At 35.7% G+C, this 72089-nt stretch overlaps 6 protein-coding genes across 19 annotated transcripts; 3 read left to right on the top strand and 3 right to left on the bottom strand.

Moving 5' to 3' along the window:
• Positions 1-3945: 3945 nt before the first annotated feature.
• LOC107800073 (splicing factor Cactin) lies at positions 3946-6233 on the bottom strand. The gene has a single exon (XM_016623216.2). It carries the CDS (start codon positions 6216-6218, stop codon positions 4143-4145), a length of 2076 nt encoding a protein of 691 aa, XP_016478702.1. The 5' UTR covers positions 6219-6233; the 3' UTR covers positions 3946-4142.
• Positions 6234-6549: 316 nt separating this feature from the next.
• Positions 6550-11793, top strand: LOC107800075 (cytochrome P450 CYP72A219-like). 7 transcript variants are annotated; one of them, XM_016623222.2, is made up of 7 exons: positions 6788-6912; positions 7225-7343; positions 7604-7787; positions 8619-8836; positions 9325-9557; positions 9801-10188; positions 11081-11793. In XM_016623222.2, exons 3-7 carry the CDS (start codon positions 7676-7678, stop codon positions 11504-11506), a joined length of 1377 nt encoding a protein of 458 aa, XP_016478708.2. In that variant the 5' UTR covers positions 6788-6912; positions 7225-7343; positions 7604-7675; the 3' UTR covers positions 11507-11793. The 7 variants fall into 7 exon arrangements, with proteins under 7 accessions (XP_016478710.2, XP_016478709.2, XP_075073705.1 ...); XM_016623224.2 differs by lacking the exons at positions 6788-6912; positions 7225-7343 and adding an exon at positions 6550-6738; XM_016623223.2 differs by lacking the exon at positions 7225-7343 and having other exon boundaries at positions 6767-6912.
• Positions 11794-13677: 1884 nt separating this feature from the next.
• LOC107800071 (cytochrome P450 CYP72A219-like) lies at positions 13678-17629 on the top strand. Its single transcript, XM_016623215.2, has 5 exons — positions 13678-13970; positions 14778-14995; positions 15679-15920; positions 16347-16731; positions 17094-17629. Exons 1-5 carry the CDS (start codon positions 13685-13687, stop codon positions 17514-17516), a joined length of 1554 nt encoding a protein of 517 aa, XP_016478701.1. The 5' UTR covers positions 13678-13684; the 3' UTR covers positions 17517-17629.
• Positions 17630-32816: 15187 nt separating this feature from the next.
• On the bottom strand, positions 32817-38694 carry LOC107800074 (cytochrome P450 CYP72A219-like). The gene is given in 5 exon segments (NM_001325682.1): positions 32817-33334; positions 34043-34427; positions 35212-35453; positions 36615-36832; positions 38374-38694. Coding segments are annotated over 5 exon segments (1557 nt in total). The 5' UTR covers positions 38663-38694; the 3' UTR covers positions 32817-32911.
• A 6714-nt stretch (positions 38695-45408) lies between these two features.
• LOC107827036 (F-box/kelch-repeat protein At3g23880-like) lies at positions 45409-49498 on the top strand. Of its 3 annotated transcripts, XM_016654092.2 has the most exons (3): positions 45429-45569; positions 45922-48641; positions 49202-49498. In XM_016654092.2, exon 2 carries the CDS (start codon positions 47458-47460, stop codon positions 48607-48609), a length of 1152 nt encoding a protein of 383 aa, XP_016509578.2. In that variant the 5' UTR covers positions 45429-45569; positions 45922-47457; the 3' UTR covers positions 48610-48641; positions 49202-49498. The 3 variants fall into 3 exon arrangements, with proteins under 3 accessions (XP_075073687.1, XP_016509577.2, XP_016509578.2); XM_075217586.1 differs by having other exon boundaries at positions 45409-48641; XM_016654091.2 differs by lacking the exon at positions 49202-49498 and adding an exon at positions 48916-49044 and having other exon boundaries at positions 45415-48641.
• A 1513-nt stretch (positions 49499-51011) lies between these two features.
• On the bottom strand, positions 51012-61403 carry LOC107763205 (rsm22-cox11 tandem protein 2, mitochondrial). 6 transcript variants are annotated; one of them, XM_075217567.1, is made up of 14 exons: positions 60979-61335; positions 58006-58057; positions 57701-57863; positions 54782-55047; positions 54565-54638; positions 54353-54447; positions 53603-53700; positions 53319-53402; positions 52718-52798; positions 52517-52600; positions 52338-52433; positions 52110-52193; positions 51883-51967; positions 51012-51764 (listed from the first exon to the last, which is right to left on the bottom strand). In XM_075217567.1, the coding sequence occupies exons 2-14, from the start codon at positions 58030-58032 to the stop codon at positions 51430-51432; spliced, it is 1572 nt and encodes a 523-aa protein (XP_075073668.1). In that variant the 5' UTR covers positions 58033-58057; positions 60979-61335; the 3' UTR covers positions 51012-51429. The 6 variants fall into 6 exon arrangements, with proteins under 6 accessions (XP_075073668.1, XP_075073671.1, XP_075073677.1 ...); XM_075217570.1 differs by having other exon boundaries at positions 51883-51971; positions 52114-52193; XM_075217576.1 differs by having other exon boundaries at positions 51883-51971; positions 52114-52193; positions 57948-58057; positions 60979-61318.
• Between the last annotated feature and the right edge of the window lie 10686 nt (positions 61404-72089).

Genomic DNA, 72089 nt, shown 5'->3' with positions numbered 1-72089 from the left:
AGCCAAAGACGACTTAAATACTTCACACAATGCAAGAGAAAACAATTTCAATTAATAAAGCTGTGATTTTTATACAATTTCTAAAAAGTCAACCCCTGGGACAGCCCGGTCAAAACTCAGGTCCAAGGGTAGGTCTTGACTATCCATAGCCTCACGAGTCCAAATATGTGTTTTGTTTTCAAATCTGAGTCCTATTCGACTCTCAAATCCCAAATTTTTATTTTTAAAAACTTTAACAAAATCACCAAATTTTTTCCCTAGATTCTCATGAATTTGATGTTAAATCTTATGTATAATCATGAAATGTAATTGAGAATTGATTTGAGGTATTTACCCAATGATTCGGTATGAAAATTCCTTCACAAAATCGCCTCTCATTGAAGCTAGGGTTTAAAATAAAACAAAATGAAGCTAAGTCTCGGAATTCTCAGCTATATGTAGGCTGTAGATGTCGCATTTGCGATATGGGGTTCGCAAATGTAAACCCTACAAATGCGAACAACTCATCGCAAAAGCGAACAAAAGAATTCCTGTTGAGGTCGCATTTGCGACCCAAAGTATCGCAAATGCGGACAACCTACAATCACAAATGCGAGGCTGCTTTGCAATTGCAGTATTCGCATTTGCGACAAAACATCGCAAATGCGATGACACCAGTACCAATACTTAAAAATCATGAAAAATCATTCTGAAACCAATTCGAACTCACCCGAGCCCACGAGGCTCTAAACCAACCATGCACCCAGGTCCAGAAACACAACACGAACTCGCTCGCGCGATCAAATCATCAAAGTAACCTCTAAAAGCACGAATCGGACGCCAAAATGCATGAAGATTAAAGTAAACTTCAAGAACTTCTAGAATTGCACACAAGCGTCTGAACCATATCAAATCAACTCCAAATGGTGAAAATTTTACGGACAAGTCCTAAATGACGAAACGAACCTACTCGAGGCTTCAAATCACACATAACAACCTCTAAATGATGAATCGCACCTCAAGTCAAAATCAATGAACTTTGGAACTTCAACTTCTACAACTAGTGCCGAAACCTATCAAATCACGTCCAATGGACCTCAAATTTTGCACACAAGTCACATTTGACACTACAGACCTATTCCAACTTTCAGAATCGAAATCCGACCCCGATATCAAAAAGTCCACTCCCGGTCAAACTTTCCAAAAATTCAACTTTCGCCATTTCAAGACTAATTCGACTGCGAACCTCCAAATTAAAATCCGGACGCGCTCCTAAGTCCAAAATCACCCAACGGAGCTAATGGAACCGACGAAACTCCATTCCGAGGTCCAATGCTAAAAAGTCAAACTTGATCAACTCTTTCACCTTAGAGCTTAAATCTTTAAGTTCATTCTTCCAAATCGATTCGGGATAACTTGAAAACCAACACCGACAATTTACGCAAGTCATAATACATCATGCGGACATACTCGAGCCCTCAAACTACCAAGCGAAGTGCAGATGCTCAAAACGGCCAGTTAGGTCGTTACAGCGGGGTACTTTTGTTTTTCTCTTCTTTGTACTTGAGAGGTGCAAAACCTTGAAAGTACATCACTTTGGCTGAACTAGCTGGTGCAAGAGGGAAAAAGAGCTAAATGGTGCAATAATAGGATTAATCATAAGAATTAATCTTGCTGATGTCATAGTTGGCATGTAGTTCTCATATTCTGGAAGAGAGAGGCAGGTGAAGTCGGGGGGAATTATCTCGACCACGTGCCAGGAATGCCAGGTGGATATTCATATGATGACCTAATAGCAGAGAACTTCAGAAAGAAGAAGCTTGGTGAAGAAGGATTTGGATCAGTTGTTCAAAGGTCCTAGAAAGATTGCACAAAGGTGGCACTGAAATGCCTTGATGGATTAGGCCAAGTCAAAAAATCACTCCTAACTGAGGGTGAGAGAATTGACATCCTGTCAAGTTGGTACAATTAATTGGATTCTATGCTGAGAAATCTCAGTATCTTCTAGTATACGAGCTTATGAGCAACGTATCATTAGATAAAAGAATCTACCATAGTAGTAAAGAGCTCACTAGCCCACAGTTATGAAGACTGCACGCAAAGAATTCTGAAAGGAAAATCCGGTGCACTAAGCTCCCGCTATATGCGGGGTCCGAGAAAGGGCCGGGCCACAAGGGTCTATTGTACGCAACCTTACCCTGCATTTCTACAAGAGGTTTTTTCCACGGCTTGAACCTCTGACCTCCTGGTCACATGGCAGAAACTTTACCGGTTACGCCAAGGCTCCCCATCACGCAAAGAACTCTGTGTTTGGATTTTGAGTCCCAAATATTCTCCTAGATGAGGATACAATGTTAACTCACTGACGTCGGCCTTCCCAAGCTAATTGACCGAAATCAGAGCCAAATTACCAAAATGAGAGGCTATTCCGGGTTATCTGGCTTCCAACGACTTAGTGCAACCATTATAGAAACGGTAGATATCTTTGGCTTGGCCATTATGATCTTGGACATCTTGTGTGGAAGGAAACATTTCCACCTATCTGAACCAGAGGATCAGAGGGTATCTTGAAGCTTTTCAAGACAAAGGCAGAGAGGAAGGACAACCAGTCGATCTGATTGATGAACACCGTGAAGATATGCAGTGTTACAGAGAAGTCATACAGACGTTGCAGGTCATGGAGGGTGTTCTGGACATTGAAAAGAAGCTAAAGTATAGCTTTCTTAACCCACAAATAGAAAATGAAACATTAATAAATTCTGCAGATTCGGCTTCACTGATTCCTTCAATCATGTCAGGCCCAAGGAGAGTGGAAAACGATTGGAAAGCATTCTAGTTCCCAGTTGCTATGAATTGCAGCTTTCTTTCTACTTGTAGTTTTCTTCCCATTGTTAACATAGTTAAAGCCTAAAGGGGTTTCGTTTTTAATATTATAGCATATATTACTTAATAACTGTGATATTATCAAGAGGGTAGAAGGAAAGAAATGAATTTTTACTGCACATTCCGGGTTTAAATTTATCATTGCAATCTAAAACCAATTCACCAACTTTTTCTCTCTTCTTCCCTTGCCTATCTTCTCTTAAAGGGGTGGGAAAGAAAAGGAAGGGTTGATGTAAGCTTTTATCCGTTGCTCTTTGGGAGTTGTTGGTTTGAAGAAATTGGACAAGTAAATAAGTGAATTTATATACCGTCAAACCTTTATATAACAGCCTTGTTGTTCTAATATTTTTGGACTTCTATAGTGAAGTGTTGTTATAGAAGATATATTATAATATAACATAAACATTGGTTCCGGGAAAAACTTAGCTTTTATAGCGACCGGCTGTTATATAGGAATATTGTTATAGAGAGGTATAACTGTACTGCTATTTATTCGTTGTTTCATTCTTTCCCTTTCCTATCCAACTAAGTGACTCTTAATTTCAAAATCCAGAGGCAATCTCATTTTCTAGAAGGGTACAGAATACTTCAAATAGGAAAAAGCAACTTTATAAGACTTTGCTGCTTTTCCTATTCAAGGAACATAGACCTTCAAGGAAACAATCAAGTAGGAATGATCCATCTCTAAAGGGGCACCTAGACATATCAAAAGCACAATTCAACCTGGGAACTATAAAATCTAGAATTACCTTTGGAATCTCCATAGGCTGCTCTATTTTGCAGATATTCCATGAAGGCTCTCCGTCAGATTTATGCGCATCTTAGTGCAATTCGTGCAAACACTGTTAACTCAATATGAAACACCACATTATAAATACCTATTCTTTAAACATTTCAATGCCAAAATAAAGGGTCTAAGCAATTGTAAATTCTGATAGTTCATCTCCAACAAGACATTCATATCTCTCTTAATTTACCAGATGCAGCTCAAACTATTGGAGGAAATAGAAATCACTAGCTTAATGTAAGTTACAGTGCATGCAAAGAAACATGAGGAAGACTGAAAGGGCTAGCCTTATAAGGTTGCCAGGCAACAGTGACTTCACTTACTATTAGCATAAGTTTATCAGAAGAGCCCAAAGCTTTGGATTACACACATTATGGCCAGTTTACAAAATTCTCCATGAATCAAATCACATATAAACTGACCTAAAAGAGTACATAAACAAGAAATTCATAAAGCTGAACCTTGCAACAAAGTGTTTACTTCTTGAAGCCCATCAACGACGGTATCTGTGACGCTTGAAGTTAAAATACAGATGCAGAATTCCTCGATCGAATATGCACTTGAACCCCTTTTTATGAGAGTACTCCCATTCCCTGTTAACAATTCGAAAAGCTATATCCTCATAAGGAGGGCCAGCATGGAACTTTATGATGCAAGTATCAGCACTATCTCCATCTTTCTCTATGACATAAGTTGGAGCTTTTGCTTTGTCAACGAGATCAGGATAAAAGATATTGAATTTGTATCCCTGCACAATCTTAGGAGGGGGGTTATCGTGATCATAATGAGTTTGATTATACTTGTTCCATTCATAACCAGTATGAACACGGTTGAAATACTTCGGCTTCCTCGGCCTATACTTGTCGTGCCACCAGTACACTTGTGAATCAAGATTAATTTCGTCGTTTGAGCCAAATACTGCATCCCCTTCCTCCATCACTCCCATAGATTTAAATGCTTTCTTCTCAAAGTTGTTGTCTTCTAAGGGAGTTGGTGTCAAAACCTTATCTTGTGCACGTCTCTCTTCCAAAACAGCCATACGTTTCCTCTCAAGTATTGCCCTGTCTTCTTCAGGATCAACTGCTTCTTCGTTGTCATCACCGTGCATTAACACAGGCGAATAAGAACCCGCCTCTTCATCATCATCTTCTTCCTCTTCCTCCACCTCCTTCTCCTTAGCCTCCTCATTCAAGAAGGGCTCCGGAGACATAGCTCTAACCTCGTCTTGATAATGCTCCATATCTTCCTCATTAATCCTCAATGTCTCTTCTTCCACCTCTACATCGCGACTCTCCAATGGTTTCTCAAGATGCTCAAGATGTTTGCGCAGCATTTTCGCGTGAATTTCCCTCAAACAAGCCTTTGCCTTAAAAATCTGAAGCCGCTTAAGAACAGCTTCCCAGTACTCTACAACCTTAGCAGTACCAGATCGCATTTGCGACTCAATCTGCGACTGCATCGCCTCTAACTCACCATACCCTTTACCTTGTAACAAAGACTTAACATCTGCTTCGATACTCGAATGCAACCCCCTCTCTTCTGCAAGCAATTCAGGTGGTAATTCCTCTCCGCGCACTCGTGCTTTATCCATAGCTTCCTTTTTCCTAGCTTCAGCTAATTCCCAATTACACACCACCAAAAGCGCCTCCCAATACTGTATATGCATCGGCGTTTCCCTATCTAAATCGATATGCAATTTTATATCCTCCTCAAGTTCTTCCATTTCTTTTATACCTAAACCTTTAAACACAACATAAGGTTCATCTATTTCCACATCAAAATCTCCAGAAGGTTCTAACTGCTTTATAAGAACATCAATGGGCTTAACCCGACCCTGACGGAGGCGAATTTCAGTCCGAACTTTACTCTGATCAAAATGAAACTCTTCTTCCTTCTTCTCCCAGTCCTGAAACTCGGCCCGGGCCCGTTCTCTAGCTAACAACTGTAATTCCTCTTCGCGTTGGGCTTTCTCCATTGCTCGTTCTTCTCTCCTCTTTTTAACCTTTTCAATTTCAGCCATTCGTTCTTTCTGCCTTTGCTTCTCTGCCTTCATCGAGAAGGTATCCAGCGGCACACCACGTGTGACGTCTCGTTCGATTTTCTTCCTCCACACGAATTTCTCGTTCAGATTTGAATCTCCGAATGGATTTGAATCATTTGAATAACCAGAAACTGTCTGTTGTTTCAACTTCTTCGCTACTTTCATAGCCTTCTTCTGTGCTTTCTTAGCCATATATAAAGCGATTTCTTCTTCAGTGATTTTCCTCTTCTTCTTCTTTCGCTCGGCGTCGCTGCTCTCTTCGTCGGAATATTCATGAGTTCTGGATCTGCGGCTGTGACTTCGGCTTTGGCTTCGGCGGCGGCGACTGCTACTCGGCGGAGATGAATCGGAGTCGGAGTGAGAAATTGAATCGGAGTCTGTGGCAGGGGATTCAGAATCGTCTGAATATCGTCGGCCGGACTTAGACGATTTCTTCTTGCTACGGTTGCCGGATGAACCCATTGCGGCGGGGAGATTTTTGCTAATCGGGTTTGTGAGGGAAGGGTAGAACACGCACCTCTGCTCCATTTATAGTTTGCTCCGGGTCGGGTTTAGATTTACTTTTAGTTTATTCTTTGTTTTTTGGATAAATTTCTACTAAATGATAACATTGGATAAAAATAAAGAGCTATAAGCTGACGATTATTTGGAAAAATAAAAGGTTGTCTTCTTCTTCTTCTATATTTAATATAATTTAATTCAATTGTCTAATTAAATTAAATTGCATTACAGTAGTTTTTTATTTATAAAAAAATAGTGTCATTTGAGATAAAACCGAGTCCATTAATTTGCAAACAAGGTTGGAAAAAAATTTTACTTATAATTTTATTTTAAAACATATTGAGTAATGTAATTAATTTTCTTATTGCTATATCCTATTTCTCTTTCTCGCGTCCCTTTTTTTGACGTAATAAAAAAAAAAATTTATTACTGCATGCCTATGTGGTTTGCTTGCATACTATTATATAGTGGGGTTATCCAGTGCGCAGAGAGTGCTCACCCGAAGAGGCTGTAGCGGCTGCGGATTTTCCTGGGTTCCAAACGAAAAGTAAGTTTTCACTCAATACTAAAATTTTGTCGCATCTCGTAACTAGAGTTTAGTCTATACGAGTGCACTCCTAGCCAAATTCAATCCGAAGTGTCATCAAACCTAGTGAAAATAATCGTCACAGTTTGAGTTTCTGCTTTCAACGAGATTCTCTCCTTGCTAGAAAGTTATTCGGTAAGAAGATCTTTGATTGATGTGTCTGAATAAGGTTAGATCAATAATAGTTGCTTGGAGCTTTCTCTATACCTTTATTGAATTGTCCGACTCTTAGCTCGGGTTCTTACTTAATGAATAGACAATTTTAGCAAAAATCAAGGATTAATTTTTAGCAAGGTACAAAATATATGGTCAAATATGGTGACGAAAAGTCTGATTTACTTGGCAAACAAGATCACTAATATGGACATTGACTCTTAAACTTTTCTTCTTTCCTCTGTTCCTTCAGCTATCTTTGATTTGTCAAATTCTTCTTATCAAGCTATCTAGATACATTTGACGAGAGTAAGCAACCCCACTTACAATCGAGAGGTCGTGAGTTCGAGTCTCCCAAGAACAACGCGGGAAGTTATTGGAGGGAAGGATGCCGGAACAGTCTCTACCTAGCGGTAGGGGTAAAGTCTGTAGTTTGTTGTTGTTGTTGTAGATACATTTGACTCTTATAATATTTCTCCATGATAAGCTTGCTTTGCAACTCTTCTTTTGCCCAAAGAAATGCATATAAATACAAGATTTTCCAAGCCCGTTTCTCCATTATATATCATAGAAAGAAACAAAGATGCTATACATTTCGCTAGCAATCTCCTTTGTCATAATAATTATTCTTTATAGACGGGGTTGGAGATTCATGAATTGGCTGTGGTTGCAGCCAAAGTGTTTGGAGAAATGCCTCAGAGAGTTGGGTTTTTGGGGAAACTCTTACAAGCTGTTGTATGGAGACATGAAAGAAGTTGTGATGATGGATGAAGAAGCTAAGTCCAAGCCTATCAAATTCTCTCATGATATTGTGCCTAGAATCATGCCCTTCATCCAAAAAACCATCATCGATTACGGTACGGTGAATATAATTCCCTAATACATATGCACCTTCTCATTCATTATGCTTTTTTTTTTGGGTGGCTATTTTTCCCTTCCATTTCATATACAGTCAATATAAGGAGCGTAACCTGTTGACTCTGTGTGAATTCCTCAAGCGCATATATATGCAGTAGCGGAATCAGGAATTCTAATAAAGGGATTAGAGAGAAGAAGAAAAAACCCAAGAAAATGCCACGTCTAAGATTTCCGTTCACTACACAAAAAGTTTCTCCTACGCCAAGAGGATTCAACAATTTATATATATCTAAGAAATTTTATTTTTACACTATTTGAATAAAATAATTTTCCAATGTAGGGAATTCAAACGTTGGACTGTGTTGCTCGCCCCTGCACATATTGACGTGACACTTCTTACTGAGCAAATACCATGGGCGAAGCTGGGGTGGAGGGGATGAACCCCTTTTGTCGAAATATTACACTGCATATATGTCATTATATATGGAGTATTAGATATTGAATCCTCTTGGCGTCTTCGCATGTTATGCTTTTTTTAATTTTTGAAAATCCTGCCCCCTGCCACTGGCAAATACATGTAAATATTTCATAGATAGGTGGCAATGAAACTTGTGCACAGAACCTCAGCCTTCTCTGATAGCTTATTACATTACGTGAACTGATTAATCTGAACGCTTAAATTGTCTCTTAGATTGTTAGAGACACGTTTATTACGTTGTTTTTAGGTCTATAACATAACAAACATTATTGCGCGACTTTGTTTGTGTGAGATATTATATGTCATCTTAATAGGTTTTTTCATTAATGAATATATAGCATCTTAATTATAGGTAAGAAGTCTTTTATATGGTTGGGGCCAACTCCTGCATTGCTCATCATGGACCCAGAACTTATAAGGGAAATCTTGTCAAAGAGTAATATATTCCAGAAGCCTCCGCCTACTGCACAAACAAAATTGTTAGCAGAAGGAATCTTGAGCTATGAAGCAGATAAATGGGCTAAACACAGAAGAATCATCAATCATGCTTTTCACCTAGACAAGTTGAAGGTATCTCTAAACTCGATATAGTTGCTTAAGTTTCTAGGATTGTGAATAGTAACCTGCTATGTATAACATGTTAATATGCACTGATAAAAGGGAAGCCGGTGCACAAAGCATCTTGCATCCGAGCGAGGTCTAGGGAAGCACCGCACCGGGGCCGCACCCAAGGGGTTGTAATGTAGGCAGCCTACCCTGATGCAAGCATCAGTGACTGATTCCACGGCTTGAACCTGTGACCTACAGGTCACAAAGAGACAACTTTACTGTTGTTCCAAGACTCCCCTTCATAATGTGCTAACGCCCACCGTGGGGCTCGACCCATGGCCACAAGGTTAAGAGCCTTGCACTCGACCGACTGAGCTAGACTTAATATACACTGACAAGGTAAACTTTTTTTATACAATATATATAAGTAAATCCTGTTGATTTGTACCTTTCCAAGTATGCAAACTCTAATACTGATTGTGGTTGTTTAAATGTAATATATTATGCAGCATATGGTACCTTCATTCCATTTGTGTACTTGTGAGATGTTGAGCAAATGGGAAAAAATTGTCTCAGCAGAAGGATCAGAGGTAGATGTCTGGCCATATCTTCAAAGTTTAACTAGTGATGCTATTTCAAGAACTGCATTTGGCAATAGCTATGAAGAAGGAAGAAAGATGTTTGAACTTCAACAAGAACTAGCCAAAATTATCTTAAAAGTGACAGAGTCAAGTTATATTAAGTAAGTTACCTTCATATTCGTCCCCCTAATATAGTTGTATACATCAAAATGTTTGGAGTCATACTATACACCAACAGTGTAAACAATTTTTACACCATGACTGTTGTTTAACTTATTATAATAGGTAGTTAACATTTTATCGGATTATCAATTAATGAGTACGTATCGTAGAGATTTACCTCATTGTTACCTTATAAGTTACACTGTTATTGCATAGAACCTAAACTCTTTTCTAAATTATAGGTTCTTGCCCAACAAAGAGGATAGAAGGATGAAACAAATATATCAGGAAGTAAGATCACTTGTGTTGGGAATTATCAATAAAAGAATGAATGCAATTGAAGCAGGGGAAGCATCTAATAATGATGACTTATTGGGTATATTATTGGAATCCAATTTGAAAGAAATCCAGGAACATCGAAATAAGAAATTTGGAATGAGTATGGATGAGGTGATTGAAGAGTGTAAGTTGTTTTATTTTGCTGGACAAGAGACAACTTCAGCATTGCTTACATGGTCAATGATTGTATTGAGCAAACACTCCGAATGGCAAGCTCGTGCTAGAGAAGAGGTTCTTCAAGTCTTTGGCAACAACAAACCTGACTATGACATGCTGAATCAACTCAAAGTTGTAAGTGCATCTTCTCTATGTATCTATCCGCTAAGTTTGAAGGTTTTTGTATATTTTTCTTTTGTATTCTTTTAAACACTAGGAATTAAGTTAATATACACTGACAATTTATGTAATTTAACATGTGATATCAAGTGAAAAAAAGGGGTAGCCCGGTGTACTAAGCTCCAGCTGTGCACGGGGTCCGGGGAAGGTCCAGACCACAAGCAGTGGCGAAGTTAGGAATTTCCCGAAAGGTATTCAAATTTGAAAGAAGCGAAAAAAAAATTCCGACAAAGGGTGTTCAATATGTGTTGTATACCTCTAAAACGTAATATTTTACCTATATACACAGTGTAATTTTTCGACGAAGAGTTGTCAACTGGCCACCCTTATGACCATGTGGCTTCGCCGCTGACCATAAGGGTCTATTCTACGCTGCCTTACCCTGCATTTCTGCAAGAAGCTGTTTTCACGGCTCGAACCCGTGACCTCCTAGTCACATGACAGCAACTTACCAGTTGCGCCAAGTTCAAACATGTGATATCAAGTCATTCACCATTTTTCCTAATGCTTAACCATAATAGCGATCTTGTAATAACCTTACAAGTGACCTGATTTACACAATCAGTGTATTGAACTTGAATGCTTTAAATAGAACTGGAGTGATTAGGTGGACACCCGGTGTCCTACCTGTATCTTTTCAAGAAGAATTTAACTTATGTCCATTGACCGTGTAAATTAACGAATTTTTATACAATGAGTATAATTTAACCTGTTGTAGCATGTTATCTATCGTATTTTCTAGTTACTAATTCAATTTATTATTTCCGGTTGTAATTAATTTTAGATAACCTGATACATACTGTCACTATATAGAAGCTGAACTCTTCTTAAAATGGTTCTTGAACAGGTAACTATGATTATTCAGGAAGTCTTGAGATTGTATCCACCACTTCTTTTGATGGGTCGAGAGGTACATACAGAAACCAAATTAGGAAACTTATCATTACCAAGTGGAGTGCAACTCCTATTACCAACAATAATGTTGTATCATGACCAAGAAATATGGGGTGAAGATATTAAAGAGTTCAATCCAGAGAGGTTTAGTGAAGGAGTAAACAAAGCAACAAAAGGCAAGTTTGCATACTTTCCATTTAGTTGGGGACCAAGAATCTGCATTGGACAAAACTTTGCTATGTTAGAGGCCAAAATGGCACTTGCTATGATTCTACAACACTATGCTTTTGATGTTTCTCCTTCTTATGCTCATGTTCCTTATTCAGTGCTAACTCTTCAACCTCAACATGGCGCTCAGCTAATTCTACACAAGTTGTAGACAGAGACGAAGCCAAAATTTGAAGTTTAGGAGCTCTAAACTTATCCCCGAATAGCTCGTCTTAGTTTCTCCAGACCCCACTTGTGGGAATATATTGACTATCTTCTTCTTGTTGTTGTAGCTCGTCTTAGTTTCTGGGTTTGCAGTAGGGTCTAAGCAAAAACTGTTGGTTTGTCTGAATTCGTGTCTAATACATTAGTTTCGTCCCTGATTATTTGGAGCATCTTATAGCCAAATTAGCTTCCGAAGTTTAGTTTAATATTTGGTAATAAAGGATCACTTATTCTAATTTTTTTTGTTACATGGTTTTGGGTTGTTATTTTTTATTTGTGAAGAAAGCTGGTTCCTGCTCTTATTCATGAAGATTGTATTAGTAGCTTATTAATTAAATTCGTATCCATTATTAAGTGTATGTATATTTCACCTTTTCTTGGTAAAAAACGTTGGTGAGGTTGATGGCTGCGGCTTCAAACTACCCTTTCCTCATGTACACCAAAAGGGAAAAATTCTGCTTTGGTGACATGAGATAGAAACAACAACAAACCCAGTATGTTCCCAACAGATGAGGTCTGGGGAGGATAGTCTGTACGCAGGTAGAGAGGCTGTTTGACATGAGATAGAAAACATAACAAAAAATGGTTCCCATATATTTTGGAGTAGGAATAAAAATAATATCTTAGTAGGCGTTTGGACATAAGAATTGTAAAATTCGAAAAAATGGTGAAAAAAAATTTAGAGTTGTGGTTGAACATAAATTTCAGTTTGGGTTGTTTTGAAGTTTTGTGAGTAAAATTTTTTAAAAGCAGCTTTTTGCAATTTTTCAAATTTTCGAAAATTTCCGAAATTTGAAAGAAAAAAATGCCTTTCTGGAGAGAGAGAGAGGATGGGGTGGGTAGGCATGACGTGGGGTTAGGTGCGTGGGTGTGGAGGTGGGTTGGTGATGTTGAGGAAGGTTGAGAAGTAATTTTAGAAAATATTTTCTTTTATCTTGATAAGGAAAATATTTTCCTCCAATTGAAAGAAAATAAGTTAATAAAAGAAATATTTTTCAAAATATTTAAACTATTAAAAAATATTTTCCGAAAAATATTTTCTTTCATACCAATTACCCCTAGTCCACTTAAAGGATTTGACATACTGGGTTAAGAATGTACTTTTTTTCATTCATATAGAGACATGGAACTAATGAAAGTTTAATATCATATGAAAATTGAAATACAGGACTTAACTAATGTTGGCAAAATCTGATTCGGCGCTCTCAAAATAATAGTCGATAACATCTCAATTTTTCTATATTGCCTTTTTTTAAAAATATATATTCCACTGCAACCCATCACAATCTCTGCTCCAGAGATTATTCTACTCCTTGTTCCACAAGGAAAGGGAAGATAGAAATTTAATATTTCTAGTCCTTCTTTCACTATAAAGAAAAAAGATTAATTATATTATTATTACTTTGACTTGTATGTTTATTCCAAAACTTAGCAACCAAGCATTGGAAATTCCAGATAACCTTAAATTTTTAACTAGTACTAGGATGACCCTCCTTTCCTTAGACTTTGAATTTGTGTTTGAATCTTTAAAATAAAAGAATTTAAGTTATATACAATAAAATTATTATCTGATTAATTTTATTTATTATGCAAAAATTATCTTATTTAGATTACAAATCTCACATTATAAAGAGACTTACCTGTAGATATTTGGATGACCTGATAAGATAAAAAAATCTTCCGCCGATGTATATAACTTAAACTCAAAAAACAATGGGATACTAAGGCCCCAATTGTCCATATTTTTTTTTTTCTCAAAAATGTGTTTGTTCAAGAAATTTTTAAAGTTTTTGGAATTTTTTGAAAATGAGTTTTTCAAAAGTTTCAAATTTTTTTCCTACTCACAAAACTACAATATTTTTTAACTTAACTCAAAGTACTACTTTTTTTTTCAAAAATTATAATTTTTATGTCGAAACGCCTACTTAACAGAAAAAAAAAATTCAAAAAACCTAGAGAGAGAGACAGAATGACGTGTATTGCTTCATAAGCATTAAAGACGCGTGTGATCATCAATTTCTTAATTATAGTCAAAATTTAGCTCATAAAAAAATAGTCCTTTTATTTTCATCAAGTATATATAATACTATCAAGATCAAAGAGCTCAGTGTGGAAAAAGCCTACAATGGAGATATCATATTACAGTTTAAAAATTGCAATCTCATCATTTGTAGTTATCTTTATATTAAAATGGGCATGGAAAATCTTGAATTGGGTTTGGTTCAAACCAAAAGAATTAGAGAAATGCCTTAGACAACAAGGTTTCAAAGGAAACTCTTATAGATTCTTGTTTGGAGATGTGAATGAAATGATGAAGATGGGTAAAGAAGCTTTGTCTAAACCTATTGATTTTTCTCATAATATTTGGCCTAGAGTCATGCCCTTCTTCCACAAAACCATCACCACATATGGTACGTAGTGTCTCCGTCGTTTTATTTTCTGTGTCTTAGTTTAACTGAACACAAAATTTAAATATATAAAGAAAATTGCTGAACCTTGTGATTTGATATTAGAGGTGTGTTAACATACCAAAAGTATCCCTTAAATCTTGCGGTTTTAAGCATATCATGTTATGTTGTACGATAGGGATGGAGCTAGAGTATTGCGTATGAGTTCGACATAATCCAATAGCTTTGGTTCAAATCATGTATTTTATTTAAAAAAATTCATATGTACAAACTACAAAATAATTTATCGAAAACCTAGTAACCCTCGCTTTTTCTCCAGAATCAAGAACTTATACACTCAAAATTCTAATTCCACCTCTGCTATAAGAGAGTATTATTAAGGGTAATCTGAGAATGTCAAGATTAATAACTTACTAAATGTTCTCGAACTAGTTACCTAAGATCTTGAAAATAATAAGGATTTAAGTTATTGTCACTGACTTAATTAGTTATAGTAAGTTAGCTACTATGTTACCGATGTTTATCATAAAAATGTACCTTATTATTAATCTAATAGTGACTTGTGTGTAAATATGTTTACACCGTGATAAAATTTAAAGGGATCTTGATACAAATAGTCAGCTATATTCATTATTTACTTTCCTTAGCTGGTGAATTATACACTGATTATACACTGATTATACACATAATATACCTAAATTATTTATGTATTATATATGCATCGACTATTTTAAATTTAAGCGATGGGGAGACGACTATTTATGTTAATTCTTCAAAAGTTTAAACTCAAAAGTTGTTGTACTTTTGTAGGTAAGAATTGTTTGGCGTGGTATGGGCCAAGACCAGCAATTGTTATCGTAGACCCTGAACTTATAAGAGAGGTGCTAACGAAAAATTACATTTTTCAAAAGCCACCTGGCACTCCACTTACTAAGTTGGCAGCAAATGGACTTGCTGGATATGAAGCAGATAAATGGGCTAAACATAGAAGGCTTATCAATCCTGCTTTTCACCTTGACAAATTGAAGGTTTTTAAGATGAAACTATCTTGTGTCAATTTGCACTACTTTTTTTTTAGTAGTTTATTGTAGACTTGCTTAAGAATTATGCCTATATAAGCTTGCTCAAATTGTCGGTCTCAAATCCGAATATAGGAGGAAGATTGTGGTAGGCTGACACCCAGCGTAACATTTGCTAAATTATTGACTTGCTTAAGGTTGGATTTTTTTTTTGTGTGTGGTTATTTTACTTACCGTTATGTTGTGGAAACAACCTCTTGCGGAAATACAGGGTAAGACTGCGTATGATAGACCCTTGTGGTCCGGCCCTTCTCTGAACCCCGCGCATAGCGGGACCTTAGTGCACCAGACTGCACACTTATCATTATGTTATGGGATTAGGGCAAGGAAAGGGGAAAGGGGGTGATGAGTATCGAATTCCCTCTCATCGATGTTACTAAACTATAAGTTTTGGTGGTTATAAGGTTAGATTCTTATTTGTAGTCAAAAATTGGAAAGTAAAGTTCATTTGATCTATCACCACTACTAATAAGAGGAGGATCTAGAGTGATTTCGGTAGATTCAACTAAAAAAATTCCTTTTTAACTCGCATAATGTACGCATGTAATAAAATCGTACATATTTTGATATTACTGATTTAAATCTTAGATTCACCTCTACTGATCTTATTATGTCTAATGCATAACGTGCAGCATATGCTACCTACATTCTTATTGACTGCTAGTGAGATGCTGAGCAAATGGGAGAAAGTTGTCTCGACAGGAGGATCAGAGATAGATGTGTGGCCATATCTACAAACTTTAACAAGTGATGCCATTTCAAGAACTGCTTTTGGCAGTAGTTATGAAGAAGGAAGAAAGATTTTTGAACTTCAAAAAGAGCAAATGGAACTACTTTTACAAATAGCACGCTCATTATACATCCCGGGATGGAGGTACAATTACTGATTTCTTAGGGTTCAACTTTTTGGAGTTTTTCAAATTTCCGAAAAATTCCGAAATTCAACTTCAAGTGAAATTTAAAATTTTCATGGCCAAATACTGATTAAAAAAAGTGAATTTTTTTTGTCTGACCAAACGGGTCCTTAGTTATTTCGTTACGTCTTCAATATCTACTATCGTATTTAATTACGTGTTCATAGGCCACGTCGTTGAAAGTTCCTTCTAATAATGAATGTGGATGAGACTACAACGCAGATCGTTGACGACTTTGATACTATGTTGAATTATGTGATCATCTCATCTAAAAGTTAAAACGGTTTGAAAAGACACACTTTTAGTTACTTAATTACGTCTTCAGTGTCTACTATGAAACTTTTCTTATTTGCAACTTCAATTCTACTTAATTTCTTGAACCATAGGTTTATACCAACAAAAACAAACAGAAGGATGAAGCAAATCTTTAACGAAGTGCGCGTATTGATATTGGGAATTATCAAGAAAAGAATGAGTATGATTGAAAATGGAGAAGCTCCTGATGATTTATTGGGTACATTATTGGCATCCAATTTAAAAGAAATTCAACAACATGGAAATAACAAGAAATTTGGTATGAGTATTGATGAGGTGATTGAAGAGTGTAAGCTATTCTATCTTGCTGGGCAAGAGACTACTTCAGCTTTACTTGTTTGGACTATGATTTTATTGTGCAAGTATCCTATTTGGCAAGAACAAGCTAGAGAAGAGGTTTTGCAAGTGTTTGGAAATGATGATCTTGACTATGACAAGTTGAATCAGCTAAAAATAGTAAGTATTTGATTAAAAATAGACTTTGAACACCCTTGCATAGCCCACCGATAATTTTGAACATTCTTATTGAATTTTCTGGCTTCGACAATGATTAGCAGTATTATTTTGTTTATACTGCCAGTATATATAAGTACATAACTTAAATATCCTACAAAAAACCATTTCGCCGTGATGGCAATAATCACATGTGGTGGAATTGTTAAACAAATAGCCAGCTAGATTCATTGTTTACCTTTTCTAGTCGGTATATATAGATTGTATATTGACTATACACAGTTATATACATAGTACACATGAATTATATACATCCCGATTAGGTAGACGGCTATTTGAGTTAATTCTTCTTGTTTGTTTGATAGGTGACTATGATCTTAAACGAGGTCATGAGATTGTATCCTTCAGGATATTTCATTAATCGAATGGTAATCAAAGAAACAAAGTTAGGGAATTTATATTTACCAGCTGGCGTGCAACTTTTATTAGCAACAATTTTGTTACATCATGATACTGAAATATGGGGAGATGATGCAATGGAGTTCAATCCAGAAAGATTTAGTGAAGGTGTAGCCAAAGCAACAAAAGGACAACTTGTGTTCTTTCCATTTAGTTGGGGTCCAAGAATTTGTATTGGCCAAAACTTTGCTATGTTAGAGGCTAAGATGACAATTGCCATGATTTTGAAACACTATGCATTTGAACTTTCTCCATCTTATGCTCATGCTCCACACCCACTGCTGCTTCAACCACAATATGGTGCTCATTTAATTTTGCACAAGTTGTAGAAATGATCAGAAGGGGAGTCTTACAGCTTGTTTGGATTGTTGTTACATGTCGTTTCATAATGTATTGTATTGTATTGTTTGATGAATACAATATTTGGATAGATTGTATCTTTTGCCGTTGTTTCATGATGTCACACACCAACAAATTGAAGAATAAACTTGCAACATTACTAAGAAAAATAGGATATGAAGTAGAATTATTATATAAAAAAGTACGGTAAATGATAAAATATGATTATTTAATAATAAGGAGGCAAGATGAGTTGGGGAAAAAGCAAGGAAACGACGCCACCACACCAAATTCGTCGTCCCATAAAGTGGCACTTTTTGTTGTTAAATAACGATTTATTTAATTATATGATACAATAAAATTTAAGTAACAATCAAAATAAATATTGTATTTAAAATAACAATACGATACAATATAATAAGGAACAACCATCCACACAAGCTTCTAGAGCAACGGTAAAATTATTTTCGTGTGACTTATAAATCATAGGTTCGAGCTTGTGATCAAAACAGTCATTAATACTTGTATTAGGGTAAGTTGTCTACATTACACCCCCAAGATGTAATTCTTCCTCGTCACTCTGCGTGAATACGAAATAGCTTGTGCACCAAGCTGCCTTGTAAAAATGATAAACTAGAACTTTATTATCAAACTTATATGTATCATTGTAATCAACTATCAAAGAATTGCCTTTTCTTGTAAGATATTTATCATACTTTTCAATAAATTCAATAGTACTATTTAATATGGCTTATTAATGCAACTAGTTGGAGACCATCTCATTTTCATAAGTCTTTATTATTGTTCTTTTTTTTAAATAATAGTAGTGTCTGCATCAACTTACTCATACTTTTAGTATTTCATCAGTTACTTTACTACTTTCCACTAATACATATTTCTTGTTAATTTCTTCCATCAAAGCTTAGACATATGGAAAAAATTAAAGCGCATACCTCAATGCTAGTTTTTGGATTAATTTAAATTGTTATTATTTTTTAAAAATAGACTTAAAAAATGAATACATATAAAATGTTCATTTTTTTCTAATGTGTTGCTAAAGTTATTTTTGTAAACCAAAAAAAGAAAAGAAGATAAATTAACCTACTCTAATCTTATACTAGTAGTAGATTAGTATAAGTCATACAAATATCCACCTATATAATTTATCAGAAAAATAGAGATCTTGAAGTTGAGTTATTAATTTAATTCAATTTACTCCTTTTGATATTTGACTAATTACTATTTCCTTCGGCCCATTTTAATTGTCCTATTTCTCTTTTACATATTCTTTAAAAAATTATTAATGAGAGGGTTTTTTGACTAAATACCTTTATTTAATTCTCTCTTTTTTTCCCGGGGAAACAAAGTATGCATTAATCAAACCCAATAGTTGTCACGATCCCAAATCCCCGGTCGTAATGCCGCCTATCACAATACTAGGCAAGCCAACCCATTCAAATATCCTCAATAAATTCTTTTAATGAAAACATTTTTTCTAACATTAATGCTGATTTTTTCATAAAAAATATTTAAACCACTGAAATGTGCGGAAAACAACAAAACGGTAAACCAACACAACCCAAACATCTGGTGTCACGAGTCTAGAGCCTCTAAATACACTGATCCGACTGTCTACTACATAACAAGTCTAAAAACCATAGAGTACCAAGTTTAACTTTATCCAAACTTTCTTTCTCTTTGAAAATGAACTGGAAAAAATTCCATTTTATTTCCTTAATTTGTAATCCTATAGGGTTTCCCCAAGTCAGAGTTATAGCATTCCTAATTCCATAAAAATTCACCTTTTTGTCAGAGATTACCTTACCAAGAAGACTTACTTCACATTCTTTCATGCTTGCCTGAATATCTGGAAATTCTATTGCCACAACCTCATTTTTTTCCTCCGTTAGAATAAATTTATGAAGGCGTTCTGTAATTTCTTCCGCCATCTTCGCACTGTAAAATTTCTGATACTTATGATCTAGCGTTTGTATAGAGTGGAAGTTTGGCAAAACTGGGGAACAGAGAGGATGAAAGTGGCAATTTTGATAGGTTTATTTATTGGAATATGCTTGAGAGTGTGATTGAGAGGTGAAATTGAAGTGATTTCTTGTAGATTTGATAAGGTTGGTCAAGGAATGAAAAAAAACTCTCAGTTGTAGAAAGAGAAAACCAGAGGGACCTTTTATATGGATACATTGCTCAACATTTATTGAGATTTGGATTTGGGTCACATAAATGTGCACCCGAGTTTAAGAAAGTAAATTATTAAAAGTACGTGCCTAACAGTGACTAACGCATTATTACTTTTGGGAAAAAGACCGTGAAATTCTCTAAGCGGCCGATCCCGAATTCTAAGTATTTTATATATACATTTAATGAGGGCCCCACAATTTCGCATTATATTTGGCGAGGCTCATCTCATATTTTAAAGGTCCATCCTAAAGTAAACTATGATTTTTCTATATTATTTGTCTCTAAAAAATCCTAATTAGTTAAAATTATAAAATTCGAGCTTCAAGTTCAAGTCCAGATCCAAACAAAAGGGAGCGTCTTTCAATTTGGAACCGCTACCTAACTTAAAACTCACAATGGGTCGTTTGACTACTAACGAGCCAATTGCCAAAAAGGCCCAGACCACATAATGTACGTTTTTGGACAAAAGTCCCAATTTTTCTGATTGTGTTTACCAAATAGCATTAGAGTTCAACATCATACATTTATTCAAATTAGATACTTCATTCATGTCCACTTATCAAACAGCCACTTCGTTAAATGGTGAGCCAATGCTGACAGTGTCAGCTTGTATTCTTTTTTTTTTCAACTCTCAAAATGATGATGTTCAAGCTCTCAGGAAAACTCTCAAAGAAATGCTCTCTAAACTCTTAAAGAGAAACTGAATGTTTATCTTTCAAAATGTTGTCTAAGACTGCCTGAAGAACTGATTTCCTTTAGTATTTTTCAGAAAATGTTTTCCAGTCCCTTTCTATAGACCTCTCTCTGCCTTCTTATACAGACTTGCCCTCTTTTTCCACTTACTGCCCGACCCCCTTTCTCTCACTAAATCTGAAATTTTCCACTTAAAATCCACTAAGGAAAAACTTTTCCTTATTTTCAGCCCCCCATTCCCTTTTGTTCCCCATTACATATTAATTTAAAGACACTAATATCCCACTAACAAAACACTAACATTAAAATATTATCCTAACTGTTTCATTCCCAAATCACCCCTGAAACCCCTTAATATTACTGCCCCCCCCCCTAATACAACTATTCAACTATATTAAAACTTTTGTTTCTAAAATCTGCTCAACTAGCAATTAACTAAAACTAATTTGATTAACAGCTATAACCAATTCTCCTAACAAACTGAATGATTAAGGTTGAGTTCCCCTTGGAACCCATGGACTGAATTTAAACCACAACACAGAACTCAGCAGAATCAATTAAACTGAAAAATTGAAAATTGAATCAAAATGCACATGAATGCAGGTTCATTGTCAGCCTACTAACAATGCCCTGAAGTTAAGTGTACACAGGTCAAGCACACACAACAAACATTTGACGAGCTTATTGGTTTACAAACAAGAACAAATTAATCAACGAGAACTAATTAATCGATTATCTACAACAATTGATAACAATCAATCTGAAAATAGATAATTAGGCAATTTCAATCGGCCTTGACAAGAACAGAGGTTTATAATAAAACAAATAATCGACGAAACTTATTTGAATTGATTATGCAGCCTATAATTATACACAACAAGATCAAGAACAAATTCGACCAAATAAAAAGGTCTGATGGAGAAGGAGAGAATAATCGACAAAACTGAAACATTATTATAACAATACTAAACACATAAACAGACACTTAAAACATCAGAAAATAGAATAAAAGAGAAAAGGAAAATTACCTTAGATAGAACAAAGAACAGACGGACTTGAATCGTCTTGAATATGAACTTCTTTTGAGGTCAAACGGACCTTAATCGAGTGTTCTCAACTGAGAACACTTCGACTAAGATCAGTTAAACACCCAAAACCTCTTAAAATTCGGACAGAAACCAGTTTTGGTTTTTCTAGGGTTCTGTTTGTTTCGATTTGGGGTTCGAGTGTTTCTAGTTAGATTCGAACCAAACCAACGGTGGTTTGGTCACGAGGGAAGTCAGGGACATGTCTGGTATGAGTTTGGGACTGGTTGGGGTAGATCTAGGTCCTGCTCGAATCTTGGATTGAAGATTCGAGAAGTTGGAGGTTGATTCGAGGCAAACAATCAACAGATCCGTAACGAGGGTTATTAGGGGGTGCCTTGGTGTGAGTTTAAGGCGGATTGGGGTAGGTTCAAACTTTGCTAGAATCTTCAAATGAAGATTCGAGAAGTTTGAGGATGATTCGAAACAAACGGGTACTGGATTTGGATTGGGGGTGGTTAGGAGGTTCAGGGGTGTTATTTTGGTGGTCGGCGGCGTCGTTGCCGCCGGGTTTCAGGCGAAGGAATGCCATGACGGCTAGGGTTTGGGGGAAGGGCTTCGTCTTTGAGACGAAGATGAACAGGGGTTTGGACTGGGGGCTGGGTATGAGGGTTTCATTTATATAGTGGGGGTGGTTTGATTTTGGCCGTTCGATCAAGAGAGATCGAGGGTCCAGATCAATTCATTTAACTCAAACGGTGTCTTTGGAGTAGTACTGGGGGTCGGGCTGAACCAGGTAATGGGTCGGGGGTTGGGTTTGGTCAAAGCTTTGGGGCCGTTTGATCAGCTGAGATCAACGGTCCAGATTGAGACGCCTGAAACAGCGTCATTTGATAGAGGCTGGAGACGGGTTGGATTGGACCTGGACATGGGGTGTGACTTTGGGCTTGAACATTCCACCTTTTAACACTGGCCCAGTCCGGTTTCTTACCCTTAAAACTTGTTCCTTCTTTTTCTTTTATTTTCTTTTCCTTTTTAAAAAAAAGTAAAATTCTAAGTTGAATAATAAATTAACTTATTAAAATAATAACTATCTCTTAATAATAATTATCAAACATGATTAAGTACCAATTAAAATATATGATCACACAACTGGACCTTAAATGCCTAAAATGCAAAGTACATTATTTTTTTGATTTTATTCTTAACTTAACAAATAAACAGGCACGAACGAATGCAAACAATACAAAAATTCACAACAATTACAAATAAAACAAAATTTATTTTATTTTGAATTTTCTGGGAATAGTTCTCGTATGGAAAAAATCACGTGCTCACACTTATCAAACATCCATAAAGTGAATTCTTTTTGTAATAATATTCTTAGCAGGAAATGTATTTAATACATACTTCCTTAAGAAATATTTGAGCTTATTTTTAATATTTAAAGACCATAAATGGTTCCAAAAGGATTTTGGGAACACATGAGAACTACTTTTCGCACGATTAGCCAAACTTCTATCATTTGTGAGGAGTAATTTTGCAAGATAATAACCAAATTTCACTTCGTATTTTCATGAATTAGTAAAATTCCAAATCAATCGATCATTGCCCCTCACGGAAGAAACTGGAATAGTTAAAATAGATTCGACATCATCTTCACTAAATAAAGTATTCAAAATCTGAATATTCCATGTGTTAGTATTGTTATCAATAAGTTCTGATACTTTCAGATTTGTAGCAGTACCACTCATCATACTTAAGGGGTAAGGAGCTATCTCGTGGCAACCATGGATCTCTCCATACTCTTACAGATTTACCATTTGAAATATTCCATCTAGCACCTCTACTTAATAGATCTCGCCCCTATAAAAAACTTTTTCATACCCAAGATGTAGATTTATTAGTCGGTGCCTGTAAGAAAGATTCCTTCGGAAATTATTTACCGTTAAGGACTTGAGAAACTAACAAATCCAGTTCAGTCAGAATTTACCATGCTAGTTGGCTAAAATAGCCATATTAAAAACGTTTAAATCCCGAAAGCCTAAACCCCCTTTAAATTTTGCTTCGCATAGTTTTTCTTACTTTTAAAAATGCATCTTTCTCTTATCTTCATTTGTACCCCACCAAAAATTTGAAAATAAACTAGTGATTTCTTTAAATAACCCATCAGGTATCTGAAAACAAGACATAGCATATGAGGGGATAGCAGCTAAATAGGACTTTAATAAAACTTCCTTCCCTGCTTGACTTAAAAACTTTCCTTTCCAACCCTTTATTTTTGATAAAATTCTATCTTTATGAAAGCCAGCATTTCTATCACGACCCAGTTCCATCATAGGCCGTGATGGTGCCCAACATCATTGCTAGGCAAGCCAATACTGATCAAACTTGTGATTTTCCATTTAAATAAATTACTAAGTGGATAATAATTCTTCATTTGTTAAAAGATTTAGAAATTTACCAATGAAACAAAGTTAAGCGGAGCAACGAATACAAGCCATAATCATGTATACAATACCAAAAATCTTAAGTCTAATAGTGTGCGTGCCAAGACCTGGTGTCACAAGTATGTGGTCAATGTAGTAGAATGTACAAAAGAATATTAGACTACCGTCTGAAAGAAAATGGACAGAAAAAAATAAAGCATTAGAGAGACTCCAGTTGTTGCAGAACGGCTCGGAAAGCAGCTCACCGTAAAGTCTCGGGATAGAGATCAAATCTACGCGTCAGACTGGTGGCCAGATGCACCTACCTCAAATCATGTACAATTAAATAGAGAAGTGTAGCGTGAGTACATAAAAATATGTACCCCATTAAGTATCTAGTCTAACCTCGAAGAAGTAATGACAAGGGGTCGACTCCGACACTTACTAGGGTCAACAATATAATAATATGAAATTCTAATTAAACAAGATATATATAGATAAAAATAGAACTCCCAACAGAAAATAGCTGAACAATTCTTTCGTCATATTTAAGAACCCAAAACACTTCCTTCATTCAAAACAAATGATACCTCAACGATGAATTTATACAAGTTATAAAAGGGACTTCTAGTTCTATTATCACACACAAATTCCACCGAGGACGTTCGGCCCGATTTAACATAAATGTAAAGTGTGCACTGCCGAGGGTCGAACAGCCCGAACCATAGATGCATCTATTAACCTGCCGAGGCGAACGGCCCGCTCCCATGAGAGTAGTGGAAATAGTCACCCCGCCCGCGGAATATACTTGCGACGCGGTTAAATATAAATATAACGTAACTTTTCTCAATTCTTTTCAAAATAAAAATTTACTTGAAACCTTTAAAATTGTAAAATTCACAACTTAGTTCCACTCAATGCAAATCAACAAATATGATCATATAACGGTGCCCACAAAGCATGATGTAAGCCTAAAACTACTCAGACATAGCAGGAATAGTAGTTATGTATGGACTCTCGTCACTTCATGCATATGTAGCCCCCACAAATAAATCACGTATTAATTAAGTTCAACTATGGGGAAATTTCCTTCTTACAAGGTTAGAAAAGAGACTTACCTCGTCTCAAAGCCTACTTCCAAACTCAAGAATGCGCTCAAACCCTCAAATCGGAGCTGAATAATCCAAAATTATTCAAATAGTGTAAAAAACAATCAATATATGTTCAAAAGTTCATATTCTAATTATTAAAGTAATTACCCAACCCAAAAGGCAAGATTCCTAAAATTCATCCCGGCCCACGTGCCCGGATTCTTGAAATTTTTGAAGAATTTTTTTACCAATAACCTTAGGAACATAAATATATGATTTTCACTAACTTTTATCATCATTTTCGTGGTGAAACCTTATTTTTATCAAAACCCTAGGTTTTTACCTAAACCCATGATTTCTACCAATTTATGTGTTATAATCTACCCATAAACTGTGTATTTAACTTACATTGGGTAGAAATTACTTACCTCAAAGTGTTGGGTGAAACCCCCTCTCTAAGAGCTCCAAGAATCGCCCTAAAATGAATAAAATGAGCTCAAAAATGTCTAAGTCCCGTATTTAATGAAGTCCACTGCCCCCAGCGATTTCCGCATCTGTGGTTAAAGGGCTGCATCTACGGTCTCGCGCCTGCGACAAGACCATCGCAGGTGCGCCTTTTCCATACTTGGCCAGGCTCCGCATCTACGGACACAAGGAGCCGCATATGCGAGCCCTTTCCGCTCCTGTGACCACAATGTTCGCACCTGCGATCTCGAAGGTGCGTAAATTGCTCGCACCTGTGGCTGACCAAGCGTAGGTGCGATTTGACAGATCTGGTGCATCCGTTGTTTCTCCAAATTCTCATCTTGGTCCGAGTCTCATCTGATTGACACTCGGGGCCCCCGGGGCCCCGCCCGAACATACCAACAAGTTTGGAATCATAAAATGGACTCGCTTGAACTCTCGGAATGCCCGAAACAACTTCAAAACTAAGAATCGTACCCCAAAACCAATTGAATCAAACTTAAGAACTTCAAGTTCTTCAATTTACTTCCAATGCGTTGAAACGTACTTATACTACTCGAAATGACACCAAATTTTACGTGCAAGTCTTAAATGACATTATGGAACTATTCCCGGTCTCAAAATTCCATTTGGACCTCGATATCACCAAAACCTGCTCCAAATCAAATTTAAAAAACTTCTAAAACCTTCAACAATCAACTTTCACTATCAAATGCCAAAACGCTTCCGGGTCATCCAAAACCCGATCTGAACATACGCCCAAGTCCGAAATTATCATACAAACCTATTGGAACCGTTAAATCCCGATTCTGATGTCGTCTACTCAGAATATTGACCGAAGTCAAACTTGACCTTTTAAGCCAACCTTAAGGAATCAAGTGTTCCGATTTCAATCCAAACTCCTCCAAATCCCGAACTAACCACCCCCACAAGTCATAAATCAGTAAAAGCAAGTACGGAAAGTCTTATTTAGGGGAACGAGATTCTAGAAAGCAAAACGACCGGTCGGGTCGTTACATTCTCCACCTCTTAAATAAACGTTCGTCCTCGAACGGATTTAGATTCATACCTGAAGTAATGAATAAGTGTGGATATCTTCTCCGCATGTCCTCCTCGGACTCCCAGGTTGCCTCCTTGACCGGTTGGCCCCTCCACTGAACCTTTACCGCGGAAATCCTCTTGGATCTCAACTGGAAATCTCGTCTAGCAACAATAGCAACTGGCTCCTCCTCATAACCCAAGCTCTCATCTAGCTGGATAGTGCTGAAGTTTAACAAATATGACAAGTCGGCGTGGTATCTCCGGAGCATAGACACGTGAAAAATTAGATGAACTCCTGATAAGCTGGGAGGTAAAGCAAGCTCATACGCAACCTCCCCAACTCACCTCAACACCTCAAATGGGCCTATAAACCTTGGGCTCAGCTTGCTCTTCTTCCCGAATCTCAAAATACCCTTCATCGACGAGACTTTCAAGAGAACCTTCTCGCCTACCATAAATGATACATCACGTGCCTTCTGATCCACGTAACTCTTCTGTCTAGACTGTGTTGTGTGAAGTCGCTCCTGAATCAACTTTACCTTTTCCAATGGATCCTTTACCAAATTAGTACCGTATAACTTAGCCTCGCCAGGCTCAAACCACCCGATGGGAGAACGACATCGCCGACCATATAAAGCCTCAAATGGAGTCATCTTAATGTTGGACTGATAACTGTTGTTGTAGGCAAACTCGACTAAAGGCAAGAATTGATCCCATTGTCCCCCAAAGTCAATCACACATTCCTTGAGCATGTCCTCCAGTATTAGAACTGTCTGCTCTGGCTGCCCGTTGGTTTGTGGGTGAAATGCAGTGATGAGCTCTACACGGGTCCCCAACTCACTCTGTACGGCTCTCCAGAAATGCGAAGTGAACTTAAGGTCTCTATCTGATATGATGGAAACATGCACATTGTGCAATCGAAATATCTCCCGATTAGAGATCTGGGCCAACCTCTCTGAAGTATAAGTAGTCACAGCCGGAATGAAGTGTGCCGACTTGGTCAACCTATCGACAATGACCCAAACTGCGTCAAACTTTCACAAGGTCCCCGCCAACCTAATTATAAAGTCCATAGTAATGTGCTCTCATTTCCACCCAGGTATAGTCATCTGTTGAAGTCTGATGCACATACTTAACCTACTGGCAATTTAAGCACTTAGCCGTATACTAATCTATGTCTTTCTTCATCCGCCGCCACCAATAATGCTGCATCGGGTCACAATATATCTTTGTAGTACCTAGATGAATAGAACACCGAGAACTGCGTGTCTCTTATATAATCCTCTCCCTCAAGTCATCGACATTAGGGACACATAGACGATCCTAGAGTCGTAGAACACCATCCTCGCCAATAAAAACCTCTTTGGCACCACCCTATAGTACCGTCTCTCTGAGAACTGCCAAATGCGGATCATCAAATTGTCGAGCCCTGATCTGATTCAATAGTAAAGACTGAGCAATAATACATGCAAGAACTCAGTTGGGCTCTGAAATATTCATCCTCACCAGTCTATTAGCCAAGGACTGAATGTTCAAATCTAGTGACCTCTCCTCTACTGAAATAAATGCCAAGCTTCTCATACTCTCTGCCTTTCTACTCAAAGCATCCGCAACTATATTTGTCTTTCCTGGATGATAAAGAATAGTGATGTCATAGTCCTTCAGTAACTCAAGCCGGCGATTATCAAAGTTTGATTCCAAATGGGTAAAAGTTGACCTGTCTAAAAAAATACCTTACTGCCAAACAAACATCATGAGAAATTAACAACCAAAACTGCTGGAAAAATAGTGGAGTCATTCCATCAACACCATGGGATTTATTAGGATGCATAGAGAAAATAACTTCTCTTATTTCCTCATTCATAACTTCACTAATCAGGCCTAATTCATGTTTTCATCCATAGAAGTTGGAATGGACTGAAGAACATGATATAAGGAGGAAAGATTAGAAGCAGTAAATAGATCTCTATAGAAACCCTCAATTTCCTTTACCATATCGTTTTTATCACAAATCCACTCTCCTAATCCATTCTCTATAAACTTTATTGAGAATTTTTATCTCATTCATTTAACCATTGAACTCTAGACTTTTGCTTCCAATAAATTTCTTCCTCCTTATAAACTTTACCTAACTCATTTTTCAGTCGTGATATGACAGGTAGATCAGGTCCTTTTGGATTAATTTTTCGAACTTAATAAGATTTTTCAGTTGCTTAATTTTTATCATAGAGTTAGATTCACCCTTCTTTCTCTATAAAATTAAATTCTTGCCATTTACTTATCTTTAAACACACCTTAGATTAATAATCCCCAGAAGAATCAGTTACCCAAGATTGTTTAATTAATTCATGGGCTTCAGAGTTAGTAACTCATCTTTTATCAAAATAAAATCTTTTTTTCCAGCGATCATTTAGTCCATCTGTTGAACAAAAAATTAATTCGTGATCTGAAGCATCGTTTTGAATATGAAGCACCGCAACCTGATCATATTTTAATCTCCAATCAGGCGATACCAAAACTCTATCTAGGCGTTCTTGAATAAGTCCCTCATTAATTCTGTAACAGGACCAAGTCCAAGGTTTCCCTCTATACCCAAGGTCTACCGTTCCTAGAATATAAATAAAGTTGTTAAAATCCTTAAAATTCCAAGGAGCCCGCCTATTTCTCCCAGATTTTTCATAATTATTAATAATATCATTAAAATCCCCTAGCAACATCCAATGATTTCCCTAAGATATTGATCTAGTAATAAGTTTAACCCATTATTTCTTTCTAGTTTCTCTATCTATGCTAGCATATACAAAAATAGAACAGAAATTAATATTCTTTTCATTATCATAAATGGAGAACTCAATGAAATAGTATGAAGAGTAAATGTTACTTATCTGAGTGTCTTCATTCCAGAGTAAGGCGAGTCCACCAGAGAGTCCGACATGGTCCACAATGTATGAATTTTGCATCCCAATTTTTTTGTCGTAGCCACTGAAATCATGATTGTTGGTTCTTCGTCTCACATAGAAGAATACATTCCGGGTAGTGTAGATACATTTTCTCCTTCAAACAGGGAACTGTCAAGGATCCCCCCAACCCTCGACAATTCCACGCCTGCAACTTCATTTCTTCAAGGGAGACCATTCCAGGCTGGCCTCCTGCACCACCTATTTTTTTTTATGTTTCGCACTAGTTATTGGTGTAACTATCTCCTTATCTTTCCATTTTACCCCAATTAAACCAAACTCTTCCATAATCGGAATATCAATTAGCATATTAGGCCCTTCTAAATTGACTGCTTCATTCCCAGAAACAACATCACACCTATTTCATCACCAGTAGCTTTGTCTTGGTGCTACAACATCGTCTTCTCAATGCCATCCTGCTCGTTGTCTTCTTTCCCAAATTCATGTATACAAACATCCACAACTAACCCTTTACCTGGTATAATCGCAGCTTCATGATTGTTTCCTGCAATATCTCCTTGTCTTTTAAAAAGTGATTGCGAATATGAATATACTTGAAGTTTAGTTTTTTGCAAAGTATTCGTATGGAGTTGTCCAGTATCTTTAATTTGTGAATCAGCAAGTGGTAGTCTTTTGTTATAGATTTGGATTGTTTCTTCCTCCAAAGAATGCACCCGGTTCAATTCCTCTTTGTCATTCAAACTATCATCATCATTTGCTTTCAAATCCATAACTTCCTTCCCCTGTGATCTATTTTGCTCCACCTCGACATTCTCTTTTTCTATACCCTCTTGTGTATCTATCGAGTCCCCGTCATCTTCCATATTTGACAAATTTTCCCTGGTTCCTTTATCTCTTTTCTCCTCAACCAATTTATAGTTACGATTTCTCATCATTGTATGGCCCGCTCTATCATTATTAAAATCTTCACGCTTTTGACTATCCGAGAAAGATACATTGTTCTCTGCTCGAAGCCATGTCCTGAACTCGTCGCTTTTAAGATTTCCTGATCATAAATCTTGATCCCTTTGTATACGGGTTTTATCATTATGTCCTAGCACACCACAATAGTAACAAACATAAAGTAGATTTTCATATCTTAATTCAACCCATATAGTGTCAAAGCCTAACTTGATCCATTTCCTTCTAAGCAGCGGCTTATTAATATTAATTTTGACTTTAAGTCTCATATATTGACCCTCTTTACTTCCATTTTAGGAATTAAAATATCAATGATACCTCCTAACCCATGCCCTATTTTTCGACCAATATCCTTTGACATCCGGTGTAAAGGAATATTCCAAATTTGAACCCACATATTATACTCGTTAAAAATTGGAGAGTCACTCTTCAATCCTAGTTCCCAAGGATGGATATTTAGGAGGTATCTATCATATAACCATGGAGTACCAAGTTTAACTTTATCCAAACTTTCCTTCTCTTTGAAAATGAAATGGAAAAAATTTCATTTATTTCCTTTATCTGTAATCCTATAGGGTTTCCCCAAGCCAGAGTCATAGCGTTCCTAATTCCATAAAAATTCAACTTTTTGTCAGAGATTACCTTACCAAGAAGACTTACTTCACATTCTTTCATGCTTGCCTGAATATCTGAAAATTCTATTGCCACAACCTCATTTTTTCCTCCGTTAGAATAAATTTATGAAGGCGTTCTGTAATTTCTTCCGCCATCTTCGCATTGTAAAATTCCTGATACTTATGATTTAGTGTTTGGTATATAGTGAAAGTTTGGCAAAACTAGGGAATGGAGAGGATGAGAGTGGTGATTTTGATAGGTTTATTTATTGGAATATGCTTGAGAGTGTGATTGAGAGGTGATACTGAAGTGATTTCTTGTAGATTTGGTAAGTTTGTTCAAGGAAAGAAAAAAAAACTCTCATTTGTAGAAAGAGAAAACCAGAGGGACCTTTTATATGGATACATTGCTCAACATTTAATTCTCTTGACTTTTAAGTTTTTTATGCTATGTATTAATGTTTTTACTTTCAACAAAAATTAATATTAAGGGTAAAATAAAAAAAGGTAATTAATTATACTTTGATTTTCTAAAATGATAGTAATTATTTTGGACCAAATATATTTAATAACCAAGGTCACTAATATGGACCGGAAGGAGTATATTTAATCTTTAATTAAATAGAAAGTGTGATTTTACTCCAAGTTAAAAGAGAAAATGGATTGTTTACTTCTTAAAAAGGAAAAATAACTACCTCGTATAAATTGTATACGAGGTATAGTTAAATAAAACTTTCCGTCGTTTTCCATTAACAGAGTAAAACTCCTCAATTTCTCCTCCATTTTTACTCCCAAATCTCAAACTCCAATCGACAATTTCCCCTCAATTTCGAAAAAAAAAATGATTTTTAAAAAAATGAAAATAGTTTTTAGAAATTAGAGTTGTGTTAGACATGAATACAATTTGTAGCTGTTTTTGAATTTTTGTGAGTGATTTGAAGTGAAATTTCAAAAAGTAATTTTTAGAATTTTTTAAATTTCCAAAAAATTTCGAAATTCAACTTCACTTGAAATTTACATGGCCAAATATTTGATTAAAGAATTTCAAAAAAAGTGAAATTTATTTTATGGCCAAACGAGCCTGAAAAGTCTTGCCTCTTTTTCCATTTTTATACTTTCTTCCTTTTGGTCTGCTTATGCGAAATTGTCAACAACAACCCAGTATAATCCCACTTAGTGGGGTCTGGGAAAGGTAGTGTGTACGCAGACCTTACCCCTACCCTAGGGTAGAGAGGCTGTTTCGAAATAGACCCCTGGCATCCTTCCCTCCAAGAACTTCCCACCTTGCTCTTGGGGAGACTCGAACTCACAACCTCTTGGTTGGAAGTGGAGGTTGCTTACCATTAGAGCAACCCCTCTTGTCTTAAAGTGTGCAATAAATGAACCCAAAAATGGCTAAGTCCTGATTTTTAAAACTCTCTGCCCAACTGCCTTCTTCTTCGTGAACGCAAAAACCACTTTTACAAAACAACATTCAAGACTGACATATATATAGCTACTACACTTTTAACTCCTAATTAAATGACGTAGAATTAATAACAATGAGAACGACTCAAAAGACACACATTTCTAAAGAACACATATTAGACCTTAAACACCTACGAGTCTAGGACATAACTCAAAAGACAAATGAACTTAGATACTTAATCACACTCTTAATTAACATTTAACTATACTATTTCCAACATTTTTATAACGAGAATCACAAGGCTGGTCAACAAGAAACAACCTGAGAGAGTACAACAACAACAACAACAACCACCCAGTATAATCCCACAAGTGGGGTCTGGGGAGGGTAATATGTACGCAGACACTATCCCTACCCCGAAGAGTAGAGAGGGTAATAACAACGACCAGCGACACACACACGAGGATTTAACCTCAAACCATGTTCCCTCAATATGGTTGATTACAATGATAAAAGTTCCATAACAAGTTCCAAATTGACCATATCTACAACTTGTACAAAATTAATTGAGCACCATATTGAGGTTGAAGTAGTAGTGGATGAGGAGCATGAGCATAAGATGGAGAGAGTTCAAATGCATAGGTTTTCAGAATCATAGCCATTGCCATTTTAGCCTCTAACATAGCAAAATTTTGCCCAATACATATTCTTGGACCCCAACTAAATGGAAAAAACACAAGTTTTCCTTTTGTTGCTTTGGATATTCCATCACTAAATCTCTCTGGATTGAACTCCATTGCATCATCTCCCCATATTTCAGTATCATGTTGCAACAACATTGTTGGTAACACGAGCTGTACGCCGGCTGGTAAACACAAATTCCCTAACTTTGTTTCTTTGTTTACCATTCGATTAATCACATATCCTGCTGGATACAACCTTAAGACCTCGTTTAAGATCATAGTTACCTATAAAAAGACAGATCAAACTAGTGAATATTGCCCTCAAAATATATGGCTTTTAGAAGATGAGAATAAGTTCAAAATTTAGGTGAAGCATTCAATGGTGTCGTCTAGTGGTACATGACGTGGGTGAAAACTATGAAAGATCAGGGGTGTGTTTGCTCTGTAGGAAAATATAAGTCATTTTCTGTCAATCAAACACCAAAAAAATATTTTCCTGGAAAAATATCTTTCATTAAAAGAGGGAAAATAGCTCTCTTGGCTTATGTTTTTTCGATCGTCCCTTTGAAACATTTTCTAAACCTTAGAGAATGTTGGATAGTGAGACAAAGTTTCTTCTGAAAAATATTTTCTATAAAGCAAACACGCCCCAGGGTTCAAATTAAATCTCAAAAGGAGATAAACAATTCTAGGTGATTTCTATTTGTCTAAGCTTTAGTGATAATGTTTTTCGGTACCTATGCTGGTATAAAAAACTTATTTGTACCCGTTGTTTACACTAAAACTATACCAATTTACCATGTGTTTTAAGAACTATATATGGTTTAGTGATAAAAATGCATGTGAAGACATATGTCATGTATTTATTGGGTTGGTATAAATGGTAGGTACAAGTAAGTTCTTATTCGATCGAAGTGTGCACAAACAGACCCGAACATCACCATTATTAAAAAGAAAAAGTTCAAAATAATTGAATATGTAGACAATACTTACTATTTTTAGCTGATTCAACTTGTCATAGTCAACTTCCCTACTCCCAAACACTTGCAAAACCTCTTCTCTAGCTTTATCTTGCCAATTAGGATATTTGCACAACAAAATCATAGTCCATACAAGTAAAGATGAAGTAGTCTCTTGCCCAGCAAAATAGAAGAGTTTACACTCTTCAATCACCTCATCAATACTCATACCAAATTTCTTGTTGTTTCCATGTTGTTGGATTTCTTTTAAATTGGATGCCAATAATATTCCCAATAAATCATCAGGTGCTTCTCCATTTTCAATCATACTCATCCTTTTCTTAATAATTCCAAATACCAGTGCTCGTACTTCATTAAATATTTGCTTCATCCTTTTGTTCCTTTTCGTTGGCAAAAACCTGCAGTTCAAGTGATTTAATATGAAGTTGCAAACAAGAAAATTAAATGTTCTAGTGATGATTTTGTTAGAACATTGATAATATTACTGTTAGATAATCAATAAGAAACTTGATAGGCTTAGAAACGCGTAAACGCGCTTCTTTCTTAAAGATACTTGAAGTCTCATCCAAGAGCAAACGGAAGAATGATAACCACAACCACATCATTGATCTCTAGAGTTTAACTAAGTCACTCAACGTTGTATTCAAGAATGTTTTTTTTTTCTACTCTTGAATTTAGGGTGAATCACCTTCTGACCAATGTCTCTCTGAAATATTTTTCCATTGGAAATTGTTTAAAGGTAGCTCGGTGCACTAGGCATCCCGTGTTCATGCAGGGTTCGGGGAAAGACCACACAAAAGATGTGATGTAGACAGCCTACTCTAATGCAAACATTAGTGACTACTTTTACGGCTCGAACCAGTGACCTTATATGTCACATAGAGACAACTTTAGCATTGCTCCAAGGCTCCCCTTCAATTGAAAACAAAATTGTTTAACATTTCCAAAAACTTCAACTGTACTTATAGGCTCAAAATTGTAAAAAACTTAAACATCTTTAAATAAAGTTCATGAATAAATTAGTTAATTTGTGATATATCAAAAGGTATTTGTTAAAACCAAAATAAATTTAGAATGTCAATTCAAGATTCATAAATCACCGGATTGGCAATACTTTTTCAAGATTATTGGAACATTATCTAACATATTTAATTTATAATCCAAAGAAGTTAATAACTCTACCTCCATCCTGGAATATATATTGTGCGTGAAACTTCTAGAATTAGTGAAAGTTGTTCTTTTTGAAGGTCAAAAATCTTTCTTCCTTCTTCATAACTACTTCCAAACGCAGTTCTTGAAATGGCATCACTTGTCAAAGTTTGTAAATATGGCCACACATCTATCTCTGTTCCGTTTGGTGAAACAACTTTCTCCAATTTGCTCAACATCTCACTAGCAGTAAATTGGAATGCAGGTAGCATATGCTGCACATTAATAAGAATCCAATCTTAAGTTTGCCAAAAATAAGATAATAAGAGTTTAATATCTATAAACTGGTTGTGTAAAAGATCTTTTAAGCTATCAGGTCACCTAAAAGATAACTAAAGGTAATCCGTCCATTAAAATGGACTATTTACCTAATAAGACAGGCATAACATGCTGCAACATTATAGAGTACACTGATAAACTTTTACACTATCAGCTCGCCTACAAGATAACTACACGTAACCATCCATCAAAAGTGGATGAATGACCTGGAAAATAAGGTGGATATAACATGTTACAATATTGAAATGCAGGTAGCATATGCTGCATATTAAAAAGAATCCAACCTCAAGTTTGCCAAACATAAACAATAAGAGTTTAAGGATCTAGATTCTTCTATCCCAGTCAATAGCTAAGAATCACTATCTTCTCTTCTTTCCTTTAGCTGAATCTTTCTATCTTATCAAATCTAAAGAGAGCGTGCGTCCGTGCAATTTTTTTTGGCAACTTGAGTAAAATAAATCTTGTTAAAAGCAAAATGTGAATAAGCAGAAGAAAACAAACACAAATACAGAAAAGGAAATAAAGAGAAGTACATTCATGAAAATTTTGATAATGCAGACATAACATGGGACAATATGTTAAGATAACTTAAGATAAGTGTCCATTAAAAGTAGACTAATAAACTGAAAATAACGCAGACATAGCATGAGACAATATGTTAGAGTACATTAATGAATTTTTACACTATCAGATCATTTAAAAGATAACTACACGTAACCGTCCTCTATTTACTCTGATAGGCAAGAGGGGTTGCTCTAATGGTAAGCAACCCCCACTTCCAACCGAGAGGTTGTGAGTTCGAGTCTCCCCAAGAGCAAGGTGGGAAGTTCTTGGAGAGAAGGATGCCGGGGGTCTATTTGGAAACAGTCTCTCTACCCTAGGGTAGGGGTAAGGTCTGCGTACACACTACCCTCCCCAGACCCTAATAAGTGGGATTATACTGGGTTGTTGTTGTTGTTGTTGTTGTAGTTGGACACGGAGTTTAAGAACGAATAAAAGACTTTTGAAACTTATGATCCTAAATATATCATAACATTCGTGTAACTATAAAAGCTTTTCAAAAAGGGTAAAGATAACAAAGTTTTTCATAGTAAAACCTTCAACTTGTCAAGGTGAAAAGCAGGATTGAGAAGCCTTCTATGTGTAGCCCATTTATCTGTTTCATAGCCTGCAATTCCAGTTGCTGCCAACTTTGTGAGTGGATTGCCAAGCGGCTTCTGATAAACGAAATTCTTCGTTAGCACCTCCTTTACAAGTTCCGGGTCTGTGATCAGGACTGCTGGTCTTGGCCCAAACCACACAATACAATTCTTACCTGCAAAGTGAAACCATTGTCAAACAGTCGTTCACCCAATTACTTAAACTAAAAATAGCTAATATATGTATAATTATATATAATTTATATATACCGGTTAGAAAAAGTAACAGTAAATCTACCAGGCTATTTGTGTAAACATCCCTTTTTATGAAACGTGATAAATGAGTTGTTACAACAGGCAGGAACGTATGCAGGAATTTTTGTTAGCAGTATCGTAATTTATAGAAGAACGGAAATAAATAAATAAAATTATCATATTTCTAGAAAAAAAATAGCCTTAGTCGATTGGTTTCGTGGAGTCTTAAGTTAGAAAAGTTCCTGAGTTAATTCTGCGTAATCACAATTTTTAACCACAGAGACTCTCTCAATATTAGCCAAAAAATATATGCTAGTTGAGGTTTGAACCTCTGACTGCTTGGAGCCTAGAGCAAAATCAAACACATAACCAACACACCAGGAGACAATCTATGTCGAGTGGTGTCATTTTTTTCCATTTATTGGTTTTCTAATAGTATTAACACATATAGTTAGTAAAACTTTCCTGACAAAGCAGTGTTGCGTGACACCGCTTCCTTATAAGTATGTCCGCCCCTAACAATAGGTAAAACAACACTAATTTTATACAAGGACAATATAAAAGATTTATATGCTATCGGATCACCTAAAATATAACTACAGCTAACTAATCATAATAACTTACTTGAAAAAAAATAAGACAAACAACCTATTGCAACAAGTTAAAATACAGTAATCGCGCCCAGTGCATAAAGTATCCCACATTCACTTAGGGTTTGATAATCGCGCCCTTAGGGGTGTGATGTCGACAGTCTACCCTAATGCAAATATTAGCGGTTGCTTTCATTGTTCACCCCATGACCTATAGGTCATACGGAGATAATTTTACCGTTGCTCCAAAATTCCCCTTCCAATAAGTTAAAATACACTGATAGAATCAACAAAATTACAAATATCACTATGTAGTGATACGGAGATAATTTTACCGTTGCTCTAAAATTCCCCTTCCAATAAGTTAAAATACACTGATAGAATCAACAAAATTACAAATATCACTATGTAGTGATACGGAAATAATTTTACCGTTGCTCCAAAATTCCCCTTCCAATAAGTTAAAATACACTGATAGAATCAACAAAATTACAACTATCACGGTATAGTTATACGGAGATAATTTTACCGTTGCTCCCAAAGTCTCTCTTCCAACAAGTTAAAAAGACACAACAACAACAAAAACAACAACAACCCAGTATAATCTCACTTAGTGGGGTCTGGGGAGGGTAGTGTGTACGCAGACCTTACCCCTAACCTAGGGTAGAGAGACTGTTTCCAAATAGACCCCCAGCATCCTTCCCTCCAAGAACTTCCCACCTTGCTCTTGGGGAGACTCGAACTCACAACCTCTCGGTTGGAAGTGGGGGTTGCTCACCCTCTTGTCAAGTTAAAAAGACACTGATAGAATTAAAAAAAAAAGAATTACAGCTATCACTATGTACAAAATAATTGAAGTTATAAAGTCTTACCATAATTGGTGATGGTTTTGTGGATGAATGGCATAACTCTAGGCCAAATCATGTCATGAGAGAAATTGATTGGCTTAGACATAGCTTCTTCACCCATTTTCTTCATCTCTTTCATATCCCCAAACAAGAATTTGTAAGAGTTTCCTTTGAAACCCTGCTGTCTGAGGTATTTCTCCAATTCTTTTGGTTTTAACCACACATAATTCAAGATTTTCCATGCCCATCTTAGTACAAAGATAATTGCAAATGAAGAAATTGCAATTTTTAAGCTGTAATATGGTATCTCCATATTGAAGGCCTTCTCCCACACTCACAAGCACACTGCTCTGGTTTTTTTTTATTATAATTAACATAATACTATTATATATTATTACTAAATATTTGATGAGAAAGAAAGGCAAGAAATTAGAAAGTGAAATGTTAAAGCCTTGGCAACCACGAAAATTTTAGGCCTTGGTGACCAAGATATTACTAGTCAACCAAAATCAATACACGTCTCTGAAAGTGAAGAAAATAATCCACACGTCGTGTTCTCTATTTCTCTAGATTTCTCGTCTGGACTATGTGACTATTCTCCTCTTATCTACGTTAAAATAGCACGGGTATTTTGCTATAACATGGACCGATCCGATATAATATACCGGAGATCGGTGCATCTGTATATAAATTTTCAGTATATTATGTTGGAACTCCAACACGCGGAAAGTTCGAGCATAATATACTGGACCATTCAGAAGGTCACTTCTCCTTTGGCAAGGACCATAGCAAATTTCTGAGCCGAACCTAGATATTTATCCTCCCGACATGTTGAAATCGAATCTGTTTGTATTCATTAAAGATCCCAACGATCTCCTCTAATCCAACACACTACTCTGGTGACATGACACATCCGTACAGGCCTAAAACACCACTTGCATAGTACGCGCACCAATAAGCAACGATCCGAACATACTCAAATCATGAAAATGACCTAATTGAAAGAGTTGTACCTCAAGCTCACCAGTACCGCCATAACACAAGGCCGAGAACCCGTCTCGCATTGTAGGAACATAACACACAAATCTAACCCGCAAGGTCATACCTCCACACAACTTCGCTGTGATGCGCGATCCTATCCAACACTGTTCCACATGAAACACCTCAAGTCATTATGCTCGAAATCGAGAACCACGCATAATTTTATGTCTGGAACCAAAGCAATCATTACACCCACGGTGAAACAAATAACATACACCACGCACACCCGATAGGACATAACCAATACGCCGTTCACCGAGCAACACTAAATTACTCTTCCCGCTCGACTTCCACTATGAAACACTAATAGAACTGCACCATATGTGCCTATAACCAACAAATCATAACGCCTCGCAACACAAAAAGGTAACTCATAGGTCTCCCCAGATTACTAATACGCTCAATAACAGACGAATCATGCTGGAACTCCATTATAATATACTAGAGTTCCAATATACTTATGGTGGAACTCCAGTATATTATATTGGAGTATTTTTCGGATTTTGAACAGTGTTTTTGTTCAAATTTATCTTTACATGAAAAGTGGCTAAATTTCGATTACTTTTGAAACTGTGGCTATTTCTGAATGACCACTTGTAAATCTGGCTATTTTTAAATTTCTCCCCTTATCTACTAGTTACTGATAGCTCGTGCTGAGCACGGGGCCAATTACTCTATGCTAAATTTTGGGGTGTAGCTTTAATTTTCTTTTCTTTTTCTTCTTATTTATAAAAAAAGAGACTTTTTGTTGTGCGATTACTGCAAATGAGTAATTATAATTTGCAACACAACTTTTATCTATCGGTTATTTATTTCTGATTTCATGAGAAAATCTTCGTAATTATCTCAAGCTAGATACCGGTCTCATAGAATAAGTAAGCTGATCATCTATTTATTTTATGCATTTAGACTTTAGACTACTTTAACAAAGGGTATATACAAATTTGAAACTTTCTTACACCGCTAGTCCTTAAAAATATTTATAGTAACATAATATATGATTCACCTTTAGAATAATTTCTTCTTCGGTCGAGAAAGAACAAGTTTGAATAAATTATATTTGATCAAAATTAATTTTCTACAAAGATTAAATTTTTAGCAAGCATTTAAATCAGAACCAATTCATAAATTTGGCTGCCCAACGGACATTATAAAGTGGGTTCGTTGCAATTATATATTACTCTAACAATTGAAAAATTAATTCAAATAGTCGACCATCCAACTGCGTAAACTAAAAATAGCCGGTGAAGATATAATATATACATAATTTATGTTTTATATGTGTATAATTATGTAATATCGATGTATAAACTATGCATATGGCTAGAAAAAAGTAAACAATAAATATGACAAACTATTTGTATAAAAGGATTTTTTCCTATCTATACCATATATGAAACTTTATTACTAAAAATGTGCATATTTCCATTATTACTCGCCATGTTTATATTTTTCCTACAAAATTTATACCATTTATTAAATACTCAATATTAAGAGCTGATTCCTTCCAAATTAGGAGCCTACAAATCTGGGATAAAAATTTGAATAGTTTATTCCTTCCAAATTAGGCGCCTAAAAATTTGGGACTAAATATTTTTTCATATTCACATTAGATTTGTTTCCTCCTTTTTCTGCAGGCTTCTCTTTCCTCATTTTTCACGTATTTCTGTTTCTCTAAATATATACCAGTCTTCCCTTTCTAAAGCTCAGGGTTTTTTTGATTTGGTTTACCTTTTTTTTTCTTTTAGGAATGGCTGAGCATATTTAAATATGCAAGGCTCTGTTTTCGTCAACTATAGGGAGGAGCTCTTGTTCTTGACGGGAGTGAGCTGATGCGCTTGGGTCAACAAATTTTCTACAAAAAATCTACAAATAAACTACAAATCAGTTTAAGTATGTATAAAGCAATATTGTTTTAATGGTATCTACAAATTACTATATTTATACTACAATTAAACTGCAATCTATATTGAAAAAAAATATTGACTACAAAATTTTCTCCTAATCTACAAAAAATCTACAAAGAAACTACAAATCAGTTTATGTATGTATAAAACAGTATTGTTTTGAAGGGTATCTACAAAATTACTACATTTACAAAAAATCTACAAAGAAACTACAAATCGGTTTACGTATGTATAAAGCAGTATTGTTTTGAAGGGTATCTACAAAATTACTACATTTATAGTACAATTACACTACAATCTATGTTGGAAAAAAATGTTGACTACAAAATTTTCTCTTTATCTACAAAATTTCTACAAATAACTACAAATCAATTTTTCCAGGATTGATGAAGAACAAAACAGCAGAAGATGGGCCACCGGAGTTGCTCTTTATTCATGGTGGCCATACAAGTGAAATTTCTGATTTCTCATGGAACTCATGTGAAGACTGGGTCGTCGCTAGTGTTGCTGAAGACAATATACTACAAATCTGGCAGATGAAGATGATATACTCAATGGGTCTCATCTCTGTATTTTTTGAGAAGATGAAGGAATGGAGAAGAGAAAGAAATGGGAGGGGGAAAACGAATATGGTCAGATCTTAGGAATTAAGGGGAGAGAGAAACGTGGGATATATGGATACCTTTAATTAAGGAGTAAAAACTGCTCATTAATTAGACCCTTAATTAAGTATGGTATAGGATTGGTAATTTGGTATACGGGTTTGTAATTAAATCAAACCTTAAACATTGAGGGTAATAAGGTTTCATATATGGTATAGGTAGGTAAAAATAATCGCAACAATTTTACCTTAGTATAAAAGTGGGTGTACGTGTAACTATAATTTTTTCATAATACTATCACTTTTATGTCCTTTTTGGGTGTTCAAATAAATCCCTAGAATACGTTAAATTAAATTTAATAGACTGTACAGGCATTGGTAATGTTGTAACTTGTAATGGAAAAATCTAGGACAAAAAGAGATTCACTATCAGTAGCATTCCATGAATTTTCAGAAAAAGCTCAGTAACCTAATTTATGTAAACACGTGAGGTAATGTTAGGTAATAAATTAAGATATTATTGTTCTCCTAAGCAAGTGAAAATTACTAAAATTCAGTAAAGATTATTTGTAATCCTGCGAGTTCATGAATATTATTTGTAATTCCACATATAAAGATTTTTGTTAGCAGTGATGTACAAATTATTCTTTATTATTTACAACTAATAATGGTCATATATTTAACCCCTCATGGGTATCCTGCTGAGATATGTACTAATTTAAAATATGGCAAAATACATAAGTACCCACCTAACCTATGGCCCAAATTCCCCTTACACACTTTCTGTGGACGATAATAATATTACACACGCAACATTTCTAAAGTGTAGCTAATACACACCACTTTTTTTCTTGACCAGCTTTTCAAAATATGTGTGAGGTCACGCGCCAATAAGGTCGTGACACGTGTCCTAACTCAAGAAAAAAAAGAAAATACTAAATTTACACCAATTGATAATATTTAAAAGAAAACAAACAAAAAAGAAACAATGCCCCCCCCCCCACCCCCCCCCCCCCCCACGTTTCTCATCCTCTTCACCAAAAATTAAAATAATTTTTCATTCTTCCATTATCACCACCTTATCACTGTTGTTACCGCCATAGCTGCCACCAACGTCGTAGCTACCACCATCACCATTAATGTTCAAAACAAATCAACAAATACCACAGTCCCCCTTCTCCACACCTATTTAAAAAAAGAAACCTTTGTTTGAAAACGAGAAATCCAGCAGCAATTGAAGAGGAAAATACTTTAAATGTTTGTTATGATTCTTTTTATACACGGGAAGAAACATAATATCAAGCTGGATTATAACTTCAAATGCAAAAACCCACTTTAAATTGGCTTTAATTGTTGTAGTGAGAGTTTGCCGGAAGGTGATTTGGGGAAGAAATGTAAAATAATATTTTTTTTGTGTAAGGGGTGTAGGGGGGTGGGGGAAAGTGGGAGGATGGATCTAAGCTGGGATGACAAGGAACAAAAAAGAAAGCCAGATCTGGTTTCCCCTTTTCTAGTTTCTTTTTACTATCATATTAAGAAAAGATATAAGGAAAAAAATTATGACACGTGGCATTTAATTAAGGATCTCAATAAAATTTTAGAGGTTATACGCGCACAATGTTTTAGTTAAACACGCGCATGCCATCTGGAAAAAATGGTGTGTACTAGCTACACTTTAGAAATGTTGCGTGTATAATATTATTATCGTCAGTGTGTAAGGGGGATTTGGTCCATAGTTCAGGTGGTAACATATGTATTTTGCCTTAAAAATATTTTGGAGTGACCAATTATCTAAACCAGCACCTTCTTGCATTTCTAAGCATGTATAAGTACCTTTTTTGTTTGCTATGAGATCTATTTGGTAGCAGCTAGGGGTGTACAAAGGAAACCGACAAATCGCACCAACCCGATAATCCGAGTCAAATCGAGAAAAAAAACCCGACTATGGTTTGGTTTGATTTGGTTTGGTGTTGGAAAAAAAACCCGACCATAATTGGTTTGGTTTGGTTTTAACTAAAGAAAGTCAAACCGAAACCAAACCAACCCGACATTACATATATAGAAATTTTAGATATATTTAATATATAAATATAATTATTGTGATGTAATTTATAAATATTTCTTAAAAGATTTCATAATTTTATCTTTTGAGATATTATTTCAAGGTTGGACTTAGAACTTTTGAATGTTCCAATAAGTTTTATAGCCATTAACATTAGTAAATTAAATAATGCTAACAAAAGCCCAAACCAAAATCAAATCAATACTAATGCTAATAAAAGACATTCAATTCAATACTACGAACGAGAATGTATTGAATATCTATTTTTTGTTTTGCAATAATTCAGATACATAACCTATTTTTATTTTTTCTTTAGCGTTTAATCATGTAATTAATACTCCCTTATTAGTCTACTTATTTTAGCATGACTTAGTACTTTTAGATTATATTTATTTTATTATGGATTTTTAATTAGCAATATTTATATTACATAATTTTATTGTCTTTATTGTTGAATATTTTAGGATAATACCATGACATATCTCATATTTTGTATTATTTTATTGAAAAATACTTTATATAGTTGCATCTTACCAGGACTAAAGAAATATTTTGAGCACAATTTATATGTTTTGTTCAACAAAAATTTTATCGGAAAAAAACCCGAATAACCCGAAAACCCGAGAAAAACCGAGAGTGAAAACCCCGAGTTTTATTGGTTTGGTTTGGTTTTTATATTTAATAACCCAACACAATTGGTTTGGTTTGGTAATTGTAAAATCCAAACCAACCCGACCTATATACACCCCTAGTAGCAGCTATCAAGTATACATGTGGCAACCAAAAATGAAGCTAAAAATGAGAAAAAACAAAGCAATTACATGAACTTTTGAAACTGGAAAGACGCGTGTCCATGGATGTACCAAATAACCCCTATTTCCTAAACTACCCCTACGACCCCAACCTCCTCTCGCTAGCCGTTTCTATAATAGTATAAGTAGTAATAATATATATTTTTAATTATTATTGTAATTAAAAGTACTTTTATTCTAATTTCTAAATTGCTTTACAAAAAAGTAATTTTGGAGAGTAATAGTTTACGAATGGCCAATTTATTTGAAAAATGCTCTTTTTGTAATATTATAAGTCATTTTTGTTTGGTTAATCTTTCAAAATAAATACTTTATAGTGTCAAATTACGAAAAAGGATAGCAAAAGTTTTGTTACAATCCGTATTATTTAAAACAAAAAAAATTAAATATTTTTTATAAAGAGTTTAATTAATTTTTATTTAAATAAAATATAAAACATAAAGTACTAATATAGATTAAAATTCTTAACCAATACAAAGTAAAATATAGAAATGGCACTAGATAGCCACTATAAAGGACAGTTATTTAAGAATTAGCCAGTATATCATCACTTTTAGTTTTATTGTCCTGAAATTAACATTTTTAGTTTAATATTTCAAGATAAAATAAATAGTGGCCAATCTCTAACAAACATTCATAAAAGTGGCTAATCTCTAACAAACATTCATAAAAGTGGCTATTTATGAAATCCATTTGCTCGGCCCAATTCGATAACGACTACTCATCTCCCTCAGCCGTCCATTTTCCCGGCGAGGTTTTCCGGCGAAACCATTTCCCCGTCCATTGCTCCGCAAGTGGTAATATATTCAAATCTTAATTAAGCTTATAGTTGAAGGGTACAAATATTCAAATCGCATACCAATTTTTATTGAATTATCTGTATCCATTCAGCTCTATTTGTATTCTCACCAATTTTTTCAATTGTGCTAATAATGTTGAAGGAAAACTCTATTTCTTCTTATTCTTATGCATTGGAGATCTAAAAACAGATTAATTTGACGTGTCATTCTGTTATTAGAGTTGGAACATTTTTTTTTCCTTTTACATAGATTCTAACACTACAAATGGATGCTATAGCCATATGGGAATAATTAGATTGAGCTATGTATCCTAGGGTTCCTGAATAAAATGATCTTGAATTATGTGCAGCTCTTGACACCACAGTATCTGCATTTGATCAAGAGGAAGGTAGTTAGCTATCACCACCAAAGGGTGGTGTAGTGGTAAGTACTCTTTCAGTCTTAACAAGAGGTCTCGGGTTTGGGTATGGAGTCGCCTTTGGTAAGGAGTGTTTTACCTCCAAAGTAGGACTTTACGGCGCGAATCCTGATTAGTCGGGCCCCAAAACGCGTACCGGACACTGCTTGGGGGAGGATTATTAATAATTTGTTGCACTGTGGAACTAGTGCAATCAATAGTGGAGTATAACTAGTGATGGACTTTGCTTCTAAATTTACCAAATTAATTACTATATACATTTTAGCCTTCTGTGTGATTTGCAGATAAGGGGATACTTTCTGCATATGATTAGTAATTAATATCTATTTGGATAGACATAACGTGCTCATTTCATAGAACACAATGATCTAAGGGTGTTCACAACCATGTGTTTAGCGGTTCATAGTCAGAAGATCATTTTTGTCTGATTAAACCTTCATTAAATGAAAACTATAGTTGCTTGCCTTAATTAAGATTGAGCGTGAGTATGTCTGTTTTATTGCTCACACATCTGTTGTATCATACTGTTCAGTGTGCACAAATAGGTCTTTCTATTTTCTGTTCTTCAGCAGAAAAGGTTTAAGTAGGTCCATGCCTTAGACGAAACTTTTAGTCTTTGAAAACATGTACCCATAACACTTTCCTTTGATGATAAGTTGACAAATGATGAGGTATTAAACATGATCAACTGTTTTTCTTACACACGTCGAATCATATGATATTGGTTATGGTAATTAGGACCTTTTCAGTTTTATGTATGCTTCATATTTTCTTACTGATCACTTCTCTAATACTCATCCTTGTCCAATCTTCTTGAAATACAATATTTCAGTGGCTAACATTTATTTTTTTGAGAATGGTAACATGTTCAGTGGCTAACATTTATGATGTTATCAAGATCCTAACTTAGCAAAATTAGGCATCATCTTAACTTGGGAACTAATGTTAACTAAGTAGAGAAGGTTTATATAGAATCCAAGCTCCACCTCTCCCTCAATATCTATTTCATTGTAGATACATTGTTGTGAGAGATTTTATTGTCCATATCCTATTTGTTTCCCGTAGACCCTTACTTTCCTTTTATTATCCTTTCGGTTGCTCAGTGTCAATCTCTTTATTCACCACCGCTCTCCTATTAATTGTTGTCGGTTTCTCCAACTTCCACCCTCCTTTTGTTCACCACTCTTCCTCTTTTTCTTCAGCGCGACAGTTGTCATCTTCGATGTATCCATGTTTATCTTTGTTTCGGTGGTGTCTCTGATAGTCCTCATGTTTTTCCCAGATTTGAAAGTTTGTTCTCTGTCGCTCTCTCACTTATGACCTTGCCTAATTGGTAGAGTTGTAAGTGCTTCATTTACTGGTGCTAAATTTCCCTGTTCCTTTGATCTTGTAAAAGTTGTTCAAATCCGCTAGGCATCTGGCCAATCTTTTGGCTCTTCTTTTGCCGTTACTATCTTAATAAGCACGATGATCTCTGCTGATCCACCTGGTGATGAAATAACAAACATTTTGTCAAGACTTCCAGTCAAAGCTCTCATGCAATTCAGGTGTGTTTGCAAATCTTGGTTTAATCTTATTAGAGATCCTCATTTTGTTAAGATGCATATGAATCAGCATTCATCATATAAGAAAAGCTACTTGATAAGTAAAGATATCTTAGATGTTGGGGAAAAAGAATGTTGCACTTTGTACTGTGATGAAACATTTGCCGAGCACAAGAACCCGGAATTTCCTTTGTGGGAATCGACTAAAAGTTTTGAAGTCTTTGGCTGTTGCAATGGTGTTCTCTTTCTTCTTTACCCTATAACTCCTAGATCTGATTGCAACATGTATTTTTGGAATCCAGCCACAAAAATAGTCAAGAATCTTAGCAGTTCTACTGTTCAGCTTCCTGACATTCCTGTTCATGTGGTGTTTGGGTTTGGTTACATTCCTAAATTGGATGAATATAAGGTGGTAAGGATTTTGTATTCTGAGCAAATGAATCTAACAGACCCCCCAAAACTTCCGCCTATTGTTGAAGTTTACTCATTGAAAACAGATTCTTGGACAAAGATTGAAATTGATCTTTCATACTTTATTACAAGCCATATGGCAAAGGCATTTCTAGATGGATCGATATATTGGGTTGCAAGAAAGGTTAATGAAACTGTATATGATGACTTTATTGTATCTTTCGATATGGCTGGCCACGTTTTTGAAGAAATAAAGCTGCCAAAGTCTTACCTCGACGATGGTGCATTAACTGGATCGTTAGCAGTATTTCGTGATTCACTTTACCTATTTGTCCATTGCCCTGAATCACTAGATTGGTGGCATATTTGGATGATGAAAGAAGATTGTTCTTTAAAAGTTTGGTGCCATCAGTTTAAAATTGATTGCTCATTCAAAATCTGTTGGCCCCTATGTTTTATGAAGAATGGAGAGGTTATATTCGAATCCATTGAGGGGGACTTTTCTATTTATGACCCTATAAACCAACAATTTCAAGATCTTCACTTCCAAGGGAATCCTGAGATGATAGAACTATTTGCATACAAGGAGAGCTTGGTTTTACTTGATTTAGTAACTAAATCTTGGCCTAGCAAATTTCACGACAATGGGAACGAAAAAGTTTGAGAGCCAAACTCTGAGGCAAAAAAGCTTCACAGGTAATGACTATTGACTAATGAGCCAGTGAAGTCCATGTGAAATCTTTGACTGATTTTCTTCTTGTTTCTGAAGGTTTAGCTGTTCATTAGCTTTCTGCATAAAGTTTAAATTTGGATTGTTAATATTAGTCACCTCTATGTTGCATGTATAACTTTGTGAGGAAAATGAAAGACATGGTAATTGTACGATTGTGTGTTACATGAGCTCTTTTACTGCCAGTTTTTTATTACAATGAATCCATGCAACATATAATCTTCTTTGTGATGAACACAGATTTGAGAGTTGGCTATCGATCCTAAGTAATGGGGCTCTCAACAATATTGCATTGCTCAATTCGAAGAATGCATTTTGGAATGTTATTTGTATAGCTTGAAAACAATTGGTCTTGGCTTATGTCCTGCTAATGCACATCTTCTACATTCTTTGCTCTCTGGTGGACCAGCCATTGCTGTTTCGATCCGTTTTCTATACCCTAAGATGTCTTACTCTAGTGATCCTGTTCTGTTATTGCACTTGTAAAAGGTACAAAATTTAAAGATCTTCTTGGTTCTTCATGCAGGTTGACAGCAATAACAACAACAACAGCCCAGTGTAATCGTATAACGGTAGCCTTGGAACAACGGTAAAGTTGTCTCCTTGTGACCTATAGGCAGAGACGGATTTACGTGGAGGGGGTGGGGTACATGCACCCATGCTCCCCTCCCTAGGCTATGCATAAAATACTAATTTTTTCAATTATGTGGTCAAATATATTTGTGGCCACCCATGTTCAAGTGATTGGTTTAGTGCATTGGTGACCAAACCATTTTTTTTGATTAATTCCTTTTATAAGTAATTACAATAAATGAATTCCCAATTTCCCACATTTCAATTAACAACATATCCCTATGCCCTTTCTTTCTTTTCAATGAACAAACAAATACAATTTTTTTTTACTTTTTTTAAAAATAATTCTCTTTTGCCTAGTCTTTTTTATTTTCTTCTCCTAATCATTCTTTTGAGTACAAACACTTTGAAATCCCTAAAAGTAAAGTACTCATGACTAGTCTCTCTCGGTTCTGAAGCTCTCAGTGGATTTGCAGGAAAACCCTGCTCAATATTAAGCGTCGCTTTTAAAAACTTTTTTGAGTGATTTTTTAATTTGCTATATAGAGCGTCAGATATTTAATTTGACTACGTACTGTTTTTTTCACTTTTGAAGCTGCTCTCTCTCTCTCTTAAAGAGGAAACTAATATCATCCTCTGCCTCTGCAGAAAAGCTGAAGAAAGAGCAGTATTTAAAGAATGGACTTGCACTGCTAAAGAACGGACCCTTTGATAAAATACTAGTAATTCTTAAAAAAGAAATAAGAATTTTAACTAAATTATTCTTAATTAAAATTTGCGTATTATTAACTTTGACTGATTGATATATGTAAATAAGGACAAATTTTAAAAAGTAAAGTTAATTCATTTTAATTATGTAAAAGAACACTTATTTTGAACAAAAATAAAAAAACCAAAAGACCAAAGGATTACTTATTATGAATTGGAGGGAGTATGATGTAATAATACTAGGTGAAGTACATGCTACTCTCCAAATAATGACTCACAAAGGTCTATTTTTTTGTTGTTGTGGGTAATGGTAAAACAAAGAATATTTTCAAAAATTATTTTCCATGATCAAATACTTCAAAACAAAAATGTTTCTATCAAAAGTAAATAGATCTTACAAATTTATGTGCAAATATCCTACGATTTACTAATATTATTAATAGTCTATAATATTTATTTTTCCAAAAATGAATATTGGAAAATATTATTTCTAGCAAATATTTTTTCATAAAAAAATGACTTTAGTCATACCATACCTATTATGAAAAAAAAATCAATTTCCTCATATTATCAAAAAGTCACCTAAAACGAAAACTCATTAAATTAGGAAATTGAAAAATCATTCACCTTTCAAATAGTAACAAAACTATTCTTCTTTTGGCTAGGGAGTACATAATCACATGAGCCTAATAATAAATAACACATCCCAAATCAAATGGAGTCCCACTCTGGTTTTTACACGTGGCATAACACCAGTACATGTTATGATTTTATACGATTGTGTTTCAATTTATGTGAGCTTATTTTCTTTTTGCTCCGTTCCAAAAAGAATGACATCTTTCTAAATTTAAAAACAATTTAATTTAAACTTCCATTTACACCCTTATGAGAAACTTTTATAATCACATAAATATTCTAGACTCATTTTAACTTGTTTAGGACCATAAATTCTAAAAATCTTCATTTTATCTTAAACTAACGAGAGAGTACATGATTCACATTTTTCACTTGGAAAAGAAAAAGAACTCGTGATTCACATGCAAATGGTAAAATGATTTGTGCAGAATTCACATTTATATCTTCACTTATTGTTTCTTGAGCAAAGTGCCATTTGAGCAAACCTCTGCTCAATCTTATCCTCTGCTTTACCAGAATAACTATCTGGTTCACTTTTCTTTCCTCAAGCAATAGTTAGCTATGAAAAAACTACATGTATTACAGTACCTTTGCCCACACGTGAAATCTGCTCAACTTTATGCTTTTCACATTTTTTCTAATAAATTTTTTTTCATATCCGATAAATCACCAAGGGTCAGTTGCCCATAGTTCGATAATCCGCGGACCATGGCCCGTCCCGGAAACTTTCTCCATTTAAATATCAGGTTTTTGTCACTACGTGCGCATAATTCACACATCATGCGCTGCGCTCTTACTTCTTGACCAAAGCCCCGAGGGCCATTTTTCTAACAAAATCTAAAAGGGCCATAAGTCACCCCAGACTGATCTTCGAGCCTGATGATGCAATGTTGGGTTTTTGCTCTTTGTAATAACAATTCGGTCAAACGAGCCTTCAGTGCCTTCTCGATCCATTGATCGACAAATATCCATCTCAACCCGCTTGCCCCTTCTTAGAGGATTGTATATGATTCTTCCCCAACCACTACCAAGATTAGCATGGGCTGTTTCTTCGCCTTCTTCCTCCCAATCATCATTTTCAGTAATGGCGTCTGTTTCTGTAACATCGGAATCATAGGAGATTGGATCTTCATCTTGAACATCCTCATCTTCTGATGAGATGAACTGGTCCTCTGGCATAAAAGGAAAAGTGTCACTATTTTGTAATGTGTTAACAGCAGGTTCTAGATAAATAAACAAGTTTTTAGATGGCAAAGCAAATCAAAGATCAGAATACCGATAAACAAATACCATAGTCAATCTCTAAATCCTCTGGATTTCTTCTGGCATGCTGCTCCTTCAAAGTCTCAAACTTCATACCATCCAGTGGCCAAGGCTCCCTAATTGAAAGAAACAATAAGTTCAATTAAAGGTTAGCTTAAGGTAGTGAAACAGAAACAATGAAATTTCACAATTGTGATGATACAACAAGCTAAAAACAATTTAACTAATGGCATGTTGTATTCTTGATGAACAACTTGCCTTGGCCGTTGTCCTCGTCTAAAAGCGATAAAGCAAAACTTTTCATCTTCAAAGCCACGTAGAGGCTCACCTTTCGACCGCTAACAGACCATGCAAGAAACGGAATCAGAAACATGTTTAATACCCATGTATTGGGAGAAAGAAAATGCAAGCTTACACAGGAAACGGAGACTTCATCAAATTCAGAGTGCACATTTTGTAGGGAAAAGGAATATGAGGCAAACCTTGTAGGCACGTTGTGATGTTGTCCTCTGCAAGCGTTGAACAAAATGACAATATTTTCCAGTGTTATCCAAAGGACAACTTCCATCATGCGGACACTGCAAACAAAAGAACAAATTCATTGAGATAGAAAAGTAGTGCAAATCTATTCAGGTAGTTTCATTACAAACTTTACGCTTACTGGTGCAACTATATATGCTCCATTCTTTAGTGTCGTCAATGCTTTACATTCTTTGCCAGATGCATCTTCTAGTTTGCGGCTTCTCTAGAAATTACCATTTTAGAACAAAGGGAAAAAGATCATTTAGAATAAACATCCCAACTTGGAATAAACCAGCTCCCTCCCCGCCGTCCAAGCAAAAACCAAAAAAGTGAATTTTACCCTTTTCTCCATCCATAAAATGTGAGATCGCATTTGAGATATAATATTAGATCCTTGTGGTGTTCCTGGTTCAACCAAGACCTGCTCAACAGTATATTGTTAGAGGAAATAGCTTTTTCTCTTACAAAAAGAAGATTTTTGATAGAGAGATAAGGAGGAGATATTTAGTAGAACTACAGCCGTGTAAATGAGGTTTCCCCTCTTATCTTTTTCTAATACAGAGAGAAGACAAACTAATTATCATCTTATTCCAAGATCTTGATCAAGTTATCAGTTTCAGATAGTACTTGAACTGGTGAATTGAGAACTAAAAACATCAATAGTATGTGAAAACTTTGAAGAAAAGCATATAATATAGTACTTGAAGATCAGAAGAACTTCCCTAAACCATCAGAAACTTCAGATAACACAAACATAATGAATCGACTAACTGTTGAAGCTTGATGAAAAAGCCTGCCACTTGGATGCACGAAAAATAAGTCTGTAGGAGAAATGGAATAGCAGGCTCTTCCCGCTTTCTGTTTGGGGTGGGTGGGTGGGGGAATAGGAGGCGGATGGGGGAAGGGATTTGGACTGCTGAAATATGGACTTCAAAACCTACCAGAACATCTCCTGTCAGTTCCCAGAGCTGCCGCACAACCGTGATTCTGTCCTTCAGAGATGGAATCTCTCCAAGTACGTATGACTTCAATCAAACAAAATTTAAAACTAATCAGCACCATAATCAAAACATGATGCAACAGAGCACAACATATATTCTTAACAATGACAAGATTAAACACATTAAAGAAATACTTCATAGTTTGATGAAGTAATAAAGTATTATAATTTGGAGAAGCCCCTACACAAAATCTAAGGAGCAAACCACAACAAAATTGTACTTACAGCAATCACAAGATCATGTTGTCTGTCACTCTTTTTGACATCCTGAGAGAGTGCTTGAATACTTCCATAACTTTGAATGAGTGGCAAATTTTTAAGACCTACAGCAATTACAGGACATATTTTGCCACCTTTATCAGCTTTTCTAAATACAGCGGTAGAATAGTAATAAAAATATATGTAAAGGGGTTATAGGTTCGCACTCATGAAAAGTAAAGCACTCAAAACTGCTAGAGAGAGAGAAACAAGAAAGCAATCCTTAACCACAGGCCTAGATACTCCTTTATTGTACAACAGTAACAGGCCACAATATCAAGCAGCACATTAAGTCCCACGGATAACAGCAAATGACTCCAAGATATGACATCGTAGGTTGCGGCTTGTGAATCTCAGCGAATCTCCTTCATATATACATGACAAAAGCTCAAGGCATACAAAATCTTCTTCTTGTTGGCAAATTCTATACTCTGATAAGAGGACAATTTGCAAGGCTGGAACAAGTTGCATCAGATTTATAAAAATATGATGTACACATATAGAATTGTATTACATTGTGTCTGAAGAACAGATTTGATATACTTTCACATCAAAAAAGCACAATAGACATACTTCCACATAAGCCAGTGACTCAGAAAAATTAACTAGCTGATCAACGAGGCAGTAAATAGCTAGTAATTAGGATTCAAAAAAATGCTTCCTAAGAGTATCAGACTTTTCCAGATCCGAAGGAATCCATAGAACACCAGAATGTACCTTTTATAAGGCTCTGTCCAGCACGCTGCATGGACTGTGATGGCTCCACCAAATTAATTCTATTCAACGACCGTGGCCACACTTCTCTAAGTGCCCTGCATAACCACACAATTCAACAACTTATTAAACCAAAGGGTCAACAGATATTAACATATAGGTATGACAATTAACCAGCAGAAATCAACTAAATACAATATCAATATTCTTCTCACCAAAATGCAGAACCAGTCCCAGCCCCAAAATCCAACACCTTAGCTGGTGAAAACCCAGGCAATCTTCTACGAACCTAAAGTAAAATCATATCAAAGCAATCACTTTTCGCAACCAAATTCATATTCATGTTTCAAAACCCAAATTTTGGAAAATTCATCTGAAAGGACAAAATAGGAATGTAAAAAATCATTTCAATTAGATATCATATTTGTTTACCTCACTAAGCACTCTATAAAGAGCAGAGTAGACGGCAGGCATACGGGACGCCACATAGGCCACTGTTTCATCCTCCCTATACTTGAGGCCAATGTCACCATAGGCGCTTTTAATTTTCCACCGCTGTGAACATTCAACAGACTTCAGAGGATCTTCAACAAGCTCCTTGGATGTGGAGGTTGGCAGCATCAAATTCACTTCCTTTATTTGGCTGAATGATTCTGATAACCTCAACACTTTTCTCTTCATATGTGGCTCCTCTTGCTCTGCAAACAATTAGATCCACCCGAAACACAACTTTAGAGAGCGATCTAATAGAATGGCAATCAATCAGTCAACCAACTATCCTCAACCCCAAACTAGTTGGGGCCGGCTCTTCCTGCTTCACAATAAGTATACCCAGCCAAAACACAATTTAGAGTGAGATCACACAAAAGCATGTCAATCAGTCAATCAACTGCATGTCAATCCTAAACTAGTTGGGGTGGGCATCCTAGCTCTTAAATAAGTAGATCAAGCGCAAACACAAAACTTTAGCGAGAGATGAAATAGAAACATATACTCAATCAACTATGCCTGCAATCTCTAACCATTTGAGTTCTCCTCTTACGACGCAATAATAGGCCCAACCCAAGCATAAAAATTAAGATGAGAGCAAATAAAAGCATATCAATCATTCAACCATTCCTCAATCTCAAATTAGTTAGGGTCAGCTATACAAGTCATCTCATCCATTCCACTTTCTTTGGGGCCATTTGTAGGATGTGAAGAAAAGGGCACAGTTTTGGCCAAAAATAATCCCACAAGTATCACTCTTAATTTAACTTTATCCTCGAAATATCACCTCTGATAGAAAAAAATCTATACTATATTAAAAGCACAAAGGCCCTTAGCGAAATGTCGTTCGCCTTTTTTACCCTTTATATATAGAGTTCACACTAGACAAAATAGTCATTTGATAATTTTTCCTAAAATTTAGGATTCTGAAGTCAACTAAAATTATTGTTATTAATTATTTCCTTATATAAACAATGTAAAAAGTCCTAGGATTTTAAAAAATTAAAATTTAGTACTTAAATAGGTGTGCAAGCGTGTACATGTTTAAGGAAGATTACTAACGAAGCATTGATATGTCTAAACTTCTTTTGAGAATTTTTATAAGTGTGACATGCAAAAGCGCACCCTTTTTAAATTTAGTGTATATAACCGAAACAAAAAGTGTACAATTATATTTTTATATTAGTTAAAATCTCAAATTATAAATTTTTATTTAAGAGTTGTCTACGAATGTCTGATTATGGGTTTGCGCTCCAAGACCAAATCCTACATTATGATTTAGCAGCTAAATAATACTTTAACAATGTAAATAATTTAACTTATTTTGAGTACATTAACAATATAAATAATGTTTAAGCAAATTTTAACTCATATCATAATGATATAATGATTTAATTTATATCATGTTATTTCTTTCTAGAAATAAATATTGTTGGATTTAAATATTTCTAATCTAATAAAATTCTTTCTATGATAATTATATCTAATAATATATGGAGTATCTTATTGTTATTCGTATTCTTCAACTTGAGTTCAATAGGAATAATATAAATTTTATATTAGGTACTTTGAGCAAATAGAAATTATTTTCTTAAGGCTATGAGAACATAATATAGTTGCATGATATTTGACAAGTCAGTATATTATTCTACACTATTTGAGCTATTAAAGTAAATGTGCAACTCATATATTGAAGTTATGTAAAGGCATTAATTAGAATGCTCTTGCATGATATAATTTTTTCCTTTATTAAGAAGGCTAATAGGATCAATAGTTCTTATTAAGCTTTTACTTTAAAAATTTTATTTTATAACTCATTACATAGTTTAATAAATTTTCTGTAATTTTTTCAAATTTTATATTCATTGATATGAAGAACACGCGCAACGCGCGTACTCTAAAGCTAGTCTTTTTAAACATAAATTGAGAACTTTTGGTTTCACACCTATGGGATTAAACTCTGCTACATAATGGGTCTCATTGAGCCAACCCCAAATAGAATTTCAAACTCCTGAAAGTCTTATAAGTCCTGAAAGAGAGTCTCATTCCCGTACCTTACATACACACAATTCCAAATCAAGCTTTCTCATCTCCTTCGACATACAATATTGCAGTAAACTCAAACAACATAAATTCCGTTCACAAAAAGGTATCAATATTTGAAGCATATGAAAAGTGGTGGCTGATGCAAAACCAAGAAAAGGTATGGCAGCAAAAGAAACATAGTTGTACTTGGCAATGACATGAATATGACATAGTAGTCTGCTAATGTGAAGGGAACCGATGAGTGTTACTAATTACTACTTTTTTATTCGTTGATATCTTATATGCCATAATTTCGGAGAGAACAAAAGGGTCAACTAACATTGTGTTCATTAGCACTGGAATTCAAATCCGTATTAAGCCCGTGTTATTCGCAGATACTCTCAGCATGAATTCTATATCCACTCCACATTAAAATAAAATCAGTACAACTCTAGACAAAAATGAAGGTTAAACCAAACACTTATCAAGCTCTTAGTACCGGGAATACCAAGCTCTAAATCTTAACGCAAGAACTTGACAAACCAATAAGCAACCACCATTGTCACAAATTAATCTTTTTTTACAACCATGGTGTCCGGGCACAAGCTAGACTAACTCCACATGGTACTTGCTGCCTCCCACAAGCACATGCACCGAGTTTCACCAATTAATCCTTTTGCATGCTTGAAGGAATAAATATGTCAATGGTGATATTTTGAGTATGAAATGTAATAATTGAGGGACCATTTCAGCAAAAATACTCTAATCAGGCACATCCTAATGAAATCAATGTTTGAACAAACGTGCATAAAAAATAAAAAAAGGTTGAAACTTTACCTCGGAGGTACTTTTTGATAGCTCTACGAAGGCGGAGAGGAACAATATGGCAACGTTCAGATTGTTTAGCTGCGGATTTGAGTGCTTCAGCAGTGAACTTTGGAACCGTTTCTGATACTATTGACGCCATTTCTGGTGGCGCTTGGCGGATTCCGGCGAATTTCTGGCAGATTAGAAGCAGCAAATTAGAGGTTCAATGCTTCATAGTAGGGTTTAAGGTCTGCTATAGGGAAGGTCTCTTCGTTACATTTGCAGTAGGATGAAGTTGTTGCATGTGTTGGGCTGTGATGGGCCTGTGAGAGTACCTTATAGAGGGGGATTTGGCATGGCATGTGTGGCAGTGCGTGAAGCCATGACCTGTGTGGTAGGGGCACATCATAAGTTCAGACCATATAGCAGACAAAAGTATGGTATTTAAGTGGAGAAGGGTGAGTAGTGGGACTGTCACACCCCTTTTTTACCAACTTCACTAGCCCTCTTAAAAAAATAAAAAGATTCGTAAAGCTCAAACAAGGGTTTTTAATTAGAAAGTGACAAAGAAATGTGTTCAAAAGGATTTTTCAGAGTCGCCATCTGACATTGGTTACCGTTTTATAAAAATGATTTTTCCTTTTTAAACACTTTGGACTCCAAAACTAAGTATGCACCAGAGATTCGGGTAAGGGGGTTCATTTGACTCGGGGAGAAGGTCTCCCCAAATCCCGTAACTAGTACGGTTGCATACTTGATCTAGTAAGTTTTTAAAATATTCAAACTGAGGTAAAAAAAACACAAAAGAAAAATAAACACACAAAAAGGCTCGAGGTCGTCCCCACCTAATAAAAGAAAAATAAAAAAAAAAGATAAAAATTCTAATCTAGCCTACATTGCTTCCTTCGCGATGCTCGTCATGGCTTCCAATTACAAAATACTATGGGGCATTCCCCGGAATAAAATATGTACAAATCCTTCGGGGCATTCCCCGGATAAATTTAACTAAAGGGGGTGACCTCTCACCTGTGATTTACTAGTCCGTCAGGAAAGAGAAGTGAAGTCAGATAGTTACTCTGGCAGTGCAGAGGATAAGACCATCTCCAACCCAACACCAATTTTGACACCAAACGTCATTTTAGTGTAAAATTTGGTTTTTTTTACTCCAACCCAACACCATTTCTTATACCATTTGGTGTGTGAATAATGTTACACCAAATTTGGTGTAACACTATTCATCAACACCATTACTATTTATCATTATTTTATCATATAACATTTTTAATCTAACATATTATAATTTGGTAACTACTTATAGTTTTTATGTAATATCTTTATAATATTAATTTATATTTTACTTTTGGTGTATAATTTTATAAACTAATTTTCGTATATTTTATTTTTATATAAAATTATAAGTTAATTTTATTATAAGTTATAATTGTATAAAAATATGTAACCATCAAAAAAAATAAAAAGTGCAAAATCTGAAATATAATGTGTTGTTGATAAACAACACAATGTTCATTAATTATCATAAAAATAAATATTTAATACATTAGCGACTGTAATGCACAAAGATGCTCATTTTGCACTTCGTAATGCATTAATAGAGCATTTATGGGAGCAACATACTAATCTTGTAAGTTGAATATTTACGTAAAAATTAAATTAAATTTTACCATTATGTAATATTTATTTAATTATACCTTATCAATGATTTCATTTTTATTTGGATTATACATTAATATGTATGATGTATAATATTTGCTTATAATTTATATTATTCAAAATTAAAGGTATAAAATAACTTTATATTAAATGGTTATATAAGAAAGAAGTATGAATATATGGGATAAATATGTAAAAAAGAAAAAAGAAAGTATCACACCTCATTTTTTCCGAGGGGGATAGGGAGTTTTTTCAATTTAAGTGACATTATTCGAAATAGGATTTATTTATTTATTCAGAGTCGCCACTTGGAATAATTTATGGTGTCTCAAGTCACCGTTTTATTTTAAATCTCAAATCGAGGAAATTTGACTCTGTTTAAAGTCTGCGAAAACCAGAAGACCAGGTAAGGAAATCTGTTAACCCGAGAGAAGGTGTGAGGCACTCCCAAGTTCCGTGGTTTAGCACGGCCACTCAACTATTAATAATTAACTTAATTATCTGATTTATACATATTTGAAACCTATTGTGCATTTTTACCTTTTAACCGTTTTTAATATTTATGGAATTAATTTGAACAAGTCACGATGTCGCGCACTTGTTTGTTTTGGTACACATTGCAAACAATGCCACGTGAAACGCACCCGTGATTTACAATATGTTTATTATTATTATTCGAAGTTGTGGTCGGGTCACATGAAATGCACATCAGAATGGGATTTACGTATCTTGACCATGCCACGGGAGCCGCACCCATGGCCACGAATTAATCGCGCCTAAAGCAAGCTACGATGTTCATTACTTATTTACCTAAGCTAACTTTGAGATTTGTTGTAAGGTCACGATTCATGGAAGTAACATTGTGGAAAAAGGATAAGTTTAATCACTAGAAATGATTTACAACTTTAAAGTTCTTACTATTCTATCTATTGACAAGATTCGGCCCAGCCAGTCATTTATGAGTTTTGGCCAGAGAACTCATGGGCACAAAAGCCCAATAGTGCACCAAACTGAATTTTAACATGATTTCAAAGTTGTCTTTAAAGCATATTACTCCAGACGTTAACACTGATTCGACCAAGTTGAAAACTCATTACACAAAATCATAGCTCAAAATTTTTAATAACAACCTATAAACTATCCTAATACAAATTGAGTTTGGATAAGGTTGCTGACAAAGAAATCTCCAGTAATTGTTCTGCTCAAAGCTAGATTCTATATATTCATATTCAATACACAGCAATTTCACCACTTCCACTTTTCAATTGTTCGAAACAGACACAAAATCATTTGGCTTCAAAATCCTACAATTCAGATCTAATAATCAATGACTAATTTCAGCTCAAGTAATCAGTTAAAATAATCAGTTGAAGAAATAGCTAACATAGAAACGACAAGGCAAATCCGCTGATGAATTCACGAGAAACCAGGCATAATAAAACATCTAGCAAACCTACACTTAAACAGAGAATAATTCCAGTTTTAGCATTCAAGCCAAAGTGAGCGACAAACTAAAATAGATGAAAATATGATCGGATTCAGTGACGCATCTTCGAAATCAATCAGGAAATATGGCTTGAGTAACTCAAATCTTCATTCATATTTTTAAAGTGAAAAATAGATGAATATCTACATACCTAAACGCAGTAAAACTGTGCTAAACGACCAAACAAGAGCTGGAAATAGGAGCCGAACTTCAAGCTTTCAGCAGAGGATAACAGCAACATAGTTTCTTCAGCAAAACCAGAAAAAATCGACACCAAATGCTAGCGAAATGTGCTTCTCCGTTCTCTGAATGTGTGTGTGTCTACAGATGCGTGTTCTAAAAGAGGGAGGTAGGATTCTGGGGGCGGCGGCTTCTAGCTAGGTGAAGAAGAATAAGACAATGGTTGCTAGGGTTTTTTTTTTAGTAAGGGGGAAGGGTCCGATCTGGAGATGGTGGAAACGGCCAGGAGGGGAGTCCGTTCTCTGGCGGCTAGGTTTCTTTTTTTTGTGGGAGGGGTCCTCTTCATTTGATCTCTTTTTACGGCTTGTTTGGATGGTTGTTACCTATTGTATTGTACAGCATTGTTACTTTAAATATAATATTTATTTTGATTATTATTTAAATTTTATTGTATTGTATCGTTAAATTCATCGTTACGTAACGATAAAATATGGCACTTTATGTAACGATCGATTTGATGTGGTCCCGTCGGACAGGTCACAGTAACAACATCCGAGTGGAGATATTCTGGATCTAAATAACCAAATATTCTGGGCACAACTTTAGCATCTACTTCCAACTGAAGTGATTGCATTGGCAATCCGCAATCTACTTTCCCAAGATACAGATGAATAACCCTCATGAAAAAGTAAGTCATGAAGAGTTATATCCTCAACATATTCATACACTAGAACAGGTTCTACATATTCTAGGCAACAACCAATAAGTTCAAGCACGTTATTAAGATGACTCATCTGAGAAGTAATTGCTATATCGCGACATATGTCATTGGACTTTATTGGGGTTTAAGCATTAATATGGCTTAAAAGATGGTGAATGGGAAATGGAGGAAAATAAAAATTTTAAGTTTCCCCCTTGACAAAAGGACATTGTTCCATATTGGAAGAGGAAAAGGTTTTTTATGGGTATATAAGCAATTGCTCTTCTTCTAGCTCTTAAAGAGTTGAGAAGAAGGCAAACATTGCACCGTCGTCGTCGCTCGCTCGGCTTTGGATTCGGATTTTGTCAAATGATCGATTGATTGATTAATTTTTTGGACCAAATTTATTTGGTAGTAGTAAAATATTAACAAAAATATTATTAAATATCTGTTTTAATAACAAAATACAGTTGTGTAACTGAACCTCTTCAATTCCCGGTTTATTATTGCATAAATTAGCCATTTATGTTATGACATTTATGCTATCGGCGTTTTGCATAAACATCCATTCTGAAGAGTTGCACCTCTTCAGTTTCCAGCCCAACTTTGGCTATAAATACAAGTCCATTCTCTCAGATTTTTCATAAGATTTTCTGAGTTTCTCCTCCTTTCTTCTGCATATTTTTAACTTCAAAGAAAGCAACAGTAAGTGTGATTTGCTACCGAACTTTGTATTCGCTGAAACACTGGGGTTTGAAGTACCACTACACCAGTGTGTAATTTGTTCTATCCTGGGAGGAAATAATCCATAACCTTGGGTACTAGGAGGGGATTAAATTCCTTAAGGAAACACTGTGAATTCAGTGGGCTCGGATTAAATTTTTGTTTCATTGATATTTCTGTTTATGTTATTTTATATTTTCCAGAATTATTTTACAAATACAGTTTACTAACAAGCTTAAGGAATTTAATATTTTCTATATTTGTGTTGTATTCACTGTTTTGGAAATTAAAACCTTTGTGATTTTCTACTCCGTTGGAGATTAAAATCTACGTGATTTTAACGTTTGTTTGTGTCATTCCTTTACAGAAATGACTAATGATAATGGAAATCAAGTTGTTCCAATGGTGACTGTCAATGCGTCGACAAGCAGAACACCAGCATTGGCACCGGCGAAGAAACCCAGAAAATTTTTCGGGTTAGATTTCAAGCGGTGGAAGCAGAAGATGTTCTTCTACTTGACTACTTTAAGTCTGCAGAAGTTCATCAAGGAAGATGTTCTTGTTCTGCCTGATGAAACTCCAGAGAATGAATGCTTTCTTGTGATTGAGGCATGGAAGCATTCTGATTTTCTGTGCAAGAATTATATTCTTAGCGGACTGGAAGACGATTTGTATAATGTCTACAGTGGCGTGGAGATGTCAAAAGAATTGTAGACTGCGCTTGAAAAGAAATACAAAACAGAAGATACCGGGTTGAAGAAATTTGTTGCCGCTAAGTTTTTGGACTACAAAATGATAGATAACAAGTCTATTATTACCCAAGTTCAGGAATTGCAAGTGATTATTCACGATCTCCTTGCTGAAGGTATAAATCGAATTAATATTAATATTGATGTTGAAAGTAGTAAGTTTAGTATTTTTACTAACAGAATTTTCATTGAAGGTCTTGTCATCAATGAAGCATTCCAAGTAGCAGTGATGATTGAAAAGTTGCCTCCTTTGTGGAAGGACTTCAAAAACTACTTGAAACACAAACACTTGGAGATGTCCCTTGAAGATCTCATTGTTCGGTTGAGAATCGAAGAGGGCAACAAAGCTGCTGAAAAGAGAGGCCGTGGAACCTCAACAATAATGGGAGCAAATATTGTAGAGGATACTTCTCAAAATAAGAGAAAGAGGAAGCAGGCTTCTGGACCGAAAAGCAACCCAAGCAAGAAGCGGTTCAATGGAAATTGCTACAACTGTGGGAAAGCTGGGCACAAATCTACGGAGTGTCGTGCTCCGAAGAAAGACAAGAAGAAGGGTCAATCAAACATGGTTGAAAAGCATTAAGATGTTGATGACTTGTGTGATATGCTTTATGAATACAACCTGGTAGGAAATCCTAAGGAGTGGTGGATTGATTCTGGAGTCATTCGCCATGTTTGTGCTGTTAGGGAAGCCTTTGCAACATATGCTCCTATTGGACCCGAAGAGACGCTTTCTATGGGAAATGCTACAACCGCCAAGATTGAAGAATGTGGGAAGATCTTTCTGAAGATGACTTCTGGCAAGGTGGTGACTTTGAACAACGTCCTTCATGTTCCCGAGATTAGGAAGAATTTAGTCTCTGCTGGACTTCTTGTTAAGAATGGTTTTAAGTGTGTTTTTGTTTTCGATAAGATTGTAATAAGTAAGAAGGAAATGTTTGTAGGAAAATGTTACCTCACTGAGGGCCTTTTCAAGCTGAATGTAATGGTTGTTAAGAATAATAATAAAATTTCAGCTTCGTCTTACTTACTTGAGTCAAATGAATTATGGCATATACGTTTGGGTCATGTTAATTATAAAACCTTACGGAAAATGATTAACTTGGAAGTATTGCCTAAATTTGAACGTAACAAATCAAAATGTCAAATATGTGTGGAATCTAAGTATGTTAAACATTTTTATAAGTCAGTTGAAAGAAATTCAAATCTCTTAGACTTAATTCACACAGATATTTGCGACATGAAGTCAATACCATCTCGCGGTGGAAAGAAGTATTTCATAACTTTTATTGACGATAGTACTCGATATTGCTATGTTTACTCACTTAATAGAAAAGATGAAGCAATAGACGCATTCAAGCAATACAAAAATAAAGTTGAAACGCAACTTAACAAGAAAATCAAAATGATAAGAAGTTATAGGGGTGGTGAATATGAATCTCCCTCTGAACAAATATGTTTAGAATATGGAATTATTCATCAAACAACGGCCCCTTACACGCCCCAATCCAATGGAATTGCGGAAAGAAAGAATCGTTCATTAAAGGAGATGATGAACGCATTATTGATAAGTTCTGGTTTGCCACAAAACTTGTGGGGGGAAGCCGTTCTTACGGCTAACCGAATACTAAATCGAATACCCCATAGAAAAACACAATCCATTCCATATGAAAAATGGAAAGGAAGGAAGCCCAACTTGAATTTTAAAGTGTGGGGGTGTTTGGCAAAAGTGCAAGTTCCTAAACCCAAAAGGGCAAAAATAGGACCGAAAACCGTTGATTGTGTTTTCATAGGATATGCAACCAATAGTAAAGCATATCGATTTCTAGTTCATAAATCAGAAAATCCAGACATTCATAATAATACGGTTATAAAATCAGATAATGCTGAGTTCTTTAAAAATATATATCCGTATAAAAAGGAATATGAGTCGATTGGTGAAGGATCTAAATGACCTCGGGAAGAAACAAAAGAAAGTACATTTAATCAGGATGATCCAAGACGTAGTAAACGTCAAAGAACATCTACTTCATTTGGACTAGATTTTGTGACTTTCTTATTGGAGAATGAGCCTCAAACATTTAAAGAAGCTATGTCTTCTTCGGAATCATTGTTTTGGAAAGAGGCAGTCAATAGTGAAATAGAATCCATATTAAACAACCATACATGAGAATTGGTTGATCTTCCTCCTGGAAATAAACCGTTGGGTTCTAAATGGATATTTAAGAGGAAAATGAAAGATGATGGCACTATTGACAAATATAAGGCAAGACTTGTGGTCAAAGGGTATAGACAACGAGAAGGTCTTGACTATTTTGATACATACTCTCCAGTTACAAGAATTATGTCCATACGAACGTTAATAGCTTTAGTTGCAGTTTATGTTCTTGAAATTCATTAAATGGATGTTAAGACGACCTTTTTAAATGGAGAGTTGGAGGAAAAAATATACATTGAACAACTTGGAGGGTTTGTGGTTCCAGGTAAAGAAAAGAAGGTATGTAGACTTGTTAAGTCCCTTTACGGACTAAAACAAGCGCCCAAATAATGACATGCAAAATTTGACCAAATAATGTTGTCAAATGGTTTTAAGATAAATGAATGTGATAAATGTGTGTACATTAAAAATGTTCCAAATCACATAGTCATTGTTTGCTTATATGTGGACGATATGCTGATAATGAGTAATGACATTGCCAACATAAATGCTACTAAGCGTATGCTAACTAGCAAGTTTGATATGAAGGACTTGGGAGTAACTGATTTAATTCTAGAGATTAAGATCCATAAGACTCTTCAAGGTATGGCATTGTCACAATCTCATTATATTAAGGCAGTACTTGAAAAATTCAAGCACTTAGGGTTTAAAGTTGCAAAGACTCCAATTGATGTGAATCTTGCATTAGCAAAGAACAATGGCCAAAGAATATCACAATTGGATTATGCTCGTGTGTTTGTCACGACCCAAAAATCCCTCCGAAGGAGTCGTGATGGCACCTAGTCTCTAAACTAGGTAAGCCTAACATAAACTGAAATAACATTGATATTTACTAACTTTAAATTAAATTACTCTGAACAAATTACAATTCCCAAAATCGGTGGTACAAGTCACAAGCCTTTCTAAGAGTAGTTATACAAAACAAATACATCACTGCTCCGAAATAAAAGGAACAAATAGAAATAAGTACAAATGAAGGTGATTCCGAGGCCTGCGAATGCTATAGCAGGTTTACCTTGAGTCTCCACCGCAATGACGCCCAGCTACTACCGATCAAATACCTGGATCTGTACACAAAAACGTATAGAAAGTGTAGTATGAGCATACCACGGCGGTGCCCAGTAAGTATCAAAACTAACCTCGGTGGGGTAGTAACGAGGAACAGTCCAGACACCTACTGGTCAAATAAATTGAACATGATTTGATAATAAATTATCAACCTAGAAATGACATAGTAATATGAACAGTAGGGAAAGAACAAACTACAATCAGTAGAGACAATAAAGAGAAACATGGGTGGAAACGAAGATAACCAAATAATTTAACACCAACATAGCTGGGACACAGACAAGTAAAAATGTACTCAAACAAGGAAAGCGATGTCAGCTCAATAAATAATATTGTTTCTGATGCACAATTTCCAGCCATCTCAAACTCGATGTCTCATGTCATAACCTCAATTACCAAACTTTTAGCACACCTGGCACCTTGTGCCCACATATTTCTATCTCTCTTTACACAACAACGTTCTCATGTTACTCAGTACATAGGGTCCAGAATCAATGCAATTAAGATGTTCAAGGAGTCTCATTTACATAACATAAAGTAGAGTACATCTTCTAAGCTAATTAGGAACTCAGCAAGAAAAGATGAAATTATTTTTAGAAATTATTTGAATGAAGAAAGTACCATTTTCAATTAAAATACAACATCAAAAGAATTATTACCTTTATCATGGGATTTAAGAAATTAACTTAGTAGAAATTCTATTTTAAAGTAAAATACAACCTCAGACGGTTTAAAAAAATTTAATTGAGTAACTAAATGAATTGAAGATGAAACAATTATTGAAATTTTAAAGTATTGAAAAATATACATATAAATACAGCGAAGTATTGAAAACATGATGGGGTTATTTCACAAAGGATCACAACGGTAAAGGAATCTGAACAGTTAAAACACTTGAATTGATAACAACAAATAAACACAGCAAACAGAAAGTGCACAACATCACCCTTCGTGCTTTATCTCTCGTGTTTTTACTCTCATTCTCACCATAAGAATCAATATTCACTTTTATTCTTTCTTGTTGGGGCGTGCAACCCGATCCCAATCATATAATACTGCTGCGGCGTGAAACCCGATCCAAATCATATAATGATGTTTCGGCGTGCAACTCGATCCAAATCATATAATATTTTTGCGGCGTACAACCCGATCCAAATCATATAATATTGTTGTGGCGTGCAACTCGATCCAAATTATATAATATTGTTGCGGCGTGCAACCCGATCCAAATCATATAATATTGTTGCGGCGTGCAACCCGACCCCGCCTGTCTACCCTTATTACTCCTTGTTGAGGCGTGCAACCTGATCCAAATTACATAATGATGTTGCGGCGCACAACCCGATCCAAATCATATAATATTGTTGCAGCGTGCAACCCGATCCAAATATACAAATCAACACCAATCACAAAAGAATTCCGGCAAGGGAATAATAGTATAACAATAATATCCCGACAAGGAAAATAATATCATAAACAATAATATCCCGGCAAGAGAACAATAGTATAACAACAATATCCCGGCAAGGGAAACAATATCATAAGCAATAACGTTCCGGCAAGAGAATCAACAAGTACATAATAAGGGTCACGGAAAAATCAAGAAGCACAATAATCTCAACAAAACAACAAGACATAATAAGCACGCGATAACTACACCGGTAACCACAACAATTGGATATGTAACATATTTGCACGAAGTCATAGAGGAACTCACAATCAAGAAGTATCAAAATAATAAGGAAGACAATCACTTCAATTAAGGTAATTAAGGGTCAATGTAACACGTAAGAATTAGAGGAGAGCTAACAATGTCATATGGAGCATATAGAGGCAATTTAAGCAATTAGAAAACCCAATCATAACGGGATACTTTCCACATAAGGACCTAAGAACCCTAGATGCAACTTTCCCACAAATAAGTCCGAGCACACACTCGTCACCTCGCATGCATGGACTACAATTAGCATGGAAGACTCAATTCCTAAGGGGAAGTCCCCCACGTAAGGTTAGGTAAGATACTTACCTCAATCCGGCCAATTCAATACTCAATTTAGCTTTTCCTTTACCAATTCATCAATGCTCGGCTCAATCTAGCCAAAAACGACTTGAATACATCTAACAATGCAAAAGAAAATAATTCCAATTAACAAAACTATGATTCTTATACAATTTCTAAACAGTCAACAAAAGTCAACTCCCCTAGCCTGCACCTCGTAACCCGACAAAATTTACAAAAATCGAATACCCATTCTGATACGAGTTCACCCATACAAAAATTATCCAATTTCGATACCATTTGGTCCTTCAAATCATCATTTTACATTTTTGAAAGATTTCACAATTTTCCTAAATTTCATCCCAAATCACGAATCAAATGATGAATTCAATGATAGATTCATGTATTCTAGCCAAATTCGAGTTAGAATCACTTACCCCGATAAATTTCTTGAAAAAACTTCGAAAAATCGCCAAGATCCGAGCTCTCTAGGTCAAAATATGAAATAAAACCCTAAACCTCGTATTTATAGTGCACCTCCCAGATTTTCATCACTGCTGAACGCAAAAAAAACCACCGCTGACCGCGGTAAATCCACCGCTACAGCGGAGAATGTTGACTGCAGTGACATGCTTTAGTATTTTAGCCATAACTTTCTTTACAGATGTCCAAATTGTGATTTTTTTATCTTTCTGGAAACTAGACACGAAGGGATACAATGTTTGTTTTTGAATCATCTCCAAATTCCTTGTAGATCAAAAGATATAGTCTTCCGAAGTCAGACTAGTGCACCTGCGGATTCTTCCTCACCGCGGACCGCGGACCATTTTCTGCTGACCGCAAAAATTCCACTGCTGCAGCAAAATATCACTGCTGACCGCGGTCCTCCCACGATCCGTAACAACTTCCGAGTGCCGAAATGTCCGAACTCGCTCAAAACTCATCCGAGACCCCCGGAACCTCAACCAAATATACCAACACATCCCATAACATCATACGAACTTAGCCCCAATTTCAAATCACTTCAAACATCGCTAAGACCACGAATTAGATGCCCAAACGCATGAAAATCACTATGAACTTCAAGAATCTCTAGAATTGCAACCAAGCATCCGAACCATATCAAATCAACTCCAAACGACACCAAATTTTGTAGGCAAGTCCCAAGTGACATAACAGAGTTGCTTCAACTTTTGGAATCATATTCCGACCTCGATAACATAAAATTCAATTATGGGTCAAACCTCTCTATTTTCCAAACTTCAACTTTTCCAACTTTCACCAAAATGCCTCAAATTACCCTACGGGCCTCCAAACACAAATCCGAACACACGCCTAAGTCCAAAATCATCATACGAAGCTACTGACATCATCAAAAACTCATCCCGGATCCGTTTACCCAAAAGTCAAATTCCGATCAAATTCTCTCCTCTTAAGCTTCGAAGACTATATTCCTTCTTTGCAATTCGACTCCGATTCATCCGAAAACTGAATCCAACCCTGCACACAAGTTGATATACATAATGTGAAGCTGCTCTTGAACTTAGACTGCCAAACCGGATGCAATTGTTCAAAATAACTAGTCGGGTCGTTACATCCTCCTCCACTTAGACATACGTTCATCCTCGAACGTGCCCAGAGTCGTTCCAAAGTCATTGAACCGCTGCATGAGCTCCTCATACATACACCCAGGGGTGTTTCCCCATCACCCAACCTATGCAGAACTGACAATGCCACTTAACTGAAGGTCGCATCTCTTCCTTAGTCCATAACCTTAGAACAGAACCCAAACCTCATCATCTGAATTAGTCACAGAACCCAAATTACACATCATTACACTGATTACACCCGTAAAAGACCAATCGAGCCAAAAATTCCAACCCAGAATACAATCACATGCTGATCCACGCAGCTCAAATACTCAAAGCAATAACCTCTGACCACCATAGCTGCTCAAATAACACTCTGGATGCTGGCAATACACTCCACATTGAATACAACCTTGTTACGGACTTCCACAACACTACCCATGATAAAGAAACATATGGAGCTCATAGCCGCTCGTGAAGTCAACAAGTCAAGAAACTCTTTTGTCTGCCAATGGCCATTAACCAACTCTTAGCAGAAACAACCACATACTTCCAAACACTCTTCATCCCTAATCCATAGTACAAACCTCAGGTCTAAAAACCTCATCTCAGCCAATACAAGCAATCCAACTAACCGCTCATCACAGAACCACACAGATTCTCAAGCTACACAGTTTGTACACCAACCTAACAATGACTCAATCATGCAGCACAAATAATGGAAAGCAAAGTATAAGAATTATCTAACAAGTACAACATGTGTATCAACAAAAGTATAATAATTTTTTCCATTAAATCACCCCACAGAGAGAAAACACAACACCAGATAAATACAAGAAAAGGGTATCCCTCATAACATCCGATGCGGCGTGCAGCCTACTCCTAAATACTCATCAAGGTAAAATGCTCGGGTTCACTGAACATATGAATACTGATATCAAGCACTGCAGAGTGCACATGTAAAACTGTGGGGACAATGAATAAAAGTAATAAAATAGGAGAGAAGCAAGCACATATAAGGTGCTATGAACAAATCATAAACTGTACACAACCAGATATAACTTGTGCTATAAGTAAATTGAGTCGATATACGAGCAATCTAGGTCAATCTCATTAGATGGCAATGAAACGAGTTTTGGGATATTTAGAACATACCCAGGGCTTTGCTTTGCACTACAGTAAATATCCTGCAGTGATTGAGGGATATTGTGATGCAAATTGGATCACCGGTTCTGCTGATTCTAAGTCCACTGGAGGAGCGGTATCTTGAAAGTCATCCAAACAAACTTGTATTGCCCGCTCTACAATGAAGGCTGAGTTCATAGCATTAGATAAAACCGGTGAAGAAGCTGAATGGCTCCAGAATTTCTTGGAAGACATTTCATTTTGGCCCAAACCGTTAGCACCAATATGCATACATTGTGATAGTCGAGCGGCAATTGGAAGGGCTGGGAGCATTATGAATAACGGAAAATATCGTCGTATACGACGAAGATATAAAATCGTTAGGCAATTACTCTCTAGAGGAATTATCACGATTGACTATGTAAAGTCAAGTGATAATGTGTCAGATCCACTTACAAAAGGCCTAACTAGAGAGGTAGTTGAGAAATCATCAAGGGGAATGAGACTATGACCGAGAACAAGTCATAGTGGCGATAACACTACCTAGAAGACTGGAGATCCCAAGATCTAGGTTCAAGGAGATCAAACAAAGTCATTAATGACGGTTCAACATTTTCAACTAAACTTTTGGTCCATTTTCGTGATGAGACAATGTTCAGTACCAAGGATAAAGCATTAAGGCTTTTTAATGATTTCTAAATTTGATACGGGGTATATCAAATAGTGTATCTACGGGATGACATGTTTAGGAATCACCTATGTAAGTGTGAAGTGTTAGCGCTTCAAGAAGAATTTTGTAAGGCAGTTCTCTACGCACTTATGAAACCAGGCGGTGTTCATGGCTGAAACAAACACAACAATGAGAACCAAAGACGGTTAAGGGTTGGTTGTGTGACTTATGGTTTTCTAGG

Source organism: Nicotiana tabacum, chromosome 1 (assembly GCF_000715075.1).
Source record: "Nicotiana tabacum cultivar K326 chromosome 1, ASM71507v2, whole genome shotgun sequence".
In the NCBI taxonomy this organism is placed as follows: Eukaryota; Viridiplantae; Streptophyta; class Magnoliopsida; order Solanales; family Solanaceae; genus Nicotiana; species Nicotiana tabacum.
The sequence above is the reverse complement of the archived record's forward strand: the minus strand, read 5'-3'. Positions and strand labels throughout refer to the sequence as shown.

Excerpts from the sequence above, each read along its gene's own strand:
- LOC107763205 (XM_075217567.1), bottom strand. The coding sequence starts at position 58,032 with ATGCCATGCCAAATCCCCCTCTATAAG. Across the intron at positions 54,639-54,781 it reads TTTATAGAGTGCTTAGTGAG|GTTCGTAGAAGATTGCCTGG; the intron begins GTAAACAAATAT and ends ATTTTACTTTAG. Across the intron at positions 52,799-53,318 it reads AACTGACAGGAGATGTTCTG|GTCTTGGTTGAACCAGGAAC; the intron begins GTAGGTTTTGAA and ends ACTGTTGAGCAG.
- LOC107800073 (XM_016623216.2), bottom strand. The coding sequence starts at position 6,218 with ATGGAGCAGAGGTGCGTGTTCTACCCTTCCCTCACAAACCCGATTAGC.
- LOC107800071 (XM_016623215.2), top strand. The coding sequence starts at position 13,685 with ATGGAGATATCATATTACAGTTTAAAAATTGCAATCTCATCATTTGTA. Across the intron at positions 13,971-14,777 it reads CAAAACCATCACCACATATG|GTAAGAATTGTTTGGCGTGG; the intron begins GTACGTAGTGTC and ends GTACTTTTGTAG. Across the intron at positions 15,921-16,346 it reads TTATACATCCCGGGATGGAG|GTTTATACCAACAAAAACAA; the intron begins GTACAATTACTG and ends CTTGAACCATAG.
- LOC107827036 (XM_075217586.1), top strand. The coding sequence starts at position 47,458 with ATGATCTCTGCTGATCCACCTGGTGATGAAATAACAAACATTTTGTCA.
- LOC107800075 (XM_075217604.1), top strand. The coding sequence starts at position 7,514 with ATGCTATACATTTCGCTAGCAATCTCCTTTGTCATAATAATTATTCTT. Across the intron at positions 8,837-9,324 it reads TTCACCTAGACAAGTTGAAG|CATATGGTACCTTCATTCCA; the intron begins GTATCTCTAAAC and ends TATATTATGCAG. Across the intron at positions 9,558-9,800 it reads ACAGAGTCAAGTTATATTAA|GTTCTTGCCCAACAAAGAGG; the intron begins GTAAGTTACCTT and ends TCTAAATTATAG.